General features: G+C 28.3%; 7 protein-coding genes across 7 annotated transcripts; 4 read left to right on the forward strand and 3 right to left on the reverse strand.

The window, feature by feature from the left end:
* Positions 1 to 352: 352 nt before the first annotated feature.
* Positions 353 to 4,150, forward strand: LOC134835521 (sphingomyelin phosphodiesterase-like). Its single transcript, XM_063850400.1, has 4 exons — positions 353 to 580; positions 641 to 1,121; positions 2,262 to 3,247; positions 3,915 to 4,150. The coding sequence occupies exons 1-4, from the start codon at positions 353 to 355 to the stop codon at positions 4,047 to 4,049; spliced, it is 1,830 nt and encodes a 609-aa protein (XP_063706470.1). The 3' UTR covers positions 4,050 to 4,150.
* LOC134834506 (N-acetylgalactosaminyltransferase 7) lies at positions 4,050 to 6,875 on the reverse strand. Its single transcript, XM_063849213.1, has 7 exons — positions 6,630 to 6,875; positions 6,016 to 6,572; positions 5,849 to 5,953; positions 5,488 to 5,792; positions 5,314 to 5,419; positions 5,193 to 5,258; positions 4,050 to 5,135 (listed from the first exon to the last, which is right to left on the reverse strand). Exons 1-7 carry the CDS (start codon positions 6,805 to 6,807, stop codon positions 4,707 to 4,709), a joined length of 1,746 nt encoding a protein of 581 aa, XP_063705283.1. The 5' UTR covers positions 6,808 to 6,875; the 3' UTR covers positions 4,050 to 4,706.
* A 1,280-nt stretch (positions 6,876 to 8,155) lies between these two features.
* On the reverse strand, positions 8,156 to 10,715 carry LOC134834737 (methylcrotonoyl-CoA carboxylase subunit alpha, mitochondrial). The gene is made up of 2 exons (XM_063849493.1): positions 9,933 to 10,715; positions 8,156 to 9,880 (listed from the first exon to the last, which is right to left on the reverse strand). Exons 1-2 carry the CDS (start codon positions 10,491 to 10,493, stop codon positions 8,330 to 8,332), a joined length of 2,112 nt encoding a protein of 703 aa, XP_063705563.1. The 5' UTR covers positions 10,494 to 10,715; the 3' UTR covers positions 8,156 to 8,329.
* Positions 10,716 to 11,819: 1,104 nt separating this feature from the next.
* LOC134833109 (chloride intracellular channel Clic) lies at positions 11,820 to 26,057 on the forward strand. The gene is made up of 4 exons (XM_063847312.1): positions 11,820 to 12,025; positions 24,101 to 24,610; positions 25,337 to 25,447; positions 25,510 to 26,057. The coding sequence occupies exons 1-4, from the start codon at positions 11,963 to 11,965 to the stop codon at positions 25,591 to 25,593; spliced, it is 768 nt and encodes a 255-aa protein (XP_063703382.1). The 5' UTR covers positions 11,820 to 11,962; the 3' UTR covers positions 25,594 to 26,057.
* Positions 26,058 to 26,161: 104 nt separating this feature from the next.
* LOC134833108 (ATPase family gene 2 protein homolog A) lies at positions 26,162 to 28,698 on the reverse strand. The gene is made up of 2 exons (XM_063847311.1): positions 28,499 to 28,698; positions 26,162 to 28,439 (listed from the first exon to the last, which is right to left on the reverse strand). The coding sequence occupies exons 1-2, from the start codon at positions 28,638 to 28,640 to the stop codon at positions 26,290 to 26,292; spliced, it is 2,292 nt and encodes a 763-aa protein (XP_063703381.1). The 5' UTR covers positions 28,641 to 28,698; the 3' UTR covers positions 26,162 to 26,289.
* Positions 28,699 to 29,710: 1,012 nt separating this feature from the next.
* On the forward strand, positions 29,711 to 30,607 carry LOC134834383 (uncharacterized Golgi apparatus membrane protein-like protein CG5021). The gene is made up of 3 exons (XM_063849025.1): positions 29,711 to 29,747; positions 29,809 to 29,888; positions 29,946 to 30,607. The coding sequence occupies exons 1-3, from the start codon at positions 29,736 to 29,738 to the stop codon at positions 30,511 to 30,513; spliced, it is 660 nt and encodes a 219-aa protein (XP_063705095.1). The 5' UTR covers positions 29,711 to 29,735; the 3' UTR covers positions 30,514 to 30,607.
* Positions 30,608 to 31,551: 944 nt separating this feature from the next.
* Positions 31,552 to 54,005, forward strand: LOC134835522 (TWiK family of potassium channels protein 7). The gene is made up of 9 exons (XM_063850401.1): positions 31,552 to 31,737; positions 49,173 to 49,334; positions 49,389 to 49,512; positions 52,702 to 52,857; positions 52,941 to 53,129; positions 53,190 to 53,305; positions 53,368 to 53,475; positions 53,532 to 53,630; positions 53,706 to 54,005. Exons 1-9 carry the CDS (start codon positions 31,552 to 31,554, stop codon positions 53,754 to 53,756), a joined length of 1,191 nt encoding a protein of 396 aa, XP_063706471.1. The 3' UTR covers positions 53,757 to 54,005.
* Positions 54,006 to 54,213: the final 208 nt, after the last annotated feature.

The raw sequence follows: 54,213 nt of genomic DNA on the forward strand, positions 1-54,213 counted from the left end.
TCCTTAAAATAAAAATTTATAAAATTTTTGAGGGTTGAGAATTTGAAAAATTGATAAATTGAAAAACTTTGAACACTTGTAAAAGCTTTATAAATTTATAAAAATTAATGAAAAATTAAAAAAATTCCGAAAATTATCCAAGCACCTTGAAACCTCAGATTCCTTCGTCATCTCATGCAAGATAAAAGCTTCTAATCTGATTTCCGAAGCAATTGACAAAAACAAAAGAAGCAATAAATGATAAGATTATAAGAAGCTTATCTAATCAATCAATTAAAAAAATCCCGTTAAATCCAACTGCTTAATTAATTGCGGCACTCAGTATCGTTTCAACTCTTTTACCGACTTGAACATGTTCAAATTTTGCATTTTTATCGCCCTTTTTGGGTTTTTCCAAATTTCCAAGCAAAACTCCTTGCTGGAATCCGCTGAAACGATCGAAAAAACTTTCAATCGTGAATTTACGAGTTTTGCTCAAACGGGCGTCGTTTCCTCAGAATTGCTTGAACTTTATGACGTTTTGAGACTCCCGAATGAGGTTCGATATACCGAAATCGGGGATCTTCCTGAAGCTGCAAGTGTAAGAAAAATTATTTTTTTTTTTTAATTTTTAGAAAAATTTTCAATTTTTTTTTTTCAGATCGCAACTTGCTTGGCGTGTCGCGCTACAATCTCAACTTTTATCAATTATCGTCGCAAGGACAATATGACGATGGAGCAAATTTCCGTATTGGCGATTGAATTGTGTCAGCGCTTGAATATCCAAACGGATTACGTTTGTCAGAACATGGTTGGCGAAATGGCGCCGATTTTGTTGTACATCGTCGATAATTATCCCGAGGTAGGAGCTCATGACACATGTGCCATTGTTGCGCAAAGTGAAAAGTGTGGAGAGCCAAAGCATGAAATGTTCGATTTGGAAATTGAAGTTGATGGAAATGTGCCGGAAATCAAAGGACACAAAGAAGCAAGTCCCAGAAGCGGAGAAACGTACAAAATTATTTACATTGGAGACATTCATTACGATCCGAGTTACATGGTTTCGGGAAATGCAGTTTGTGACGAGCCTACGTGTTGTCGCGTTAATCAAGGACCTCCGTCGGACCCAAAGGGAGCAGCTGGTAAGATTCTATTTTTTTTTTTGAGGTTTTTAAACTGATTTTGGGATGTTCTGAAATAACAAAAAGAGCTTATTTTAGTTAAAATTTTATTTTTGGGGTCCTAAAAGAAAACAAAAATTATTTTTTAAGACCCTATGGATTGAAAAGGTATCAAATCGACCCCTAATTACTCAGATAATAGCTTTTTAGGGTCAAATTTATTCCTTAAGTGATTAATTTGACCCCTTTTTCAAGTATCTATCATTTAAGAGGTCAATTAGAGGTCAAATTTGAAGTTCTTTAGCCCAAAAACTGAATGACTTTAAGAGGTTAGATTTGATGTCTTTGACAGAAGTTTAATAATTTAACGCCTTTTAAGAAAACAAATTGACCTCTTAAGGCCATTCCAATATCAAAAAATGTTTCACTATATTTGGGACCTCAAAATTAAGAAGAAATTAATGAAAATTTAAAATTTTTCCTTTTTCAGTATTTTTTTAGTTTGGTACTTTAAAAACATAATTTACTAAACTTTTGGACAAATTTTTATAAAAAAATTTTTTTTTTAATTTTCCATGGATTCCATGGATTTTTTTGAAATTTCAAAATTTAAAAAAAAATTGGTCTAAAGCTTTAACTTTTCATTAAATTTTTGGTGAAACTTTTTTACGTATTTTTCTACGTATTTCTATAATTTTAAATTTTCAAGCTTTAAATTATCTATTTAACTTGAAAAATTCATCTCAAGTAATTTTTTGATAAATAAAGTGTTTTTTTTTTAATTTTCGTTAAATTTCAAATTAAGAATTTATTGAGATTTTTCTGAAAAAATTAATCAAAAACTTTCGAAAATTAACAAAAATAATAGATTTAAACAATTTTGATCTTTTTAATTTTTTGCATGTTTTAAAAGATTTTTTTAAAAAGTTGGGGGTAGATAATGTGAAATATTTTTAAAAATTGTACTCGCCCAAATGGATAAATTTTTAAGGGCTTTCAAAATTTTCTAATGGGGTCAAATTAAGACCCCTTTACCAATGGGGTAAAGTTTTTGATATTTTCTATTTTGAGCTGAAAAACTATTTTTTTACTATTTTCACATAATTTTTAAAAATTTTAATAAATTCATATTAAACCCTTTTAATAAATTTTCATTTTCAGGTCGTTGGGGTGACTATCGCAACTGTGACATGCCCTTAGAAACGCTACGAAATGCTTTCCATACAATGAACCAACTTCACGGAGACGCAGATCACGTTTACTTCGCCGGAGACATCATCGATCACGGCGTTTGGGAAACATCAACTTACGGAAATATCATAAATATCGAAACAATAATGGCCTTAATGAAAATCGAGTTGCCTTTGGTTCCCATTTTTGCTACTTTAGGCAATCATGAAGCGCATCCCGTAAACATTTATGCTCCGTCGTACATCACAGAACCCAGTTTGTCATCTAAATGGCTTTTTGACTATATTTCATCGCTTTGGAGTCAATGGTTGCCCGAATCATCGTTGGCTACAGTCAAAAAAGGCGGTTATTACACGACTTTAATTGCCCCGCGTTATCGTTTAATCGTCTTGAACAACAACGATTGTTACACATATAATTTTTGGTTGTTAACTGGCGCCAATCAACTTCGGGAACAACTTCAATGGTTGCACGATACCTTATTGCAAGCTGAAAAAAATGGCGAAAAAGTTCACATTATGCGACATATCCCGATCAGTTCATCCGATGCCTTCCGTTATTGGACCCGAGAGTACATGCGAATTGTTGAGCGTTTTAGTCACGTGATTGCGGCGCATTTTGAAGGTCACACGCATAAAAATGAAATTGGAGTGTTCTATGATCGCGAAAATGTTGAACATGCGATTAATGTGGCTTTTAATGCGGGATCACTGACGACTTATTCCTTCTTGAATCCGAATTTCATGGTTTTGTATGTCGATAAGGAGAGTTTGGAAGTGCTCGATATGGAAAGTTACATGTTTAATTTGACAGAAGCCAATTTGCATCCTTATGATAACCCGAAATGGTTTGAATCGTACTCGTTTAAGCAATTTTGGGGATTGGAAGATTTGAGTCCGAAATCTATTAATGGGTTGGTTGAACGGTTAGTTGCTGATAAAAGTGAAGCTGCAAAGGTAAGATTTAATTTTTAATTTTTTTTTTTACTAAAAATTAGAAATTTTGATTTTTTTCTCCCATCCTCCCTTAAATTCAGGGAAATTTAACAAAAATTAAATTTTAATTAATTTATTTTAAAATATTTTTTGCATTTTAATTTTTATAATTTTTTTTTTTACAAATTTTTCATTTGGAAGATTTTGTTCGATTGTATCCAATTCATTATCAATGAATTAATTAAATTATTTATTTTTTAATAAATTTAAAAAATTATAAAAAAAATTTAATTTTTTTACATTAAAAAAATAAGAAATTAAATTAAAAGATCAAATTAAATTAAAATTAAAAAATATTTAAATTAATATTTTAATATTTAAAATTAATAAATTAAAAAAACAACAATTTAATTTTATTAAAAAAATTAGAAAAAAATTAAAAATATTTTTTTAATTTTTAAATTTTATTTTTTTAATTAAATATTATTCAAAAAAAATATAAAAAATTAAAAGATTATAAAAATAATTAAAAAAAAAATATTTTTTTATTTCTTAATTTTTTTTACAATTTTATTTTTTTAAAACTTAATTTTATAAAAAAAAAATAAAAAATAATTTTTTCTCTCTTTTAATGAGACAAAAAATGAAAATATAAAAATTTATTCACCTAATTTATTTTTTTCAACAGTATTTCAAGCAAAAAACCAAAGAAGGCGATCTCCAAGGGGAATGCAGCGACAAATGTCTCAACAGTCATATTTGTCGCATCGTATCCAACGAATTTGGCGATGAACGCAAGTGCAAACAACTTAATTTGAAGTAATCGGAAGTTATTTTTGACAACAAAAAAATATATGATAATTTTTTATCAACTTTTATTATTATTTATTCATCAATTGTAAAAAGTTCACATTATTTCTGACTTTTCTCGTTAAAAGAGGAGGAAGTTTGTTTGTTACTTATTGTGTGTTTTTAGTCGATGGTTCCATCGAGATATTAATTATTGCGTTTATTCATCATTGACAATTCAGTCTAAATACTTTTTGTGGCGTAGTTGAAGCTAAATCAATAAGAAAAAATGTTTCACAGACTTGAATTAGCAAAAAAGCGATTTTCAAATTTTTTAACGGTCATTTTTTGAATTGACATTTACGAAATTTGGAACGTGAAATGTCAAAAAAATAGCTTTAAATGAATTTTTAGTAGAAATATGTCTGAAAAATTATTTTTTTAAAGTTTTGAATGAAATATGAAACATTTTTCCTTATTAAATCCGCTTGAAATGTAAAATTCAATTTAAATTTTCGTTCAGTTTAGTTTTAAGTAACTTGAGCTAGAAAGTTGAAGTTCAGCAATTGGAATGTTTTCACCTAACATAGGCCATATAATTTAATTTTCTTGTTTTTCGGACCTTTGGAACGTAATTTAGTAAATTTTCGAAGACTGATATGTCTCTCTTAGAAATTTTTCATGAAAATCGCTACCATCGAGGCTTGATCGGTTTAAACTTCCATTGCATGTACGCGTTGTTAAAGTCACATGGCAACAACGAAATTGCTTTTGTCTGGGGATCGACCGCCATGCATTTGCGGTACGTTTTGTGCAATAATGCGCCATTTTCGTCAAAATGCCAGGGGCCATCGACAGTTCCCAAACGACAAACTGCCAATTTTATGCCTTGACTGTCGCCTTCGACGCATCGTTCACCAACGGCAAGTTGCCCGGCGGCATTTAAACGCATCAATTGGTTATTTCCGAAACCATGGCAGTGCGAAAGACCCATCAGGGAAGGCGGTGAATGTCCTAAAGTGTCGAGACAAGTGTCGGATGCGACATTTCTCAGTTCACCAACTTCGAGATTGGGCGGAAGTTGAGGGAATTTGTCGAAAACGTCGTAGGCAACGTTGTCCTAAAAGAGAAAAATTGTTAAAAAATTGATTTTTTGAAGAAAAATTCAAAAACTTACCATATACCATTGGAAACTTTTGCATTTTAGACGCTCTTTCAACGCTAATTGCTCGGAAATGTCACCCTAAAACGAAAAATTGTCTCAAAAAAACCCAAAAATTAAACAAATAAAAACTTACCATGTCCAAATACTTCGCTAATGGCTCTCTCGTATAAAAGTATTCTTTATATTGCTCATCGAACCATGTCTCGATTACACGTTTGTAGTTAATTGTGATCAGCGGTCTGTTGCGTAAATACCAAAAAAAGCGTAAATTCCAAGTTTACAGTTAAAAAAAAAGCAAAAAACTGACCCTTTCTTTTTGCTAGCGAGCTTTCCAAAGTTATATGGCATGAAACCACGATACACGTGACCTACTCTACTGCATGGAACCCATTCAATTTTGCCTCCGCATTGCCAAATTTTGAAACTTAGTTCGAAATTTTCGCCTCCCCATACCAACAAACCTTTGTCATAAGCCCCGAGTTCGAGGAAATATTCGCGATTGATGGCAAAAAGTCCTCCAGCGTGCGTTGGAGAGCGATATGGCTCGGAATTATGTTGTCTTCGTTTAAGTTCTCGACGAGGAACTTCATTTTCTTTGTATAACATGCCCCACTAAAAGGAAAATTTTTTGGTTTTTTCGAAAATTTCGATTAAAAATAAGATTTTACCTCGAAAATGCCTCGGAAATGTTGATGATCGCCATAAACGGGACGATATTCGAAGGTTTTGTGATCAATTCCGTCGATAATTGGGACTGTCATTACTGTTCGGTCCTAAAAAAAAGGCAAAAAAATTAATTTTTCAACAAAAAAATCACAAAAAATGATTTTTTTACTCTGTAAATCGGTGCCAAAAGCGGCGGAAGCCAATTTGTATTGACCTCACAATGGGCATCCAAGTAAACAATTACTTCTCCGGTCGCTTCAATGGCTCCTCTCGATCTCGTTCGAATCAATCCCTCACGTTCTCTGTTCCTCACAACCCTAACTTTTCCATTAAATCGTTCGATGTACTTGTCAAGCTTGCCTTTGAGATTTGCCTTATCCGAAAAATCATCGACAAGCAGAATTTCGTGCAGCAAATACGCTGGCGTGCGATTTATCACAGAATGCACAGTTCGCATAAGCACCGAGAACCCTTCGTTGTGGAAAACGATGACGACACTCGTTTTTGGCAAGTCTTTCGGGTAATCCCAATGCCGACACTCCTCCAAACGGGTATCTTTGATCTCGCGATCGAGCGAAATGACGTCCGAAACGGCGATATTCATGCCGTACTCCATCTCACTCTCGGATCCTTCGTTCGCTTTCTCGGGCGGCAAGTGATAGGGCTTTCCATATTCGCCGGGACCATCTTTCTTCGGGATGTCGTTCGGCTCGAAATTTCCTAAACCTGTAAAAAAATCAAAAATTATCAAAAAATCTCGATGAAAAATAAGGAAAAATTTACCTTCTACTAATTTTGGAGCTTCTCGAGGCTTATTATTCGCACCTCCCGTCAAACGAGAACTGACAAAGTCTCGGGCACTGCCTTGACCATCGCCCAAATTGAGGATTATGTATAAGATGGGCAGCAAAATACACACACAGGCAACTATTCTTAATAACTTAATATTTCTAATTCTCATTATCACTAAATTTTTGTGTTAATTCGTGGAAAAGAGCGATTCAATTTCACTGACTCGACATTGTTTACTACGTGTCGTTTTCTATAAGACAATTTTGTGTCTACGAGTGAGCTCGTATAATTAACAGGGAAGCAAATACCGACTTTTTTGACGAGGCGGTACTTCGGTTTTGGAATTTATGAATTTAAAATTATTAGTTCGTTAATTATTTTTTTCAATTTTTATAAAAAAAAAAAATAATTTTAGACAGAAAAATTCAAATTAATAAAAAAATATTTAAAAAATTATTAAAAAAATATAAAAAATAAAATTATAAAAAGAAAAAAATTAAAATATTTAAAATTTTATCAACTTAATTTTCATTATATTTATTTTAATGAATTTTTAAAAAATTTTATTTGTTCAAAATTATTTATTAAAAAAAATTAAATATTTAATTTTTTTTTAAATTAGTTTTTTTGAATATTGATTTACGAACTGCTTTAAATGAAAATTTTTAATTTTTCGTGAAAAAAAAAATAATTTTAGTCAAGAACATTCATGCGATAAAAAATGATAAAAAAAAAATCAAAATAAAATTAATAAAAAAAAGAATAAAAATTATAAATTTTTAATATAAAATTTTAGAAAGATTTTTTTTACAAAATTTTAATTTTTTAACAAAAAATATGAAAAAGTATGAAAATATTAACTATTGAACTTTATTAAAAAAAAAAAAAATTCAATTTTCAATTTTTTTTTATTCATAATTATTTAAAATTTTATTAAAATATTGACTTTTTAAAATTTAAATTAACTAAAAATTTAATTTTTTGATATTTTAATTTTTCAAAAATTTGTTCATTAAAATTATCAAAAATTTTAAAATTTATTTCATTTAAGAAATTTACTCAATACTGACAATTTAAAAAAAATTATTAAAAAATTATGAAAGTCAAAATAATTTTTTTTTATTTTGTTAATTGTGAAATCATTTCTTGGGCTTTTTCTATTGAAAAATATCAATCCAGTTGAATAAAAATTGCTTTTATAGATGATATTTAACATAAAATTGATTTTCATTCGTTTTCACTTTTGAATTTTTTCTGATTTGAATCATTTTTGAGCCTTTTTAAATATATTAATGTTAATTTTCGAAAATTTTGCTCCGAGAAACGCCAAATTTATCAAAGTAAGTACTTCGAAAATGACTTTTATGCTTAAAATTTTTGAAATTATCATAAATTTTATGATTTTTCAATTTTGGATCAGAAAACTGCTCTTAAGAATTTTTTTTAAATTGCATTTTTTCGTAAATTTTGAAAAAGTTCAGGCAAAATTTCGATCTTAAAATTAAAATTAATTATTTTTCTTAAATTTTTCATTTTTATTTTATTGCCATATTTTTTATTTATCTAAAAATTGATATAAAATTTTTTTTCTTCACCCCTTATTAATTAATTAACCCCTAAAAAAAACATAAAAAAATTCTAATAAATGCACAGCTGGTTTAGTACGTATCATTTTCCTCCAATTTTTCCATTTATTCCTTACTTTCCTCTTCCTCAAACGTCACAACAGCCTGATTTTTGGTCATATTCATTCCAGCTTCGCCTGCCACGGATTTCACGACACCATCACGAGGTGCTTTTAGTACATGTTCCATCTTCATGGCGATAATAACGGCAACAGGCTCTCCCTTCTTCACTTGATCTCCAACTTTAACGAGTAATTTATCCAACAATCCCGGCATTGGAGCAACAACTTTCGATGCGCCGCTTCCCGAACCCAAATCGCCATTCGCTTCGAGGAATTTCGGTTTGACAAGTTCAAATTTGGATTGTCCGGCATGATCAAAGATGGTTACGTTATCTGGGGTAATGACGGCACTGAATTTCGACATGTTTCCATCGATGGCGAGACGAACGGAGAATCTTTCGTTGTGAATTTCGCGATCAAAGGAGAATTTTTTGTAAGGTGAGTCGTTGATGCTAACTTCGTACGAGTCGTTGGCGATTTTTATCTTGCAATTGTAGGTTTTTTCGTTGAATTTTAGGTTGAATTTGCGGATGGCATCGTGATTCAAACGTAAATTTCGTTCAATGTAGAAGGGATTTTTCGTGCTTTCGGAATGTTTTGCTGTGGCGTACATTTCATTGATGAACAGGGCAGCTGCTGCTTGAGTTACCGTTGTTTCCGTGATATTCTCCGGCGGGAAAAGTGTGTCGAAATGTTCGTCAATGAAGCCTGTGTGAACATCAGCAGCTTGGAATGAGGGATGTTTGGCGAGATCTATGAGGAAATTGATGTTTGTATCGAGTCCCGTGATGTGATAATCGCCAAGTTTGTCAATTAACGAGTCCAGCGCTTGAGTACGAGTCTCTCCCCATACAACCAACTTGGCAATCATGGGATCGTAATGAATTGAGACTTCATCGCCTTGACGAACGCCCGTTTCGACACGTACCTGAGCATTTGGCGTTGGCGTCGAAAGATGTTCTAAAGGTCCTGCGCCCGGCAAGAAACCTCCTCGAGGATTTTCCGCGTAAATTCTCGCTTCAAAGGCATGTCCTCGTCGCAAAATTTGTTCCTGCGTCAATGGAAGTGGTTCTCCCGAAGCAACTTTTATCTGCCATTCAACTAAATCCGTGCCGGTGATCATTTCCGTGATGGGATGTTCAACTTGAAGTCTCGTATTCATCTCCATAAAGTGAAAAGATAAATCTTCTTTGTCCAAAATGAATTCGACGGTACCTGCGCCGACATACCCAACGGCTTTTGCAGCACGAACAGCAGCTTCGCCCAATTCTCGTCGCAGTTGCTCACTTAAACCGGGTGCTGGAGCTTCTTCGATGATTTTCTGATGACGACGTTGCACCGAACAATCGCGTTCGAAGAGATAAACAGCATTTCCATGCATATCAGCGAAAACTTGAACTTCAACGTGACGCGGAGACCTCACATATTTCTCTAAAAGCATATTTTTGTCATTAAAAGCCTTTTCGGATTCGGTTCGAGCGCTATTTAGGGCCGACATGAAGTCTTCTCGTGTTTCAGCGATACGCATTCCTTTGCCGCCGCCTCCACGAACAGCCTAAAAATTGAAATTTATTACAAAAAATCTTAAAAAATTGGAAAAAACTTACTTTAATCATCAAAGGAAAGCCAATTTTATCCGCTTCAGCCATCAATCTTTCGTCACTTTGGTCATCGCCGTGATACCCAGGGACAATTGGAACTCCCGCCGCTGCCATAATAGCTTTGGATGTACTTTTGATGCCCATATCTCGAATCGCAGATGCTGGCGGACCCATAAAAACGACTCCTTCCTTCTGACACAACTCGGAAAACTCTACACTTTCACTCAGAAATCCGTATCCCGGATGCACCGCTTGACATCCGGTCCTTTTGGCAACTTCTAAAATCTTATCGCCGCATAAATAGCTCTTTTGAGATGCCGCAGGTCCAATGCAATATGCTTCATCGGCGACTTTTGTGTGTAAACTGTTGGCATCAGCTTCCGAATAGACAGCGACAGTACGAACTCCGAGCCTTTTTGCCGTTCTAACCACACGACAAGCGATTTCTCCGCGATTTGCGATGAGGATTTTGTTGATATGGCGAAATGCGGGTTTGGCATGTGAGCTTAGCAACCGTCTTTGGTTCAGCAGATATTGATTTGTGACGTATCTGAGGTTTAGCAACATTTTTTTATTCAAGGTCGGCAACAAAAACAAAAATTTTTTGAGGAATTTTCGTTAAAAAGGAATGAAATTTCGATATTTGGCACTTTTAAAATGATACAAGGTAAGAAATTCTTGTAATTTTTGATGTTTTTGCGAGAAATTAACGAAGAATTAAAAGGAAATTTGATTAAAAATTGGAGCGATTGAAATGCGTGCTCACTACGTGTCACAACAGCTGATTTTTGATGAAGTTGAAGATTTTTTTTGAATTATTTATTGCACGAGGTATGAATGACAGTCGATTTTTAAGATATTTTTATTCAGAAAATTGTTCAAATTTTTAAGAAAAATATTTAAATTTATTAAAAATTTTTAAAAAATTAATTTTTTAAACGAAATTTTTAAAATTAAAAATGTGATTTGGTCTCTTTATCAATTTTGTGTGAAAAATTCATGTTTCGCAAGTCAAAAAACTGCAAGACATGAAAAATTAAATGTTTTGATTTTAAATAGGTATGTCTCAAATTTTTTCATTAAAAAGAGTCAAAAATTGTTAAAGAGATATATTTTAAATTTTTTTTTTCAATGGTTTCATAGAAAAAAATTACAAAAAAAAAGAGTTGAAATTAATTAATAAATTTAATTTGAATTAATTAAAAATTAATAAAAAAAAATTAATTAAATAAAAATTAATAAAATTGAATCTTTTATTATTAATATTATTTTTTAAAAATTTTAATTATTTTTTTTTTAATTTTTTGAAAGTAAATAAGATTTTTTTTTTGATTTCCTTTTAATTTTATTCTTATTGATAATTAATTATTTATAAACTAATTAATTATTAAAATAATTAATATTAAAAAAAATTTAAAATAAATTAAAATTATTTTTAAATATATTTTTAATTAAAAATTAAATTAAAAAATTTTTTTTAAATTTTTTATAAAAAAAATTAATTAAATAAAATAAATTTAATCTTTTAAAATTTTTTTTTTTAAATTTTAATTTTTTTTAAATTTTTTAAAAGTTAAGAATTATTTTTTTAAATTAAATAAATTAATTTATTTAAAATTTTTTTAATTTATTTAATTTTAATTTTTTTTTCAATTTAAATTTTTTTTTAATTTTTTATTAAAAAAAATTAATTTAATTTAAATTTAATTTTTTTTTAAATTAATTATTATTAAATAAATTAATTTTAATTATTTATTTTTTTTAAATTTTTTATTCATTTAAAATTATTTATTTTTTTTTCAATTTTTCAATCAAATTTGTAACAGACAAATCTCCACACAAATCGTGAAAACGGAACAAAACCAACACAAATTCAGTCAGTTCGTTAAAATTTCCCGTCGAAAGCACACGTCTTTTGCCATTTCGCGCGCTCCCGTGGAAGTCTGCTCGTGAAAAAACCCGTCGAACGACGAAAATCCCGCAAGAAATCAACAAAAATTCCGGAAAATACTGAAACAAACGACGACGACACAACAATGTCTGACGAAGTGAAAGAGAATGGGACAAGCGAGGTGCCCGAAATCGAGTTAATTATCAAAGTAAGCAAGCTTTTTTCTGTGCATTTTCCACATCTGGCCCGGAAAAGTGAAAGACGCAAATTTTATTTATGACACCGCGCGCCGTAAATACGCCGCATCGCGAACAAATATCCAATATTGGCTATACCTACCCAAAAAATTCTGTCATAAATAAAGAAAAAAAGGAAATACAAAGAAAGACATGTGTGTGTTAGTGTGTGAATAAACCGTTGTTGTTGCACCAATACAAAGACGGGGGAAGAAGAAAACAGGCAAAAAAGAACACTTGTGATGTAAAATGATTAAAAATTATGAATAATACATCGTGTGGACTTACTTTTACTTTTCATCGTGCTGATCTAGTGGCATTAATTATCACAAAAAGTATTTTTAATTTGTTGTGAAAGACTCTCTGGCATTAGATTGTGTGGAATTTTTGTTATTTTTCTCAGCAATCAAGGCGATTATGCAAGATTTCACAACATGATGGAACTATAAACAGCGAAACGATGCTTTTCAAAGGCTCTTCAAAGCTTTTATGAGTCCTAATGGAGACCGAGATTAATGAAACTTGCCAAAAATGAACATTTTGGGTAATAATAACACCTAACAGAGACTGCGATGATGGATTTTTCAAACATAACCTAATTTTTTTTGGGACTTTTAACGACAAATGCCTTCACGAGAAGCCTCCAAGAGTCTTTTTAAAGCTTCTGAGAGGTAAAAAGTTACCCAAGTCGACTCAAAAGTTGACTTTTTTCAAAAAATTTTGGATTTTTGGTCGAAATCTTTAAAATTTAGTCCATTTAAGCCTCAAAATCCATCAAAAGAGCTTCTTGTAATTATATAAAATGGTTTTTTATGACAAATTACGAACAAAAAAGGACTCCTCAGTGGCAGAATAATTTTTTTTTAAATAAATTTTGCTTGGTTTGGATTAATTTATAACATTTTAAGCTGAAAAAGACATTTTTCTTCTAAAATTTTTGAAAACTTACCACAGAAGCTCTTCAAATATTGCGTTGATGCCCATCGAAATCCAATCCTTTTAATAAAAATGAAAAGTCATCATCATTGCTGTCATCATAAAATTAAAAAATTCTCGCTCCTCGCCTAGACATCGTCTCATATTTCAACAAACAACTTCTAAAAAGTCTCATTTCACGATAAAACTCGGCAAAAGAGAGCCCAAAGTTGCTGTTTGTTTTTTTTTTGCAAGATATTTACTTATATTTACGAGTTATTCAAATATATACCGCGCACTAAAAAAAAAATCCAAGAGAAAATATTTAAATGTTGATAAAAAATGTCTATTGTAGCAGCGTCTTTCATACATATTTTACGGAATTTTTTCAGTTTTGCTCACACCATGTAGCATTTTTTGTATTTGGAGTCGAACGATGATATCAGAGAACGATGACGAAGTGTATGTTTGCGGATCACGTGCCACCAAAGATGCTAAAATTATATGAAAAGAGTTGTTTCATTAAAAAAAAATTAAAAGAAAAAAGTGTTTTGATGATAATTCATTAAAATTTTTGTAATTTTTTTGTGTCTGAAGACGCTTTTTAGACAAACTTCCGTTGAAACAATTGAATCCAGGTGTGAAATTTTTACATTTTTTAACGTCAATGGATGGCGCAACAGCTTCTTATCATAAAGACTTGATATATTTTCAAGAACTCTGCGTGATAAGATAATAAAAAAAATGAAAAAAAATTCAAAGTTCGTTGATGATGTGGCTTTCAAGTATTCTTGATGATGAATTTTATCCACGAGTGACATCAGTCTGATAAGCCCAAGATTTAATTGTAAATAATTTTCCTAAAAAAAAAAATTAATTTTAAATTTTTTCATTAATAATGCACTTTTTCGAACAAAAAAAACTTAACTTATTATCAAACTTTTTTTCCCTTCTACTCGTTAATTACTTAACCCTGACCTTTTGGAGCCATTAACGTATCATTTGTGACGACATGCACTTAGCTTAGCCTGCTTTTTTGTTGTTTGTTTCATCATTCAAAAGCCTCTTAAAGTGCTCGAGAAGTTCAAGACGAAGACAAAGTTATCTCATAGCAAGCAACATTATCTCAATAAAAGTAATTTGTCATGTAATTTTTATAATTAATCATTAAAATTGATATTAATGGCAGCTATACCGCTATTTTTTTTTACATCGTAACAAAAAAATTGAATTTGTGCAAAGAACAAAGTCCCCTAAAATAAAAAAAAAATGTTGCATGAGTAACAGAAATATTTTTAAAAATTATCTCAAATATGTTTTTATCTTTTTTTTTTGTTTTCAAACGATGGGCTAGTCTTAGAGATATGACTAATTTATCATCTATTGTTTTTTTTTATTTATTAAAAAAAATATTAAATTAAGTTATAAAGTTGCGCAAATATTTGGAAAGAAAAAAAAATCACATTTAAATTAATTAAGATTAATTTTTGGAAATTAATAATATAAATTAACGAGCCACAAATTTACATTGTTATTCACCTATTATTATCAATTACTGTGGTCTATCGTAATTACATATCATTTTTAAAATAAATATATTTATTTTGAACAAACTACTCAGATAGTAATCGTATGAGAAAAATCACTTTTTTATTGTGATTTTTTTTATTATGAAATAAAATGCTTTTTTTGTAAAACAAATAATATTTATTAATATAATTTTATTTGTTTTTAGGCGAATTGAAATTATTTTTTTATTTTTTTTAAATTCTTTTATTTATTTATTTTTTTAATTTCTATTTTTAAATGGAATTTTAAGTATTTAACGAATTAAAAAAATTATTAAAAAATTTTTATTGAAAAAATTTATATATTAAATATAAATTAAAGTAATTTTTTTTAAATTATTTTTTTTAAATATTTTTTTATTAAAATATTTTTTTTTAATTTTTTTTTAATATTTTTTTAAACTATTTAAAATTAAATTAATAATTTTTTATTTTTTTTGAAAATTTTAAAATAAAAAAAATTAATTTTTTTTTAATTTTAAAATTGAATTTTAATTAAAATAAATATTTATATTAAAAAAAAATAATTAAAATTTTATTTTAAATTAAATAAATAAATTTAAATTTTAAAATTTAATTAATTAATTTTAAAATTATTTTTTAAATAATTTTTTTTCTAATTTCTTTTTTTGAATTTTTATTAAATTATTTAACGAATTAAAAAAAAATAATTTAAAAAAAATCAATAATTATTTATTCAATTATTAAATTAATTTTATTTTAATTTTTTTAAATTCTTTTTTTTTTTCTTTAAAACATTTTTATTTTGATTTTTTTTAAATAAAAATTTTATTGAATTAATTAAGTTAAAAATAGAAAAAAAATAAGTAAAATTAATTTAATATTAAATAAATTTTTAAATTAATTATTTTTATTTTTTCTATTTTTAATTTAATTTATTAAAATTCATTTATTTTAAATTTAAAATTTATTTTTTTTATGAATTTTATTTCTAATTTTTAAAAAAAAAAATAAATAAATAAAATTAATTTAAAAAAATTAAAAATAAAACTTGAAATAGCCTTTTAAAAAATTATTTCACATTATTTGATTCAATTGTTTTGCTTGTAAAACATTGCAGCTGTTAAAATATTCTCTCTGCAATAAAATTGATTGCTGTAGTATTTGTAAATACAAAGAAAAGGTGTGCAGTTTAAAAAAAAACAACATTCATAAATAAACATTATTTAAAAACAAAGCAAAGCTCTTAGCGATAAACGAGCGCAAAAAAGATAAACTTTTGAAAGCGCATCAATTACTTCCTATTACCAGTTGCCTATTTCACAAAAAAAGTCAGAATGTCAACCTTCCAACTTTCACATATTGTCCCAAGGCTGCTAACAAACCTGGATTTCTCATTATTTAACTTATTTATTAATAATTTGTTGTTGTTGTTAGAAATAACGTCAGCAGTCATAAGTTCAACTAAAAAAATAATCATATTGCCCGAAGGCCTTCAAATGTACTTTTTAAGCTTACGAGAGACTTACTTCCATAAATTTTGTGCATTTTTGCATTGCTTTGTGCCAGCCATGAGCAATCAATTTGCATAACCAAATTGAAATAGAGTGGAAAAAAATATTCATGCAGTGTTAGAAAAAAACAAAAAAAAACAACATTCCTCGTGGAAATATTCAATTTTTAAATAAAATTGAAGAAATTGATGAAAAAAATTTTGAAAAAAAAATTTTTCAAGACGGAGGTCATCAAAACGTTTCATTATGCAAATTTTTCTTCTAATAGTTTCTCCGTGCATGCAGTTCTCCCGGTCTTTCTATTATTATCTGTTTTTTTTTTGTTTTTGCAAAATTTCACACAATTATTCGCTCGCCGCACCGACAATCAATCGTGATTTCTATCGCATAGAAAAATGTAAATTTTCACATTTTACGATATTGCTGAATAATTAATTAGCTATTATAACACGTTATACTGACCGCCTGATCTTGAAACGATATAAATAGAATTTTTTACGTAATTCCAGAGTATCTTTTGATTACTTTGCTCGATGGAGACGCCGGGTTTTCCGAGAGACTTATGAATAATTCATCAATAAATACAGAATAACGACCTAAAAATAAAACAAAACATTTTTTTTTTCAATTTGTGCGAAGCAGTTTAGCATACAAATGACAGCATTGTGTTGCATTTATGTCACATTCGAGTTCAATTCAATTGTCAAGTCAAGCTTGTTCCACATAGCGAACAGAGAACGGCTTTATAAAGAAATTAACTCGCCTAAGGGAGTTTTTTTTATTTATTATTCATTCTCAGGTATTCAGATGAGTCATTGAGAAGTTGAAAGTAAATTCGAACCACAAGTTATTTAATTATAAGATCGGAAGATTTTGCAAGGTTACCGGTAGCTGAGATTGCATCTTAGAATAGATTTACATCTGAAAAAAGTTAATTCGCATCATCATTGTTGTTATTATAAGTCACTCGTATAAAAGTAGACGTCAGAATCGTATGACCGAATCACCTTTGTTCATGTTTAAGAATGAGATTTTTCGTTTAAACAATACTTTGAGCGGGTTTTTTGTTGAAAATGTTCTTTTTACTACTCCAGAAACCTATTCAGAAGAATTTTGGGCAAATAAAAATTACTTTTTGGCAAATAAAAAATTGACTTGAGCAAATAAAAATTACTTTTTAGCGAATAAAAAATTGACTTGAGCAAATAAAAATTACTTTTTAGCGAATAAAAATTGACTTGAGCAAATAAAAATTACTTTTTAGCGAATAAAAATTGACTTGAGCAAATAAAAATTACTTTTTAGCGAATAAAAATTGACTTGAGCAAATAAAAATTAATTTTTTGCGAATAAAAGTTGACTTGAGCAAATAAAAATTACTTTTTAGCGAATAAAAATTGACTTGAGCAAATAAAAATTACTTTTTAGCGAATAAAAATTGACTTGAGCAAATAAAAATTACTTTTTAGTGAATAAAAATTGACTTGAGCAAATAAAAATTACTTTTTAGAGAATAAAAATTGACTTGAGCAAATAAAAATTACTTTTTAGTGAATAAAAATTGACTTGAGCAAATAAAAATTACTTTTTAGCGAATAAAATTGACTTGAGCAAATAAAAATTACTTTTTAGCGAATAAAAATTGACTTGAGCAAATAAAAATTACTTTTTGGCAAATGAAAAATGACTTCTGGGCAAATGGAACGCATGTGTAACTGAAAATTGGGCAAATAAAAATTACTTTTTGGCAAATAAAAAAATATGGAGCAAATAAAAATTACTTTTGGCGAAAAAAAATAACTTTTGAGCGAATTTAAAAATCCTTTTTTTTATTTCTCTGTTACTCCATTAAACGTAAACGTATTAAACGTAAATCATATGACTTTCGCCACACCTCAAATCTCAAATAAAATCTACAGACAACCTTCTTAACATGCAAAATACCGCAAAAATCCTTTAATACGTCTTAAAAAGTAAAGTTTTTGTGCAATGACTCACCTAATTTATCATCGCCGATCTTTGCACAAAGGTTGCTTCATATATTTGGATGAGTACAAAAAAGAATATGGCTCTCTGTAAATAAATATGATATTCGTAGTAATCGTACGATCAGTTAAACAAACATTTTTTTTTAGAATTCAGTCATCAGTTAAGAAACATCACTAATTAAACATTAATTTTTTTTTTAGGTTAAATTTGTTTATTTTGGGCAAACATGTCAAAAAACTGAATAAAAGTCTTCTTTATTTTTCTTTATGTAATCCTAATTCTGCTCGTTTCTGGTTTTTTATTATAAAAGTCGACCGATATCCAGTTTTAATGCGGAATTTTTTTCTTTTTGCATATATGAGCATCAAGTTGAAAGAAATTAAAAAAAATATCGAACAGAAATTTTTTTGATATGAAACTTGGATTGCATCTCAGATGTCGCTCAGCAACTTTTAATAAAAAATGTTAACTTTTTATCTCGTTAAGTCACATTATTGCATATTATTCTCGCATCTTTCAAAGACAGCAGCGATTATTTAATACTTATTTTTTTTTTGCAAAAAAAAAAAAGAGGAAAGGAAACGAACACGTTTCTGTGTCACTGTGGCATCATCTTTTTTGAGTTGTTTTTTTGTCGTATCAATTGTCACATATAATGAGACGAGCGTGTGTTTCTCGTACTTTTCTCGCTAACATATCTCACCTCGAAACGATCACGATCGGTGTTCACAAGTAATTAGCACTCTATCATCAATGGCGACGTTTATCGAGCAATTTAATCAATTGAGAGTGTAATAATTATAACCTCGCAATAAAGGTACAAAAAAAATCGAGTAGTGATAAGAACGTCGCAAAATGAGCGATTGATGAGGCGCAGCTGAAAGACGTCGTTTCTTCAATCAAGGAAACGACTCTTTTCGAATGAATTTAAAGCTGACACTTTAATTACAACCGACGCCAGCCATTTCTCAAAATAATGTAAAATGATTATGACTTTTAATAACTTTTAACAAGAAAGAAATACATTTTCCGCTCACGAGTTGCAATTACATAACGAACCAGATCTATGAAAAGAAAAACAACTCAAATATGGGATTTTTATGCGAAACTAAATTGACCGGGAAATGGTTACGATAACGCTTAAAATCCTCCTTAAAAGTACTTGAACGTCGTCAAATACTAAAAATTTCTACAATTTTATTAATAATAAACAACAAATTGACTTTTTGAGTGAAATGTTGTTGTTTGTACTTTTAAAAAAGGTAGATTTTGTATTCAAGTCGCATGGCATGATTTGCAGCATAAAATAAAAAATCAATTTCACATCGTTGTTAAACTAGTTTTGATTGTGCAAAATGCCTTTTTTTACGTTGTTGTATATGAAGGCATGGCAGCTTTGAATAAGACATTACAATTATTACGCTGCATATTTTCACATGTACAAATTCCAAACATTCAAACAAGTGGATTATTGAAAATGAAATTTTGTTTGAAATCTTGAACCAGGAAGAGTTTTTGTTTGTTTTTTTTTTTTACTCTTTGACTTTGATTTTGTTCGATGTTCTTGCACTTTGTGTGGTTTGTGGTTTTGTCAGTCATTCCCCTCGATTTGTCATCGAACATTGAACAAATTTGTTTTTTAAAGAACAAAGAGCCTTATGGATTGAAAAGGTTTGAGATTGATCCCTTAATTACGAATTTTGAGGTTATGTTGATCGCTTTGGATCTAAATTGATCTCTTAAAATGAAAAAGGGATTAATTTAGCTTCAAAACGGGATCAATTTAACCTTTGAAGAGATTTGAAGTATTCTTAAGAGATCGATCTCATACTGTTTCAATCCATGAGGAAAGATATTAGTAGTTTTAGATAATTCTTGAATATGTGCCCTATATGAAAAAAAGGGATCAAAACAACTTCGAGGGCTTAATTTGATCCCTTTTTTAACCATATAGGGCTCATGTTCAAAAATTTTCTAAAACTTCTGAAATCAATTTTAAAACACATTAAAAATTGGCGCCAAAACTGAAGAAATAAAATTGGCGGCAAAATTTGGCGCCAAAACTGAAGAAAAAAAATTGGCGGCAAAATTTGGCGCCAAAAGTCGTTGCAATTTCGAATCTTCTTGAAATTCGAATTTTCGAGTATCAATAAGTAATTTATCTCTTATCGATCATCAAATTCGAATTCCAAGAAAATTCGAAATTCCAACTTCAAGCTTTTGCCGCCAATTCTTTTTTATGGTTTTGTTTGGCAATAATCAATTCAATTCGCAAAAAACAAAAGAAATATTTCCACATTCGACTAATAAACGCCTCTCTCTGTACTTAAAACTATGCATTAGATAGGGTATTAGTCTCTGCTAATCATATATCGCATCGTAAAAAAAAAATGTTCGAAAAAACGTGATCGAAAAATTTTGCGCTTTGTAATGCCAATGCATGTGTAATTCAATTCAAAGGTAAAGCAAAATAATGTTTCAATCCAATACAAAAAATGTAGTTTCATTAAACTTTTGCTCGAAACACTCACTCATGTACGATAATAATCCACTGTATGTTGTGGTTTAGATTATTATGTAAAGAAAAGAGTAAATGCCACATGGAGCGCGGCAAAGTAATGAATGAATGATACATGAGTCTTGTGGCTATAATTGGTTGGCAGAGTGTGTCGCTGTGTAATTGTTACTTTTCAAAAAAAACTAAATAAATGGAAATGTGGAAATGAATGCAGCAGGAAGTGTAACGTACTCACGTCGCGTCTTGCTTTGCCCATTAATACGTTAAAAAAAGATACAGAGAGACAAGTGACGACGAATAAATTGCCTTTTGTACAGTTTTTTATACGAGAGTTGCATCTAATTTTTATTAAATTGTGTTACATGCGAGACTCTCGTGTCTACATTCACTTTAATTTCGAAGCACAGGATCATTGTTTGAATTAATTTATTTTCTTCACATGTAAATTAAGATGTTAGATTTGCTTTTTTATGGAAGTTTACGCGGTGTCATCGTGTCACGCTTTTAGTTACATGCTTAGAATTTTTAATTTCGAAAATAGTTTCGAACTTTATTATGAAGAATTTCGAATTTTCGAAAATTAATTCCAAAGCTTTACAAATTTTCGAAAATTATTTCGAAAGCTTTACAAATTTTCGAAAATTATTTCGAAAGCTTTATTAATTTTCGAAAATGCTTTTAAAAGCTTTACAAATTTTCGAAAATGATTTCGAAAGCTGTACAAATTTTCGAAAGCTTTACAAATTTTCGAAAGTAATTTCGAAAGCTTTGTAAATTTTCGAAAATTATTTTAAAAGCTTTACAAATTTTCGAAAATTATTTCCAAAGCTTTACAAATTTTCGAAAATGAATTCCAAAGCTTTACAAATTTTCGAAAATTGTTTTCAAATCTTTACAAATTTTCGAAAATGATTTCGAAAGCTTTACAAATTTTCGAAAATGATTTCGAAAGCTTTACGAATTTTCGAAAATCAATTCCAAAGCTTTACAAATTTTCGAAAATCTTTCTTAACACTCTTCGAATTTTCGAAAATAGTTAAAAAAATTTTTTTTCTTTAATTTTTTTATTCAAATATGAATATATGAAATCAAGATCGTCACAAAGAAAGATAAAACAAATTTGTATTTATGTAAAAGTTAATGACAATGGCATGGCACGTACTTTTTTTTACTCACGACTCACGGTTGAAAGTTTAACTATTTATACTTAATGTCGAATGCCTGATGTAAATTTGTAAGAAATTTCATTCTAGATAAAAAAAAATCGCTCAATCTAATTTTCTCCATATCTTTCGTACTAAACGATCTTGACAATAGGCTTAATAAGTCCAAACAAATTAACTGAAAATAGCTACCAGCGATATTCAGTAGCTTTTTATTGAAAAACACAAAATTTAGAAAGTGCATTTACATGGTATTATCGTGTGTCTTGTCTACTTTTGTGTATCTTGTGCAGCTTGTACTACAACAATAACAACAACTTTAAGTATTTCTCTCTACTAAAACGACATGAATATAAATTTTCTTGAACACAAAAAATTAGAAACTTTTTTTTTCGGACATATGTCTGTCATCGCGCGTACAGACTTCAACATAATCGTTCATATTTCGTCATATTCTTTTTTTTTCTCTCTCTTTGTGTTTGATCACACTTGAGTTGCTTTGAAAGCGAAAGACGACTGTGCTTTATGGTTTGTCTACGATTTTGCTTCATGACATTCGAGTAAACAACTGATTTTAATTGGAAGTCATGTTTAAAATCATGTCACCATTACAATGTTCAAATTAAATGATTTTATTATGCGTTTAAAAAAAAGTGTTGTTCGACTTTTAAGTGGGTGTAAATTTAGTAAAGCAGAAAAAATTAAAGGCGTTTGCAATTAGCCACGCACTTGAATACCATTAAAAGCCCTTTTGTTTGAAGTGATGAAAAAGAAATTTGTAAAAATCGGATGGCGTTAGAGCATTAAAAGACTTTGACCATGAAAAAAATTATGAATTTTCAGCGAAATTTTCTTCATAAAAAAAAAAATCGAAGAAAAATTTAGCGAATTTACGAAATAAAATTTTTAATTTTTTTTTTATTATTTTTTTTAATGTCAAATTTGCTCAAATTAAAAAAAAAATTACAATTAAATTTTTTTTTTCAAAAAATAATTTAAATTATTAAAAATAAATTTTTTAATTAAAAATAAAAATATTAATTTAAAAATTAATTAATTTTTTTAAATATTTTTTTAAAAGAAAAATAATTAATAAATTATTTAAAAATAATTAAAAATATAAATAAAAAAAATATATTCAAATAAACTTTTTTTAAATAAAAAAAAATTAAATTAAAAATTTTTTAAAAAATAAAGTTTAAAAATAAATTATTTTAAAAAAAAAATTAATTTTTTTTTTTTTTTAAAAAATTAAATTAAATTTTTTAATTAAAAATTAAAAATATTTTAAAAATTTTTTAAGAATAATTAATAATTATTTTAATATTAAAAATTATAATTAAAAATTATTTTAAATTTAAAAAGTTAAATTAAATTAAATTATTAATTTTAAAAAATATTTAAAAATTAATTATTTGAATAATACAAAATTAATAATTTTATGAGAATTTTTTTTATTTTTTAAATATTTTTTTTAAATTTATATAATATTTTTATTTTAATATTTTTTTTTAATTTATATTTTTAACAAAATATTTTCTTTTTTGCAAATTATTGTTCAATTTATTCAAATAAAAATGATAAAATCTTAGAAATCATGAATTTATTGACAAAATTTTCAAAAATTATAATTTGCATCAAAAATGCTTGATGTTTTTTTCAAATTTTATCAAAATTATGTACTTAACGGGCCCATTCGAAAAAATAAACAAACAATGAAAGGAAAGACGACATAATTCTTTGAATATATAATTCGTCTACCTTTCATTTTTTTGCCAGAATCGGATGACATCACTCCATGACGTCATATTCTTATCAAACTGCGCCTTTTATTGGCTTCTTCGTTGCTCTTCAAAAAAATTTTTTTTTCAAGTCGCAGGTAAATGACTTCAAATTTTATGTTTTTTTCCAAAGTAGGTCATGACTAGTTGCAAGCTCAATGCAATAATAATTATATTGCATACCATGTACGAAAAAAAGTGTAACAATGGGGGTTTCTTACAACAAACAAACAACAAAAAATATGAAATAAATCATATCAACAACAATCTAAAACTAACAAACCAAGCCAAGTTAGACGATCATCGGCGTAGAGCTGTCAAAAGTAATTATGGATGTTGTAATAATAGAAAATAAGCTCACTCGATCAATGTAATTAAAGCTTTTTTTGACACAAAGTCCGATGTTGAGTCAATGATGTTGTTTAATGAACACGAAAATCGATCAATAATCATTTTTTTGTTGTTGATGCGCGATATTATTGGGTTAATTGTTTATTTTGTCGATGTGTATGAATGCGAAAGAGCGGTAAATGGACCGCAAAAGTGGTTGTATGTTAATTATTTTAAGGTGTGTGAGATTTTTTTAACGACTTTTCATCACGTTACTCAATAAAATTTTTTTTTTTGCTTTTTTTCAGGCCTCAACCATCGATGGACGTCGCAAAGGTGCTTGCCTCTTCTGTCAGGAATACTTTATGGACCTCTACTTGCTCGCTGAACTCAAAACGATCAGTCTGAAAGTCACAACAGTCGATATGCAAAAGCCGCCTCCGGATTTCCGTACCAACTTTGAGGCAGCGCATCCACCGATTCTCATCGACAATGGCATCGCCATCTTGGAAAATGACAAAATCGAAAGACACATCATGAAAACAGTGCCAGGCGGTTACAATTTGTTCGTGCAAGACAAGGAGGTAGCAACACTCATCGAAAATTTGTACTCAAAATTGAAGTTGATGCTGATGAAGAAGGACGAGCACAAGGATAGTGCATTGCTGGCGCATTTGAAGAAGATAAATGATCATTTGGAACAAAGAGGCACGCGATTTTTGACTGGCGACACCATTTGTTGCTTCGATTGTGAGCTTATGCCGCGCCTTCAGCACATTCGGGTAGCTGGCAAGTACTTTGTGGACTTTGAAATACCGGTAAGGCGTGATTTTTTAAGTTGAATTAGCGAAAAAGCGATTTTCAAATTTTTTAACTGTCATTTTTTGAATTGACATTTACAAAAAATTAAAAGGTTTTAATAATTTTTCATGAATTTATCAAGTAAAAAGTTAAGATTTTAATTTTTCAAAAATAAATTTTTAATTTTTCAATAAAATTTGAATTCAAGTCATGATTCTTTGCATTGAATTAGCAAAGAAGCGATTTTCAAATTTTTTAACTGTCATTTTTTGAATTGACATTTACGAAAAATTACAAATTTTTAAGTAAAAAGTTGAAATTTTCGTTTTTTTTTTTAAAGAATTTTTGTAATTTTTTGAAAAATCTTTGAATTGAAGACATAATTTTTTTCATTGAATTAGCAGAAAAGCGATTTTCAAATTTTTTAACTGTCATTTTTTGAATTGACATTTATTAAAAATTACGAATTTTGAACAAATTTTTAAGTAAAAAGTCTAAATTCTCATTTTTTTAAAAGAATTTTTGTAATTTTTTAAAAAATCTTTGAATTCAAGACATAATTTTTTTCATTGAATTAGCAGAAAAGCGATTTTCAAATTTTTTAACTGTCATTTTTTGTATTGACATTTAGGAAAAATTAAAAATTTTAATTATTTTAATAAATTTTTCATGTAAAAAGTTAAAAATTTTCATTTTTTTAAATTTTTTCAAAAATTTTATTTATTTTTTTTTGATCATTACAGAATAGTTACACCGCATTATGGCGCTACATGTACAACATGTACCAATTAGACGCCTTTACACAATCATGCCCAGCTGATCAGGACATCATTAATCATTACAAACTGCAGCAAGTAAGTATTTCATTTAAAAAAAATCCGAAAAAATCTAAATTTCAAAAAATTTTTAATTTTAGATGCTTAAAATGAAGAAGCACGAAGAATTGGAAACCCCTACTTTCACAACTTCAATTCCTATTGACATCAACGATAGCAATTAGATCCAAATCCTTCAAAAAAAGGAACATTTTTCGTCCTTGTCACGTATTTTCGTTTATTTTTGATAGATTTTACAACGATTTCAGAGACAAATCGTAAGATAGCCATTTTAAAAAAGGAAAAACCGAACGATTGTAACAGAAGAGTACAAAAGAAAAAAAATTCTGTACTCATCTCTTAAGAAAATCTACCAAAAAGTATTTTTCCATCGGTTTTTCTGTCAAATTTTGTTCATGTTTGCCGCAAAATCAGGTATTTTGTATTCGTATGATTAATAAAAATAAGCTTAAGATAGAGATGGTCCAATGTAATTGTAGAAAAAAAGGGAAATTTTGTATTTATATGCAAATATAAAGTTAAAATGATACAAGAAAGTTGCCTTTATTTTATAAATAGAAGAAAAAAATAATTTTTAACAATAGTGTCTTAATTCTCGATTCAAGTCTGGATGAAATTTTGGTAAAAATTGAACCAAAATGGGGTAAAAGTAAATTTTTTACTTAAAAAAATTTTTTTTTTTCATTAAATTTTTTCTATTTTTAAATCAAAAGTACTTCTTTGAGTTAAAAAAAAAATAAAAAAATTATTTTTTCGTAAAAATTAGATTTTAATTTAAAAAAAAATGTTAATTTTATGTGAAAAATACCTATAAACATTAATATAAATAAAAAAAAAACATGAAAAAAAATTATTTTTTTTTATTTAAACTTGTAATCGTTCAAATAATTCTCGTACAACTCCAACAGAGCTTTGCTTGTTCTCGGTTGCACGAATTTCAGTGCAAAATCAAAATCTTCTTGCGTCACGTGGGTGGCTTCAAAGGAAATTTCCAACGCATGCAAGGCAGCTTCTTGACAAACTGCTTGAATTTCCGCTCCTGAATATCCTTCCGTACGTTCAACTAAATTTTCCAAGGTCACATTTTCGTGAATTGGCATTTTTTGTAATTTTATGTTGAAAATATCGCGTCGAGTGTCGCTATCAGGCAGTCCGACGTAAATAACACGATCTAATCTGCCAGGACGCATCAAGGCTTTGTCGATCAGATCCGGGCGATTTGTTGCCGCGACAATTGTAACATCTTTCAAGGCATGAACTCCATCGATTTCCGTCAAAATTTGCGCTAAAACTCGTTCTTTCACGGAATTTGAGCTTCCTTCGCCTCCGCGTTCGCCGCCAATTGCATCAATTTCATCGAAAAAAATTATCGCGGGTGCTACTTCACGCGCTTTTTGGAAAAGTTTTCGTACTGCCTTCTCTGATTCGCCTACCCACATGGAAAAAAGCTCGGATCCCTTGATGGAGAGGAAATTTAATGAACTTTCCGTCGCAAGTGCTTTGGCAATCATCGTTTTAGAGCATCCCGGAGGTCCGAACATTAATAATCCACGCGGAGGAGTAATTCCGAGCCTTTTAAATGTCTCCGGATGCTTGATGGGCCATTCAACAGCTTGTTGCAACTTTAATTTTAGATCCGCTTGACCCCCGATATCGCTCCATTTGATGTTTGGCGACTCAATTTGGATTTCTCGCATGGCACTTGGCTTCACAATCGTCAAATTTTGCATCAAATCTTCGATGGAAACGGTATTTTTTGGGTTCATGCACAAAGTTTTCGTTATTAAACTCTCTAAATCAGCTCCTGTGTACCCATGCGTGGCAAGACCCAACTTGGAAACATCTTCCGCTGATATTGAAAGTTGATGTTTCCTCAAAAGTGCATCGAGAATTTCATTTCTCGCATCGGGACTCGGTACAGAAACCTCAATTTCATAGTCAATGCGCCCGCTGCGTCTCAAATTCGCACTTAGGTTCTCAATTTGGTTCGTTGTCGCGATAATTAAGGCATTGGCAGGGAGTTGATCCATCAAAGTGATGAAGGAGGAAGTCACCCGTCGACCAATATCGGTGTTGTCTGCTTTCGGACACAAATTATGGATGTCTTCGACGACAACTAAAGTCAATGCCGGGTAATTTTCCTTGACTTTTTCGAAATTTGATGTTAAATTGGCCTCAGTTTCGCCATAATATCTGCTGAAAATCTCAGAAGAATTGATTTGAACATGTTTGATGCTCGTATCAGCTAACAGGGATTTGACAAGTAACGTTTTTCCGCATCCCGGAGATCCGTGAAGTAAAATTCCCTTGGTGAGACCTGCTCGAGTTTGCTTTGCGGCGATTATTTCTTCGATTTCTTGACGTTGTTTTGATAATCCGCCGATGAAAATTTCTTCTTTGACTTTTTTACTTGAAATTTCTTGAGTTTCGTCCTTTGAAAAGAGTTGAATTTCAGTTGAATTTCCAATTTTTACGAATTCTGGAGTTTTATCGTCTATTGAGAGTGTTGCGAGCTTCTCTGACAGCGAATTTTGTGAAGAAATTTCATGAACTTCAAAGACAAAAGGTTTGTTCATGAAAACTAATCGTAATTCGAGTCCTTTTCTCAATGCATGGCCTTTAAATTCGCATTTTACGACTCTCAACAAATTCTTTTTCAGATCTCCATCGATTTTTGACTCGTTTAAACATCTTAAAACAACATTTTTTGCTTCATTTAATTTTTTTCCGAACTTTTCTATTGTTAAATTGCCTGTCTCGTACCTCCAAAGCTCATTTTTAGTTAAACGAACGACATCCAATGACTTATCGTTGACAGGCCAAGCGTTTTTAACACTAAAATCTTCGTTGTTTTTAATTAATAAAGGTTCTCCAATCACAAATTTAGCTAATCGCATGACTTGGAGGTTCAGAAAAAGTAAATTATTTAATTGGTGACTCGCTAAAGATGATTCTTCGTCGAAATTTGTCTTCGTTTCTACTTTATTTGGCTTGAAAACTGTTGAAGAACCTAAAAATAAAGGAAATTTCGTTATTTAAATGGAATTAAATTGAAAAAAATTAACTCACCGGTTGTAATATAAGAAGCAGTTGAAGTTAAATCACAATTTTGATGATTATTTGGAGCTGGTTGTCCCATGATTAACAAAGAACATTTCTCACAAGTGAACCATAAGGGCTTTTCTTTCTTGCTGGCTGATTTTGGAGGCATTTTTACGTGTTTTTACCTGCAAAATCTTAAAAGTTTTAGGAGAAATTTCAATTCTCACGTTGCTTTGTTTTGATTTTGAGGGTGATTCATTCATGAAATTTGTTCATTCAATCAGGGTTCGAAAAATACTTTATGTCAAAATAATACTTTTGCTTTTGCTTAAATTAAAAAATAAAAATATTAAAATATTTATTTGAATATTAAAAAAAAATTAATTGAAAAATATTTTTTAATTTTAATTAATTTAATTTTATTCAATTTATTTAATTAAAATTTTAATTTTATTTAATTTTTAAGAAATAATATTTTTTAATTCTGATTAATTTAATTTAATTTTATGTTATTTAATTAATTTTTAATTTATTTTTACGAATTAGTTCAAAAAATAAAAGTCAAAAATTTATTAAGTTAATTTTTCTTAATTCAAAATTTTTCTTTTAAGTCAACTGAGTCAAAATTTTAATAAATTTTTCAAAAAAAAAAAAAAAAAATCATAAAAAAATTTTTTCTTTGTCAAAATTAATTTTTAACGTTTAAAAGTCAAAAACTAAATCTGAATAAGCTAATTTATTTTTTTTATGTCAAAAATTTTAAGTCAGTTAAGTCAAACTTAATAACTTAAGTTTTCAAAAAATATAATTTTTTTTTCATGAAAAATAGTTTCTCAAGGCAAGAATAAAAATTCATCAAACATTTCTTATGAAAAAATTGAAATTTTTGGAAAAATAAATTTATTAAGTTTAACTTAAGAAACTTAAAATTTTGACTTAAGAAAAAATCACTTAATAAATTTTTAATTTTTGACTTTTTTTTTGCTAATTCGTAATAAAAATTAAATAAAATTAAAAATAAATTAAAATTATTAAATTAACTAAATTAAATTAAAAATTAAAAAATAAAAAAAAATTATTATTTAATTTTTTTTTTAATTTTAATTTTTTTTTTAATTTTAAATAAATTTTCAAGCAAAAGCAAAAATATTTATTTTGACATAAATTTTTTTTAACCCTGAATTCAATCATCTGACTTGACATTAAATTCATTTTTTCATCTGGGCAACATTTATTCACACTGACAGTTCGAGACACATCAACAATGTCTGTGACGGTAAATATTTTTTCATCAATTTCCTTAATTTCCATTAATTTTCGTGAAAAATCTTCTTCAGGTACCTTTACTGGATGACGATACGGTCCCATTCGGAGAGGAAGATGAACTAAATCCGAACAGAAATGCCAAAACTTATTCGTAAGAAAATTTTTAGTGACTCACGAATCAAATTTTAACATTTTTTTCGACTTTTAGACATCCCTACATTGTCTTCTTTCACTTGGGCTTTCGAGGGACTGCGCTACTTGCCTACATCCTCTGCGGATTTTTCTCTGATTCCTATATAACTTCGTTCGTAGTCATAGTTTTACTGCTGTCAGCCGACTTTTGGGTCGTTAAGAATATCACAGGGCGCATTTTGGTAGGGCTTCGATGGTGGAATTTCGTCGATGACGAAGGCAACTCCAAATGGATTTACGAATCCAAGTCGAAGGAGGGGCAAAAGTACGGACAAGCCGATGAAGTGCGAATTTTCTGGCTTGGACTCATCGTTTCGCCTGTGATATGGGGATTATTTTTCATTGTTGCTCTTTTTGGACTGAAACTCAAATGGCTTCTTGTCGTTCTGATAGCTCTTGCCCTGAACGGAGCGAATTTGCACGGATATATCAAATGTCACTTTGGCGCAAATAAAGATGTGACATCAGCAGCACAGGATTTCGTCAAAGGAGCCGTGATGAAAAATGCTGTGAACAGTTTCTTTAGTGCGACAACGCCAAATGCGGCGCCTCCCAATGCCGGAGGAGCTAATATGACTGTTTAAAGCCAAAAAAGCATTAAATTGCACGTCTGTATTGTACATTATTTAATTTTAATTTGTAAATTTATGCATTTTCAATAAATTGAAAATTAACGAAGCCCCTCGTTTTTGATTAAACATGACGCTACTGACTGCCAAATGAATGAAAATCTCTCATACGTACGTACGGGAAAATTGTGAAAGTGAAAAACCATCGCTGTACTGCATCAACATAACAAAATATTGTACCAACATCGCCACAGAGTAGTATTTTTGTTTGCCGGAACATACAAACGCTGACGACGACATGTGAGAATTTTCAGTTTATTTTGAACCACGAGACGAAAAGGTTGTGCGGAAAATTTTTCTGAAACAAAAAAAATATTTTATCGTTAAAAATATTATTTTTATTTTTTTAAAAATATTTTTTGAAAAATAAAAAATTAAAAAAAATTAATTATTTATTTTAAAAAATAAAATAAAAAAAAATTAAAATAATTATTTAATTAAAAAAATAAGTAAAATTTATTAAAAAAAAAAAAAAAAATAATTTAAATAAAAAAATATAAAATCATTAAAAATTATTTTTTAAAAATAAAATATAATTAAAAAAAATAAAATAAATTAAAAAAAAAATAAAAAATATTTTTTTTAAAAATAATTTTCGATTTAGTGCCTTTTTTTCTAAAATAAAATAAAATAAATAAAAAAATTAAGATGATAAAATTTTTTCTCATTAAAACAAAAAGAAAATAAACAGAGAAGTGCATTTAATTTAAATTAAAATTTTCACACTTGTTTTTAATGGCATTACTCAAAAAAAAAATGTGTTGAATTTTAAATAAACCTAAAAAAAAATGTTTCATCGAAAAAAAAAATAATCAAAGATAAATGAAGTGTAAAGAATCCCTTCTCACAACGAACACACAAAAAAACTTATTTCTTTTTCCAATTACAATTCAAACAAAAAAAAAATCACTCGGGACGCGCGAAGATTGACAAATCCAGATAAGTGATAACTAACTAATAAAATTTAATGTTGATTTCGCTGCGCGAGAAATCATGTCAGGTGACGAGGCAAACGGCGAGCTCTTGAAAAACTACCGGAGCGACGATGAAATCAACAAACAAAAAAGCTCCTTCCTGGAGCGTCTCATCGAAATTTTCATCAAATTCAAGTTGAAAAAGGTGCTGGGACACCTTGGCCTGCTCGTTGCGTTGTGTGCATATTGCTTCATGGGCGGCATTGTAAGTAAATTAACGCAGGGAAATTCATCAGAATTTATTAACACTTTTTCACGACCCAAATAAAACATGACCTCTTTCGTATATAAATCACTCTAAGAAATCAAAATATTAAACATTGACTTTTTTTTACTGATTTGTATGAACCAAACAATGAACGTCAAAGTTTATTACGTAAAATTTTTCAATTTTTTGAAAAAAAAAATAAATGACGCGAATTCGGGAATTACGTCATTATTTTATTATATTTAAAAAAAATCAAGATTATTTCGATTCACTGCATTTTCTACGTAAATGTCTGACAAAGTTAGTAGTAAATTTATCATATCATCGGAAAATGTGTTACAAAACATGTGTTTTGCGAAAAAAAAAATTAACAATGGAAGAACAATAAAAAAGTTGAAAAAGTCGTTTTTCGGTGTGTTGAACACAAGAATAAAAAAAAACAGATGACGATAAGGAAAATATATGTAAATCATCTTTTCTTTTGAACTAGTAGGATTTTTTTTTGTACTTGTGAATTTATGTGATGATAACACTCGTTTTTTTTAAAGATCTGTTAAAAAATTGTTTAAAAGTTTTAAAAGTATCAGACGTTTCCGTTTTTTTTTTGGAAAGGATATCATTATCAAAAAATCAAAGAAAGTTCATTGAAATGATTAATGACAAAGAAAATTATTTATTTTATGTAATGATTTTTCAGGGTCGGAAAATTTTTTGACTTTTAATTTACATATTTTTTTAATTTTTAAAAATTTTAATTGATTTATAAAAAAAATATTTAAATAATTTTAATTCAACTAAATAAAAAAATTAATTAAATAAAAAAAAATAATTTTCTTTGACTTTTACTTCATACATATTTTTAATTTTTTATTAAAGATTTTTAATTATTTAAAAAAAATATAAAAAATTAATTTATATAAAATAAAATGTATAATTTTTGAATTAATTAATTTAATTTAATTAAAATTTATTTTAATTTAATTTAATTTATAAATTTTATAATTTTTTTTAAATTTTTTTTTAAATTTAATTATTTAAAATTTAATACAAAATTTTATTTATTTTAAATTTAAATTAGTAATTTTTTTAATGGGAAATTTTTTAAAAAAAAATTTTTATTTAAAAAAAAATTTAAAATTTTTTAAAAAATTTCTCCATTGAAAAAAATTATTAAAATAATTACCAAAATAATATTAAAATTTTTCCATTTAAAAAAATTTTATAAAAATATTTTTTTCAAAATATTTAAGTTTTTAATTAAAAATTTTTAATTTTGAAATAAATAAATGAGTTAATTAAGATTTTAATTTTTTAGCAAAAAATCATTATAACTTATTCGAAAGCAAAAGTATTATTAAAAAAATCTTTGATACATTTTTGTCATAATTTTTTCCAACCCTGAAAAATCATTTTTATTATAATTTTGTAAATTTTCGTGGTTAAATTTTTTTACTCTAAAAATTATTTTTTAATTCATTTCTGTTGACATCAATTTCTTTTCAAAAAAATTGTTTAAATAAATAAAACAAATGTTCCCAAAAAAAAAAAAAATTAAAATTTCCATAAAGTCCCATTGAAATGCTATTAAGTTCCTCCATCTAATTTTTATCTCTTTTTCCATATGGTCCGCCGCACAATTTCTACCAAAAAAAAAAATCTGAGTACAAATTTCGTGGTTTTGAACGTAGGTCTGGCGGGAAAAAGTGATTTATGTTACATCAACAAAACTCGAAGGAAATGCCAGTCACTCGTAAAATTCATGTTCACAACAAAAGAAAAGTTCAAAAAAAAAATCTCAAATTGACGACATGAATGTAAAATTTATGTAAATCAAGAGAAAAAGTCTCTGAATTGCCATCGAGGGACAACCAACGGCAATGACCGATATCAAGATGGATGGTTATTAGCCGCTTCTTAATTGTACTTAAACGGTCGTTTTATTGCAAAAAATTATCTTGCCTTGCACGTTTTTCTGATGCAGAGCACCATTTATCTTCCTTCACCTTTGTACGTGCATAAAAGTGCAATTAAAAGAGAGTAACTTGTTGCCGTTTTTTAATGCATTTTCTTTCATGTTTTTCAACAATTTATTAAATTGTATCAAATTTTCTCGTTTTAGATATTAAATTAAAATAAAATGCATTGTTTTGGGAAAAAATTCTTGTCTCGGTATTTTTAGATTGTTTTTCAAGAATTTCATTTCTCACTTTCTTTTGAGAGTTACATGAATTTTTACATGTGTAAAGAATGTCTGAAGATGCATTTTTGTCTCGTCTCACAAGATGTATTCTTTTAATATACTACTATTATGTTGATAAATGCTCGTAAATTAGTCGTTTATAGCAGGTGGATAAAATAATAAAAACTCGAAAGAAAACTACTTTGAAAAAAAAAATCAAAAGTTTTAAAAATAGTTCAAAAGTGACGCATATTTTTTTTAACTTCACACAGAAACGGCGAGACCCTTTTCCATTATTATTATTATTTTTATTTTGACATTCCAAGATAATTTACGACGCTTTTCTCGCTTAAATTTTTATTTGATGACGATTTTTTCTGATTATTCTCTCGGATTCGAATTTTATATTATTATTATTAGATAGCCAACAATATATTTAATGGGTTTTCAGACGAGTTTTATTGAATTTTCACAAAGGCCATAAAAATATAATGAGGGGTTTCGTTTTACGCCATCAGATTAGTCGATACAATATAACGGGAATAATTAATTAGTTTATGGAGAAAAAAGAGACAAACAGAGTAAAAAACTTTGCTGCATTTCAACTTTCTTGGCAACATTTTCTTAAAGACTTTTTACTTCGAATCGAGAAAATTCCAGTTGCCATTTCAATAAATCATGTCAATAATGGTGCGAAAAAAAATGAACCAATTAAATTACGTGTCATTGAGAAAATTGTCGTGTTTGACATTTATGCGGCAAGTCAATAAAATTTGATTTATTTCGTAATGAAAGAAATATGAAAAAAACTTTGAATAAGATTTTTTTCTTCTGAATGTTTGCTTTAAAACGGACATGACGAATCCTTTTACTTTACTAACACAATTCAGACAGAATCTATTAGACAAATAAAAGTAGGACATCGTCTGAATAAATATGAGGAGACGACAAAATATGAAAGAAAATTCGATCACAAGACAAATATTTGTTGTTGTTGTTTTGTTGACCAAGATGAAATAAAAAAGAGACCGAGTGAAAAAAAAGATAATACCAATAATTTAGTCGTGTAATAAAATTTGTCACTTTATTTACTTTTATCTCCATTGAAATTTTTCCTGTCCATAGCACATGTGAATCAAATGTCGCAGAAACGGAGACACTCAGACTCCGAATCATTAATTCCCTCTTAATAATTTTATGATGACAGTAATAACGCATGAAACCTCAAAGAAAAAATCTATGGAGATAACGAATGAGACAAAGTCAGTGAACAAACAATTGTAAAATAATCAAAATAAATGTCCCAATAATAATTTTTCATAATCCGTATTGGCGGGTTTAAATGTCAGAAGAAGAAGTATTTAGTGTCTAGTCAACTGGATGTTTTTGTTTGTATGTCGTCGAAAGAGATAACGATAAAGGCTGAAAGTCTGTTGTGACGACATTTGGACCATAACACTGATAATGCGAAGTTATTTTTGGCGAATCAATATCCTTTTAGCTATTCTTATGAATCTGAGGATACGAAGAACAAAATTGATTCAAAGAAGGCAAAAAGGATACTGAAATCGAGAGACATCCAGAAAAACTTAATAGTTTCTCTTTTGAGTATCAATTGTAAATTAGACTGTTTTCGATAAAATACGATTTGAGTTAATTCAATTCATTGAGAATTGAACCGATGTTCTGTTGATCTTGTCGTCATAATCTTTTAACTAGACGTTGAAAATCCTTGAGATTTGTTTATTTATCGTATGAAATTTTTTGAAAAAGAAATATAAATTATACTGATGGAGCTATATTTGATAGCCAATCTATCGCATCTTGGTTAAGTTCATGTATTACTCGCAAATCTCCATTGAATTTTGTCAACGTGCAATCTTGTAAAATGTGACTCATAGTTTGCAGTGATCCACATTCACAGTTTGGCGAGTCTCTTTGTGACCATTTATGCAAGAAGTAATTACACCTTCCGCAATCAGTACGGAATCGATTTGCTTTCACCCATATCTTTCTTGGAAGGTCAAATCCGTTAATGGGTCTCGTACAGTCGTCAATTAACCATGAATTGCGAACATTTGATGATAGCCACGAAGTTTTCCATAATGTCTTGACATCGAAATCATTCTTTTAATTGACTTGAGATAATCTTCAAGTTTTCTTTAGACTCCCTTAAATTTCCTCAAAAGTTGCTTTTCTGATCATCAAGTCGTTCAGTTTTTAATATCAATTGTGATTTAGACTGTTTTCGATAAATAACGATTTGAATTGGTTCATTTCATTGAGAAAGTCCTGGAGATTTTTCCAATTGACTCATCCGATGAAGACCTATGGAAAAAATCTTATTATTTTTAATTTAAGTTTCTTTTTGATCTTACTTAAATTTCTTCAAAGGTTGCTTTTCTGTTAACAAAGATCATCAAGGGTTCAAAAAAGTTTCTTTAAATAATTTCCTTCTCCTGAAATCTTTTAAGATTATTTAAAAGCGAAACAAATAAATTTCTTTGTACTTACCTTTTTCCATATAGCCTTCTTAACCTGCCACGATCCAATCAGAAAAATCAGCAACTTCTGTAATAAACCAGATTTCACTCGCCTTTCTACTTACCCGCTGTTTGTTTGCATCGTGTGTGATTTATTGGGCGCTCTGTCATATTATTGTTGCAATATAAATAAATTTTATGTTATTTCGAGTGTTTGTTCTGAAAAACGAGACGCTTGCAATTCATAGTTTTACATGCGAAAAAGCAGTAAAAAAAAATCTGAATATCTCGTGCTGCGAACTGCTTTCTGATGCATTGCGGCTCGCGTCATGAATTCCCTATTTTATGTGCTCTCGATTAAATTTATTCTTGACATGTCGAGGATTTTAATGAAGTTATCTTCACGCATACAAAAAAACATTAACGGGCAAGGCGCCTCCTCCATGTGCATGATTTAGTCGTAAAATGCGAACGTCGTAAATTAAGCAATTAAAACTGTCGTCAAATCATCATATTCATATTTTACAACAATTCCCTTTCTTCTGTTGTTCGTTCATGTGGAAAAAGTAGCGGATTTCTTCCAGAAAATAACAACGCAGTCCAGTACTAAATAATAATTTGTTGACAATCCACACCATTTAAATTAATTTATGGCGATGAGTAAGATTTAATTATCATTTGCGATCCCGTTACAACAGTTTTCCGAGCGTAATTTAGAGTCATTAAAAATTGGATGCTTTTTTATTGCTTACACGCCGAGGGAAACCACCAACAAACACTTGTTATGCGAGGCGACATGTAATAATGACGACGACGACGAAAACGCCTCAGATTTAAATTATATTTTTGTTTCTGTCAATTTGTGTTATTGTTATTTCAAAAATTTTCATCAAAATATTTACGTGGTACGCTATTGTTTTGCATGAGACTGACACGAAAAAGTAACAAAAATATATTTAAATCATCAAGACACGTTAATCCCTCGTTGTTGTTGCAAAATATCGTAGATGAAACATGCGAAAAGTTCTCGGTAGATCGTGGAGTGACTATCGTGCTTTTGTCGTCTGAAGATTCTCGGAAAAGATATCAATCAGACACAAAAATACACTTTTTTCTTTGACATTCACTAAAAAATCATTTCTATTTTTACTCAACAAAAAAAAACAAAACTAACAGAGGTAAAAGTCTAGACTGAAAACCTCTCTTGATTGATTCGAAAATGTACAAAAACTCAAATTCGAATTTGTTGCGACTCATTAAACTCAAATGTTTGCAAAAATGCTACTAAAGCATGTTTATCAATCATCAAATTAGCGAAAAAAAATCTAAACATATGATTGTCAAAGGAAATTTCATGTTATGATTGTTGACCGAATGTTTTTACCACAAAAAATAGCATAAAACAGATCAATGTGACAAAATTGTTGCTATTTGTCACTTAAAAAGTATATGAGTGATGGCCTACAACCGTTTCACAGTTGTTTCGGGCAATAAGTAGATTAGATCAATGTCAAGTTGGCGTGCAGAACTTGTCGTGTAAAAAATTCGTAACTAACCTTCACAATTTTCATAGAAAATTATTTTAAAGCGAATTTTCGAAAATATGAGAATTTTTTCGAAAATTTGAAATTTTTTTTCGAATATTTGATTTTAGAGTTTCGAAATAGTTTTTCAAAAGGATTTCTTATTCGAAAAATTCTCAAATTTCGAAAATAAAATTCAAACTTTTTTTCTAACATTTAAAATCAATTTACTTATGAAATTTTTAGATGTTCGAAATTTTATCAAATTTTCGAAAAAAAATTTCGAGACATTTTTTCGAAAATTTGAAATTTTTAAAAAAAATTTATGATTTTTTTAGAGTTTCGAAATTAGATTTGGAAGTAGGATTTCTTATGTAAATGTTTTCGATAAACTCAAGAATTTTTCTAACATTTGGTTTAGATGTTCGAAAAATTCTCAAATTTTCGAAAAAAAAAATTCGAACATTTGATTTCAAGGATTCGTAAATTTTTTTAAAATCGATTTTCTTATGAAATTTTTGGATGTTCGAAAAATTCTCAAATTTTCGAAAAAATTCGAGCAAAAAAAACTTTTTTTAAAAACCGATTTTTTAAAAATTTTTTGAAATATATTTTCGAATATATTTTCTTACAAAATTTTCGAAAACTCAAGAATTTTTCGAACATTAAATTTAGATGTTCGAAAAATTTTCAAATTTTCGAAAATTCGCAATTAACCATTGTAATTAAGATCATAATTGAAACTGTTCTTTATCTCATATTATATAGGTCAAGAATTGCGAAAAATAATAAAAAAAAATCGATTTTCGCCAAAAAATATTAAATTACAGCAGATGTTGCCTTTTTAACAAGTATCGACAAGAATTACAATCTTACTCGAGAGAAAAACAATCAAATACAAGTAAATATATCAAAAGTGTTGACAACTCAGAAATGAAATACGCAAATATATTTTTTCTTTTAATCAAACAAATTGAACAAGCTCAACTGAAGAGAGCTGTTGTTGAAATAACAAAAATAAAAAATAAACTTTGTCCATTTCACAAACTTCCGCGATTCCGCAAACAATTTAAATCAAAATAACCTCATAAAAAAATCTAAACCTTTCTTTTTCCGATATTCTGCGTCACATAAATTTATGACAACCAAAAGTCAGTAAACTTGCGGACTCATAAAATAATAATCGTAAAAAAATTCGAACATTTGCCTCACAAATCGACTTTAATTTGTTGCCGCATCCAAAAGTATACAACTATTAATAAAAATTTTTGAGGAAAAAAATCATACATGAAGTATCTTTGTCATTCCAAAAAAAAAAAATATTTTTTCTACAAAAAAAAAAAAGACAAAAAAAAAATAAAATCGCGTCATAGGTCTGCCTGTAGTCGTTTGAACTCACAGACATTCTTTCTTCTTCTCTTATTATTTATCATGAATCAGTTTTGATAAAAATAAATATTTACATAAAATAAAAGAGAAAAGAAACGTTTGACATAATTTAACGCCTCCTCGTACGAATGTCGTTTCAAGTAAGAAAAAAAATTTTTTTTTTGAAAAATGAAATTAAAAAAAAACTATATTGTCGTATTTTTTATTTATTAACGACTTTAAAAGTTTCCGTTGAAAAAATAGCAGATGGACAATCATCTTTTTTAAAGAAAAATATATCAACCTGGCGTCTCCTCGAACAAAAATTTGTTGAAACAGACTTAAAGGCATCGAAAAGACAATTTTTTTAAAATGAGATGAAAAATTATATTTATAGAATTATTAACTCTTTTTTTTTTTTTTTTTTTGAAAAAACAAAAAAAAACATCAAATATGACACTGAATTTATTTAATTGTTTGAAAAATGCGCGAGAAAAATTTTGTCATGAATTGTTCTGAGAAAAAATGAGTCTCCAAGTACAATGACCAAGAGGTTTTTAAACTGAAATTTGTCTTTTACGTGTTCGGGTCTCATAATAAAAAAAAAAGTACGAGACTCAAAATGTTACAACTTAATATTAAGTCAAGGCATGAAAAGTCTAAAGTCACTTTAAGGGAAGGAATTCTACTAAAAAATGACAGAAACACCACTCAACGCGTGTCTAATTGGACATAAACCATTTGCTGCGAAAGTGTTTAAATGTTGTATCAGTTTTCATGGCTGGCTGCCTGCCTTCCTTTTCATAAAATCGTCAAAAAAAAAACGAAAACAATAAAGCAAACAGATCATTTACCTTCTCGCAACTAAACGACAATTAAAAGTAAACACGTGGCTCATCTTTCGTTCCATTTGCTCCGTTCCAACATTTAATCATCTCTGCGTGTTAATCTAATAGCTGCTGATGATTTTCACATGCCAACCACGTATAAGACGACTCATTATTAACACATGACTTTTGACTTTTATTGTGTTTAGACATTCCGAAGCAGGATAATTAATAGACGAGTTTCCTCGAAAGTTACAAGCCAAAAGGAGTGTCTCGTGTCTCGCGAGTACTTGAAATGCAAACAAATTTAATAATCTCCTTTATCATCACTTGTCATCAGTTCATCGAAAACATATCAAAATATTACGTGTTCAGATCTTATCACAAAAAAAAAATAGAACAGAGGAAAAATACTTCAGAAAATTAAGTGAAGTGTCATGTTAAAAATTTTATGTTTTTCCTGCTTTTTTTCTTCTTAATGCATAAGGTAAAAAGGCAGGATGGGTGATGTACATATGCAAATAATAATAATAATCAAGCCAAAAAAGACCTTCATTGCTGTGGGGATTAAATGTTGAGGTTTGGGTGTCTCAAGTGATACGTGAAAGGAATTTTATTCAGTTGATATCTTTAAGAAGTGGCAAAAAAGGTTCGTCTGTATATTTATTTTTGGTATTCGTCAAATTGTTGAATACATGTTATTTTATGTATGATAATAATATGCTAAAGTAACATTACTCACTTGCTTACGCTTCTTTAATAAATAAGATGAACAGCCCAGCTTGTGGTTTTGGAGACGTGGCAAAAGTGTGAAGTACAAAAAGAAGAAGTTTCGCAGCTTGAAGATTTGCGAGATTCAAAAACTTTTGTGACAGTTATGACTCGACGGATTCAAAAAAGTTTAAGATTTAAAACAACTCTTAACTTTAGAAAATCTAATTTTGTGTTTTTTAAGAGTCATTAGGAATTAGATTCGTCTCTTGAGAAGTTAAACTAACCCCTGAAGTGAATTTTTTAAATTTTAAGAGCTTAGTTTGAATCTTAAAAGCGATCAATTTTACAGACAAATTGATCGCTTTCAAGATTCAAATTAACCTCTTAAAGTAAAGGGCTAAACTATTCACTTCAGGGGTTAATTTAAATTCTCAAGAGATGAACCTAATCCCTATTTACTCTTTAAAAAACTTAAGATTAGATCTTCTCAAGTTAAGATTTGTTTTAAATCCGTGATTCAAATTTCACCAAATTATGTAAGAATCAAATTTTTAGTATTCAAAGCAAATTATATATTGGAAATAATTATTTAATTGATATCTTTGAAAAGTGAAATTTATTGAAGTAAATAAACAACGCTATTTTGTATCGAGACATATTAATAAAATACAAATAGTATCGACATTTGATAGTTTATAGTCTGATAAAAAGTCTACAAAGGAGTGAAAGTTCAATGACCATCAATAAAAATGTTGTAAAATTTAAATGTATGTATCTACATGTCAAGATAATGCTTGATTTAGTTTTTTTTTCAAAACTGTGTCAAAGCAATTTTTGTCAAATCTTGCTCCAAATGGATAAAAATTTGTCAGAGGGCTCTAATTTATCATTTTTAATCATTTTATAACTCAAAACTGCCAAAAAATTGAAACTGAAAAAAATTTTTTTCTTTGACATAGTTTTGTTTTAAAAACTAAATCAAGAGCAAAAAAACTGTGTCAAAAACTGTGTCAAAGCAATTTTTGTCAAATCTTGCTCCAAATGGATAAAAATTTGTCAGAGGGCTCTAATTTATCATTTTTAATCATTTTATAACTCAAAACTGCCAAAAAATTGAAACTGAAAAAAATTTTTTTCTTTGACATAGTTTTGTTTTAAAAACTAAATCAAGAGCAAAAAAACTGTGTCAAAAACTGTGTCAAAGCAATTTTTGTCAAATCTTGCTCCAAATGGATTGAAATTTGTCAGAGGGCTCTAATTTATCATTTTTAATCATTTTATAACTCAAAACTGCCAAAAAATTGAAACTGAAAAAATCAAAGCAATTTTTTTCTTTGACATAGTTTTGTTTTAAAAACTAAATCAAGAGCAAACTGTGTCAAAAACTGTGTCAAAGCAATTTTTGTCAAATTTGCTCCAAATGGATAAAAATTTGTCAGAGGGCTCTAATTTATCATTTTTAATCATTTTATAACTCAAAACTGCCAAAAAATTGAAACTGAAAAAAAATTTTTCTTTGACATTGTTTTGTTTTAAAAACTAAATCAAGAGCAAAAAAACTGTGTCAAAAACTGTGTCAAAGCAATTTTTGTCAAATCTTGCTCCAAATGGATAAAAATTTGTCAGAGGGCTCTAATTTATCATTTTTAATCATTTTATAACTCAAAACTGCCAAAAAATTGAAACTGAAAAAAAAATTTTTCTTTGACATAGTTTTGTCTTAAAAACTAAATCAAGAGCAAAAAAACTGTGTCAAAAACTGTGTCAAAGCAATTTTTGTCAAATCTTGCTCCAAATGGATAAAAATTTGTCAGAGGGCTCTAATTTATCATTTTTAATCATTTTATAACTCAAAACTGCCAAAAAATTGAAACTGAAAAAAAAAATTTTTTTCTTTGACATAGTTTTGTTTAAAAACTAAATCAAGAGCAAAAAAACTGTGTCAAAAACTGTGTCAAAGCCATTTTTGTCAAATTTTGCTCCAAATGGATAAAAATTTGTCAGAGGGCTCTAATTTATCATTTTTAATCATTTTATAACTCAAAACTGCCAAAAAATTGAAACTGAAAAAAAAATTTTTCTTTGACATAGTCTTGTTTTAAAAACTAAATCAAGAGCAAAAAAACTGTGTCAAAAACTGTGTCAAAGCAATTTTTGTCAAATCTTGCTCCAAATGGATAAAAATTTGTCAGAGGGCTCTAATTTATCATTTTTAATCATTTTATAACTCAAAACTGCCAAAAAATTGAAACTGAAAAAAATTTTTTTCTTTGACATAGTTTTGTTTTAAAAACTAAATCAAGAGCAAAAAAACTGTGTCAAAAACTGTGTCAAAAACTGTGTCAAAAACCAAAAAATTGAAAAAAAAAAAATTTTTTGTCAAATCTTGCTCCAAATGGATAAAAATTTGTCAGAGGGCTCTAATTTATCATTTTTAATCATTTTATAACTCAAAACTGCCAAAAAATTGAAACTGAAAAAAAATTTTTTCCTTTGACATAGTTTTGTCTTAAAAACTAAATCAAGAGCAAAAAAACTGTGTCAAAAACTGTGTCAAAGCAATTTTTGTCAAATCTTGCTCCAAATGGATAAAAATTTGTCAGAGGGCTCTAATTTATCATTTTTAATCATTTTATAACTCAAAACTGCCAAAAAATTGAAACTGAAAAAAAATTTTTTCTTTGACATAGTTTTGTTTTAAAAACTAAATCAAGAGCAAAAAAACTGTGTCAAAAACTGTGTCAAAGCAATTTTTGTCAAATCTTGCTCCAAATGGATAAAAATTTGTCAGAGGGCTCTAATTTATCATTTTTAATCATTTTATAACTCAAAACTGCCAAAAAATTGAAACTGAAAAAAAAATTTTTCTTTGACATAGTTTTGTTTAAAAACTAAATCAAGAGCAAAAAAACTGTGTCAAAAACTGTGTCAAAGCAATTTTTGTCAAATCTTGCTCCAAATGGATAAAAATTTGTCAGAGGGCTCTAATTTATCATTTTTAATCATTTTATAACTCAAAACTGCCAAAAAATTGAAACTGAAAAAAAATTTTTTCTTTGACATAGTTTTGTCTTAAAAACTAAATCAAGAGCAAAAAAACTGTGTCAAAGCTAATTTTGTCAAATCTTGCTCCAAATGGATAGAAATTTATCAGAGGGCTCTAATTTATCATTTTTAATCATTTTATAACTCAAAACTGCCAAAAAATTGAAACTGAAAAAAAAATTCCTTTGACATTCTTGCTGTTTCTTTACATTTATTAAATACAATACAATTTTTTTTATTATTTAGCAAACATTCTACCAGAAAAATATAGAAGAAAGATCTTTAATGCTCAAAAAATGTGATTTGGTGAAAAATTCCTTACTTTCTAAATTTCGACAAAGTCTGCAAAGATTAAAACGGAAACCTCCATGGCTTTATGAAGAACAGACATTTGATGCAAAATCAACATGGAAGATTGAATGGAATAACACAAAATTTAATTTAAATTAAAGCGAAAGGATGAGCTTGAATAATTTTGAACTAATTTCTAATTAAATTTCTTTAATCAACTTAATGAAAAAGAACCATAAAGTTAACTCACGAATTCGCGCCAAAATTCATCAATGCCAAAACTTTAATTTTTCACAGTGACCTGCTACTTTTCTACTGTAGCAGATCATTATCATGATTGCTTGTACTTTTAGCCAAATTTTTGTTGCGAGCCTTTTCGTGACAATTTCCGTGCGATATGCAATTCAGATAAGATACAAATATATGTTTATTCAAATTATTGCGCGCGACTAAAGGGGCACAAAAGAAAACAAGAAAAAAGGAAAGGTAAACACTTAAACGATAGGCTTTAACCAGCAGCCGAGGCAAAAAGGAAACAAATAACAAATGAAACGTGATTTTTCATGAAAGACGATATCGTAATCCTTTTCTGATTCTTATCAAACGAATGATTTATACATATTTGGGAACCTATGGACAGTAGTAATAACTTTATCAAACCACTTATAGAGTCTATTGTTTGACGCCTGTCGAAATGGAAATTTATTTGGCATGCCTTTTATTTGACCACATTGAGGTTCAATTTTATGGCGTGTTAGTGCAAAACGTTCCCATCTAATTAGTTGTAATTAAACTAATTTACACTTCATTAATTCCTCGACTTTTTCAATAGAGCAGCATTACATTTGCATTTTCACGTCAAAATTACGGTTCAAGGTTCGTTCAGAGTATTTCCTCGTAGAATTTTTCAAAATGTTCTGGCATCTAAAAGCAGAACAAAAGATTAATGGTTTCGTTCCCGTTGCTATTAATAGATCAAAAACAAAATATATTTACAAAATATTTGTTAAAATAATGAATAATTACATTTAAATATAGAAAATTGCATAAAGAGTATGCCACAGCCCACACAAAGTTGATTGATTGACTGCAATATCGAACGTACTTATCTTTTTTTCTTCTTTGTTTTTTATTACAAAACAACATTAATCACTTCTACTGCAACGGTTTCGTAACATCTTGTCAAGAATCCTTCCCTTTATGGTTCAATGAACATTTTTATTGTAACCAGGAAAAGAGGATAGCAATAACTTTCTTAATTTTATCGCGGATTTACAAGGATCTGTCTACCAATATCATCTTAAAATGACCATGAAATGCGAAGAGAAAGGATTGGATGGAAGATAATTTGAGCAACTTCCGTCTACAAAGTACGACAAAGCAAATAGAGGACATACCTTGAACATTATTTTCTCGACAAGTACAACATCTGCCTCCGAAAAAAGAAGAAAATATTCTAACAATATGCTTTGAACAAAAACTTTTTGCTCTGTCATCTTTTATTGATGAGATTCTATTATATCCAAAGTCTCAAAGTTTATTGAGACAAATTGAATAAGTAGGGTTACTTTTATTACGATGATGGGGAATATGTAATAAGTAAAAAAAAGTTGTATTAGGTCCATTAATCCCATTTCTCGTCTCGATATGTATCGTCTTGGGTCAGATCGAACGTCGAGATTCTCATTAATAAAGGTTGAATTTCACTTTGAACGAAAAAAAAAACATTTTTTTGTTGAATACAAACAAACATTAAATGGGTACCAGGCGTTTCCATTATACCTTTTTATTTTATGTGAAAAACGAATTAAACAATAAAAATGCCAGGCGCTGACATTAACGTACATTGGAAAATCACATCCGGTAATTTTCAAAAAAAAAAAAAAAAACTAACAACAATAAAATAAGTGATTATCACACGCAATATTTGTTTTATATTAGTTTTCTTCTTGTTTATTACTTTTTCAAGTTCTTACAAGAATATCTTGTACAAAAAAAAATTTAGGAAAAAAAATTATTTGAAAAAATAATTTTAAAAATATGCGACTTTAATGAAAAGTCATAAAATGTAAAAAATATTAAATAAAAAAATTATTTTAAAAAATTTGAAAACTCAAGAATTCTTTGAAAATTTTAAAATAATTCGAAAATCTCGAAATATTATAGTTTTAAAATTTTTTTTTAAAAAAATTAAAATTAAATTAAATTTTAAAATTTTTTTTAAAATTAAAATTTTTTAAATTAAAATTAAATTAAAAAAATTAAAAAAATTAAAATTAAATTAAAATTAAATTAAAATTAAATTAAAATTAAATTAAAATTAAATTAAAATTAAATTAAAATTAAATTAAAATTAAAATTAAAATTAAAATTAAATTAAAATTAAATTAAAATTAAATTAAATTAAAATTAAAATTAAAATTAAAATTAAATTAAAATTAAATTAAAATTAAATTAAAATTAAAATTAAATTAAAATTAAATTAAAATTAAATTAAAATTAAATTAAAATTAAATTAAAATTAAATTAAAATTAAATTAAAATTAAAATTAATTAAAATTAAAATTAAATTAAAATTAAATTAAAATTAAATTAAAGTTAAATTAAAATTAAATTAAAACTAAATTAAAATTAAATTAAAATTAAAATTGAAATTAAATTAAAATTAAATTAAAATTAAATTAAAATTAAATTAAAATTAAATTAAAATTAAATTAAAATTAAATTAAAATTAAATTAAAATTAAATTAAAATTAAATTAAAATTAAATTAAAATTAAATTAAAATTAAATTAAAATTAAATTAAAATTAAATTAAAATTAAATTAAAATTAAATTAAAATTAAATTAAAATTAAATTAAAATTAAATTAAAATTAAATTAAAATTAAATTAAAATTAAAATTAAATTAAAATTAAAAAAAGAAGTTAAATTAATAGAAAAATTATAATTTGTGAACTTCAATAAAAAGCATAAAATTAACATTGAAGACAACACGATGAAAATGTAAATATCCGGGAAAGTTTTTCATTTTTATTATCTTAATAAACATTTTAAGTTGAATTATTTCACGACAAATCGCGGTTCATTTTTTGCATGGGGAACGTTCTACCCATAAATATGTTCCTTAAAATGCAAACAAATCATCGACTAACCCCGGAACGCAATATTTGCTTAATAAAGTCTTATAAAAAAAGATAAACGTTTGCGAGTAGTATTGTCATGTGAAGGCACCATGAAAAGTGATTTGCCGGTGTTCTTTTCATAAATTTTTCTCATACCTTCAATAGCGGCAATGAAATAAAAATAAATGTTCAGAAAACGTGCGTACACCTTTCTTACCTTGTTTGTTTGTTTGTAGGTTTATACGCCAAAAATTTTCTGATACGAAAATGCAGTGAGCGCGTAAAATCAAAGACGAAAAGAATTTATTAAAAAATCAATATTTTTATAAGTGTTACACGATTGATAAATGCCATAAATGATGAAAATATGTGAAATTTTAACGATTGAAAAGGTTTTTATATGATTTATCGCGCAAAGGTTGTAGTAATATCAAAACAAATTTTGCGGCATGAAGAAAATGAACAAACAAACATAAATGACTCGCGAGAATTATTGGTTTTTTAGGGATAACATGCAATTAGAATGTTATGGTAGTATTTACTACTTCCGTGAAATTTCTTGTAAATCATCATTAAGTGAAATATTAGGCTCGTAATTTGGTTTGCGGAAAAGAGCCGGAACCAACAAACAAGTCATTCTGATGATTGTCTTGATTTATTGTTGGATATTACGATTTTTACGTTTACGAAAAAAAAATTGTTTAACCTTACGAATCAAAAAGTGATGAATTTGATCCTTAATTGATCAGTTTGAGAAGAAAAACGACTCAAAGAAAAATTCACTCTGATTTGTTTGACATTCATATTAAGTAACTCTTTAGTTCTTCTTGGAGATTTGCATGGTACAAATGAATTCACATGACTTGATAGATTTCTTCCTTCATCTTCTCAATATCTCGTGGTTTCATCCATGTACCATTCAAAAATTGGTTCTTCTTCAGAAAATGTCCTTTGACGAGTCCCTTTTGAATCCTTCAAGACCTTGAACTTGATACTCAACTGAAAAAAAAATAGAGAAAGTAGTCGTCTAAAGAACGACATACTATACCGCATTTCGATATTACATACCTACGCTTTTTTGTACTCCTCACTTCACAATTTCATACTCCTCATTTCACATTTTTATACTCCTCATTTAAATTTTCCGAAATCCTCATAATCTGTAGACTTTTCCCATTGAAATGCATATATTTCACAATTTTGTACTCCTCATTTCACATTTTCGTACTCCTCATGACCCTTTCACAATTTCATACACCTCACAACCCAAGGGACTGCCCACAGACCTTCAGGGTCCTTAAATAACTAAGAATTACAAAAAAAAAATTTTTGGGGCACAGGTGACACACACACACACAGACGACAAGTTGAGTTTAATACCGCATTTTTTCTTCGAAATGCGGTAAAAATCTTATAGAAATTAAAAAATAAAACTTACCTGAAGAATCCATTTTAAAAAATCTCCCAAAAGGTATTTTAAGCTCATAAAAGCTGAAATTAATCTGTTTACAATTCTCAGGGTAAATAGGTGCAAAAAGTGATAAATTAGATTTTTTTTCAATTTACAAAAAAAGTCATTGACCGACATCCTTCCGTTCAATCCTCTCACATGTGAAAAAAAAAGTTCCGTCTTTTTTTCCGCTTTACAACGATCGAAATGATAAATTTGTGGTGTTGAGTTCTAATTTAACGCTCTTTTTGTTTGTTTGTTTGCTTCCATGTCTGGCAAACAATCAGTTAATTTTTTCGAGCTTTTGCCAATTTTTATCATCAGACAGGAAATGTTAAACTGCTCGTACAGATTGGATGATAAATGTACAAAACTCTTTCGTAAATTAAAATGTTTGAACCTTCCCCTGTTTTTTTTTCTCTTTGCAGGTTTTTAGAATACTAGAATTACCAAACGAAATTGCAGAAAGACAAGCAGTTAGAAATAGTACCTTAGCGGCACGTAGTAAATTTATCCAATCAATTTTAGAAAATAGAGACATACGGAATTTGGAGGATTTCATTTCCGTCGAGTTACTCGAATATGAAGAGGTAAAAAAAATGATTTTTTTCGCGATAGGTTTTCTAAGTCAATTTTCATTAAAGGCTGTCGCGGATGCTGCTGACGGTGGTTTAGTCATTGGCGATCCAGCATTTCCAGATCCCGATTCCGACAAATGGACCGTTAACCAAGCTGTGTTTTTCTCATCGACCATTCTCACGACGATAGGTAAGTAGGAGTAACAATGCGATGTAATAACAGAAAAGAGGGAAAATTGAAGTCAGAGATTGTTTGTTTTTTTTTTTATTTATTTTATTGTAACCAATAAAAATGTATGGGTGCTGTGAGACAACATCATCATCAGCCTACAGCATGGCAAATAAGTTGGTATCTACTATTGCCGATATATTCATGAGACGTTTCTCATGTTATTTGTACGAATATTATGATAATATAATGTCACCATAATTCATTGTTGTGTCTCCTGCAGGGTACTTACTATGAGACTCAAAGTCCTAATAAATACGAAATAATATAATAATAAAAGACGGATTTTGTCCTAATGCTGTGACAAACATGACGAACGTTAATGAGGTCCGAGGTGTCTGCGACAACTTTGCTCAAATCTCTATCTTGTCGTAAAGTTGTCTTTAACGTCCCGTTTGTATTTAAAAGAGGAGAATTTGAGTCTTTTCAACTATTAAGGGCTCAAATTTTCCTGTTTTCTTTAATTAAACGGGACGTTAAAAACTAGAAAATAGAGATTTAACAAAGTTTTCAGACACCTTTGCACGATGAAACAATCGAACGAGCGAAGATCATCAAATACTTGGGAATCATTATAGACGAAGAATTGAATATGAAAGAAAACCTTAATACTGTGATAAAAAAGACTGCAAAGAAGGTTGGTTTTTTAATAAGACATAGAAATAAGATCGATAGAGAAACAAGACTGATGCTTTATAAATCTATGGTTGGGTCGTGCATAGACTATTGTAGCTCAATTTTGATTTTGAACAACGAGACTGATTTGAATGAATTACAAAAAGTGCAAAATCAAGCTTTAAGATCACTGACTGAATCAAATTGGTATACTAGAATCTGTGATATGTTGAAACAAACTGAATTTATTGAGTGTCAAACAAAGAATAAACGTGCTCTCCTCACTTATAAATGTGTCAAAGGTCTCTTGCCTGATTATCTAAGAGTCAACATAGCTCATGTCGGCGATGTTTAACGATGTGAATCGAAAAGAAGTGAGTTAAATTTCTTTAGGAACTAAATTAACTTCTCAAGAGCTTAAATTTTATTTTAAAAAGTTAATTTTATCCATTTATAAGATAAAATTATTTTTTTTAGAGTCATTTGAAGCTCTTGAGGAGTTAATTTTCTTAAAAATTTATTTTCGTTGGAAATTATTTTTTTTTGTGTTATTTTGATATTTTTTAAAAGAACACAAAAAAAAATATTTCCAACGAAAATTAATTTTTAAGAAATTTTTTTGTTAAATTCACCTCTTTTCGATCCACAGAGTTGAAAATAAATCCCAAAAACGGAATTAAAGCAACTTCCTCTAAAAAACAAAGCCAATAGAACCAAATTTTCGGGTTGTACTTTTTTTTATGTTCTATTCATGAGCTGTCATATTGCCCATTCAACGTTCATCTTGCAGTGTTAAAAAAAGTACCAAAGCAGTAAAAAAAAAGAAATCCTATCGAATGAAAAAAATTTCATTGCTTCAACAAAGAGAAGGCACAATAATTTCAAAACAAGCTGCGAGGAGGGAAAATGAGATATTTTTTGAACATTATGCACATAACATTATTTCTCGTAGTACTTGTTCCGTTTTATCAGCATGTTTGGTCGAACATTTCATACACCCCACAAAAATTTTTTTTTTTTTGACTAAAAATGAGACAATGTCATGACATTACTTATGTAACGAACAATTTCACGGCCCAACTAAAGTAGTTGAAAAAAAGACAAGTTTATTATAAACATTGATCATGACTATTATCGTAATTCAAAGATAGTGTTGATGTTCGTTGTAGCAAACAAAAAAAAATGGCATAACATTTTTGCCTATCTACTAACATTTTCACTTTTATTGCTGTGTTGATGTTGTTTGTTTCATTTTAAGTGTTTAGATGAATTGCTGTGAGATATGAGGAAACAAGCACTCAACAAGGTTCCTATTTATGCAAAGTGAGAGAGAGAGATATTTTGTACCCTAATTTTCAGACAGAGAATTTTTTTTTGAATGAAAATATTTTTTTTAAACATTTATCATGATTCATCAGTTTTTTTTTGTCAAGTGACGCGTCGTTAGTTTTTATATTTTGATGAAACGTTTTTCAAATAAAAAAAAAAATTAATGTCATGATTGGCTATTCTTTATTAAAAAATTTATATAATTAGTAACGTTTTGAAATTTAAATGATTGTTAAAGCGCATTTTATTTTATTATTTTTTCATGAATTTTATTTTAATTTACGAATTTTTTCGATCATTTAACTTTAAAGGTTTTCAATTTCAAATTTTTTAAATTATTTTTTTTTTTCTAAATTTCTTAATAATTCTGAAATTTTTTATAAAACTCAATTAAAATTTAAGAAAATTATTTAAAAAAAATAAAAATTATTTGAATTTAAAAAAAAATTGTAGAAAATCAATTTTTAATATTTTCATTGAAAAAAACTAATAAAAAACAAAATTTTTGATGAAAAATTTAAATTTCAAGAATAAAAATATTTACGAAAAATCGTTATATGAATTTTAGAGTTTTCTCACGATTTTTTTTTTATTTATTTTTGAATTTGAAAAATATTTAGGTTTTCATAAAAAAAAAATTTTTTGAAAAAATTAATGATAAAAAATATTTGAAAATATTAATAATTTTTTTTTTTTTTTTTTGAAAATTTGTCAAGATTTTTAAATGTTAAATAATTTCATATTTTTTTTTTTAATTTTCTTAAATTTTTATTAATTTTAGTTGAAAGAATTTTATAAAAAAATAAATAAAATTTTGAAATTGACAAATTTTAAGAATAAAAGATTTAAAAAACTCTTAAATTTAAAAAAATCATGAAAAAAAAATATAAAAATTATTTTAAAATTAAATATTTTTCAAATTTAGAAAAATTAATTAATGAGATTTATGAAATAATTGTAAAATATTTAATTTTCAAAACTTAATTTTTTTTAGGTTTATTTAGTTGAACTATTTTAACTTTCAGACTTACTTCAAATTACTTATTTTTTTTCTTCAAAATGCTTAAAACAAAAGAAAATGATGTATCGAAAGCTAAATTGAATAAAATAGCATTTACCATAAAAGTTAATCATATTTTTATGAGCAATTTCCAGCAAATTTACATTTTCCTTACCCAATTTCTCCCTTTTTTTCCACATTTTCAGGCTATGGCAATATTGCACCAGTCACGTTCGAAGGACGACTTTTCTGTATATTCTTTGCTCTAATTGGCATTCCGCTTACATTGACGGTCATTGCAGATTGGGGTGTATTGTTTGCCACTGCTTCGACGTCTCTCGCGAAGAATTTGCCGATATCGAGTAAGTAGCTAAATTAGCAGCGAAAACAACATCATTAAAATGTTTTGTTTTTTTTTTTCGTTCTTTAGAATGGTGCAAAAAAGATCCTAAAAAGAAATCGTCGTCGAACAAAAAGTTGCTGTACGCATTTGGTGCTGTCGTATTTTTAGGAGTCTATTTGGCAGCTGGTGCCGGCATGATGCTTTTAATCGAGGACGATTGGGGGTTCTTTGATGGATATTATTTTTGTTTTATCACAATGACGACAATTGGCTTGGGTGACTTGGTGCCGAGTAAGAAAATTAATTTTTTTCGCTTCGACGGTGAATTAAGACATTTTTTTCGCGTTTCAGGTCGTCCTGAATTCATGGTTGTTTGCACATTGTACATTCTGATTGGATTGGCGTTGACATCGACGATCATCGAGTTGGTACGACGTCAATACGCGAGGAGCTGGCAACAATTACAAGTAAAAAATTTCACTTTGGGTTAATGAAAATTAATTTTAATGACAAAATTTTGTAATTTCAGGCACTTTCCGGTCCATTTGCTGACACTCTGCGACGCTTGGGCGAATCAGCTGGCGGCACAATTGACGTTAATGCCTTCCAAATGGACTTGCGACGAGCACTGACGATGGTAAGTCGTAAATAATTTTTAATAAAAGCATTAATTTCCACTTTTTTCCTTCATAGAATCGCAAAAAAGGCAAGGGAGGCAAAGACTCAGAAAGCGAAATGGCAGCAATCGAAGCCATCACAAATGCATTGTTGAGCGAAGTGAAAGCCAATCAAGAACAAGAACAGAAGGATCCTGAAGAAGCTGAACTTTCAATTACAAACATGACAAATACCGAGACAATGAATGATGATAGTGAACCCAAGTTGCTCCGTATTATAATTTACGAGTCGAATGTATGACAACACGCTCAACGTTTTTGAACAAAAAACGTTGAATGTCTCTGTCACTAAATAATTTTATTAAATTTCAAAATTTTTTTTTAACAAAAAATGTCTTCTGGAAGAACATTGGAGAGAAGTTTCACGAAAGACAAGGAAAAAAACAACTTTTTTTTAAAAAATATTTCATTTTATTCTGTCAATTAAAATCTATTTTAGTAGAAAACTAGCTCTCATGCTCAACAGAGACATGTCCTACATGCTATTATATCAAACAAATGTAATGTAATAATAAATACAAGAATTAATTGTAAGAAGATCGTAGAATTCAAATTTTTTAGATTGTAAGTGTGTGAGTTCATCGTGACGAACTCTTAGATTTGTAAGTTTTAGGCGTAAATTTCTTTTGTAAATATGTACTCTTAACTACGAGTGTTTGTACGAATTTCCAAAATTTAAAAAAAATGTTTTAAATTAT

This window comes from Culicoides brevitarsis, chromosome 3 (assembly GCF_036172545.1).
Source record: "Culicoides brevitarsis isolate CSIRO-B50_1 chromosome 3, AGI_CSIRO_Cbre_v1, whole genome shotgun sequence".
Lineage (NCBI taxonomy): Eukaryota > Metazoa > Arthropoda > Insecta > Diptera > Ceratopogonidae > Culicoides > Culicoides brevitarsis.

Excerpts from the sequence above, each read along its gene's own strand:
- LOC134835521 (XM_063850400.1), top strand. The coding sequence starts at position 353 with ATGTTCAAATTTTGCATTTTTATCGCCCTTTTTGGGTTTTTCCAAATT. Across the intron at positions 581-640 it reads ATCTTCCTGAAGCTGCAAGT|ATCGCAACTTGCTTGGCGTG; the intron begins GTAAGAAAAATT and ends TTTTTTTTTCAG. Across the intron at positions 3,248-3,914 it reads ATAAAAGTGAAGCTGCAAAG|TATTTCAAGCAAAAAACCAA; the intron begins GTAAGATTTAAT and ends TTTTTTCAACAG.
- LOC134834506 (XM_063849213.1), bottom strand. The coding sequence starts at position 6,807 with ATGAGAATTAGAAATATTAAGTTATTAAGAATAGTTGCCTGTGTGTGT. Across the intron at positions 6,573-6,629 it reads AGCTCCAAAATTAGTAGAAG|GTTTAGGAAATTTCGAGCCG; the intron begins GTAAATTTTTCC and ends ATTTTTTTACAG. Across the intron at positions 5,793-5,848 it reads ATTTCCGAGGCATTTTCGAG|TGGGGCATGTTATACAAAGA; the intron begins GTAAAATCTTAT and ends TTTTCCTTTTAG.
- LOC134834737 (XM_063849493.1), bottom strand. The coding sequence starts at position 10,493 with ATGTTGCTAAACCTCAGATACGTCACAAATCAATATCTGCTGAACCAA. Across the intron at positions 9,881-9,932 it reads GCTTTCCTTTGATGATTAAA|GCTGTTCGTGGAGGCGGCGG; the intron begins GTAAGTTTTTTC and ends TTCAATTTTTAG.
- LOC134833109 (XM_063847312.1), top strand. The coding sequence starts at position 11,963 with ATGTCTGACGAAGTGAAAGAGAATGGGACAAGCGAGGTGCCCGAAATC. Across the intron at positions 24,611-25,336 it reads TTGTGGACTTTGAAATACCG|AATAGTTACACCGCATTATG; the intron begins GTAAGGCGTGAT and ends TGATCATTACAG. Across the intron at positions 25,448-25,509 it reads ATCATTACAAACTGCAGCAA|ATGCTTAAAATGAAGAAGCA; the intron begins GTAAGTATTTCA and ends TTTTAATTTTAG.
- LOC134833108 (XM_063847311.1), bottom strand. The coding sequence starts at position 28,640 with ATGCCTCCAAAATCAGCCAGCAAGAAAGAAAAGCCCTTATGGTTCACT. Across the intron at positions 28,440-28,498 it reads TGCTTCTTATATTACAACCG|GTTCTTCAACAGTTTTCAAG; the intron begins GTGAGTTAATTT and ends CTTTATTTTTAG.
- LOC134834383 (XM_063849025.1), top strand. Across the intron at positions 29,889-29,945 it reads AGAAATGCCAAAACTTATTC|ACATCCCTACATTGTCTTCT; the intron begins GTAAGAAAATTT and ends TTCGACTTTTAG.
- LOC134835522 (XM_063850401.1), top strand. The coding sequence starts at position 31,552 with ATGTCAGGTGACGAGGCAAACGGCGAGCTCTTGAAAAACTACCGGAGC. Across the intron at positions 53,476-53,531 it reads TGCGACGAGCACTGACGATG|AATCGCAAAAAAGGCAAGGG; the intron begins GTAAGTCGTAAA and ends TTTCCTTCATAG. Across the intron at positions 53,631-53,705 it reads GCGAAGTGAAAGCCAATCAA|GATAGTGAACCCAAGTTGCT; the intron begins GAACAAGAACAG and ends ACAATGAATGAT.